We start from the raw sequence: 60948 nt of genomic DNA on the forward strand, positions 1-60948 counted from the left end.
AGAACATCTGTCAATCAGCAAAACTTTACTAGTTAAATGCAATAATCGAAGATCCTAAATAGCAACCCTTACAACAATCAGGATCTCAGATTCCCAATTAGGAGGTGCTCAAGAGACTTTTATAAACACTTGGAAATGCATGGCTGTATTTGGAACAACTGCCTCAAGAAATGAGTAACCATCTGCACAATTCTTTTCCATGTGTATTTTCAAATCAATACTAGCTTTAATTACTTTTAGTAATTAAAAACGAGAACCTATTATGAAAACTAACTTCTGATATCTTTATTATTTATTTATGCATTTGGGCTTCCAGGTTCATAATTTCCTTATGATTTTGGTTTTTAGTTTACTTTACATTAATGATGATGAAGATAATCTTTCAATAGTGTGAATTTTCTTAAAATCAGCTATAAAAAATTGAGGCATTCTAAAATATATTTCAAATTTTAAATTCTCAACATGATGCTGTACATTCATAGTCTCAATGTCCTGCTGAACTTATTCTATCTGCATTTTAGCTTGGGAAAATGTTTCCTGGCTTCAAAGTTAGAGAAGAAAGAAAACAGATTGTGTTAACAGACTGGATTTTCCATTTCCTAAAAATAGTCAGTAATGAAAATGAAGATAGGGAGCAGCTAGGTGGCAGCTAGGTGGCACAGTGGATAGAGCACCAGCCTTGAATTCAGGAGGTCCCGAGTTCAAATCTGGTCTCAGACACTTAATACTTCCGAGCTGTGTGACCCTGGGCAGTCACTTAACCCCAGCCTCAAAAAAAAAAAAAAAATGAAAATGAGGGTAGTAAGTTTGATAGAGAAATATGAAATCCTTAACCCTATCTAAACATGAATTACTCACATTAGTGCAACTAAAGAGTACCTTTCATATAAAAGAAAAAAACATAATTCAACTTTTTGTTTCCTTTTCCAGAAGATAACTATTCTTTCTTTTCCTCCCCTCTCCAATTTCACTACAACATAAACACTCTCTCTCTCTCTCTCTCTCTCTCTCTCTCTCTCTCTCTCTCTCTCTCTCTCTCTCTCTCTCTCTCTCTCTTTCTCTCTCTCTCTCCCTCTTTCTCTCTCTCTCTCTCTCTCTCTCTCTCTCTCTCTCTCTCTCTCTCTCTCTCTCTCTCTCTCTCTGTATATATATATATATATATATATATATATATGTTTTTTAAAAGTGACTTTTTATTTAAGCGTCTTTGAATAGAAAATAAAAGAGTTGGCCAAGGGTGAGAAAAATCTTTTCTGGTCTGGGGAGAAGTAGGGTAAAAATCTCAGGATCCTCATCATGAGGATTCCTTTAGATCTAAATAATTTTATAAATCTGCATGTCTATTGGCAAGAAGCTTAAAATGTTTTTACCAGAGGTATCTTGCTATTCCACAAAAAAAGGTCCAGAGCTCTAAGCTATTGACAAAGTGCTAAATAATTTGAATTAGTTTATAAACTCTTCTATCATTGAGTTTGTGTGACTTTTTAAAAATTTAGATATGTTAATTCACAAAGATACTTTTAAAAAAATAGTTACCGTAGAAATTGCTTTGGTGAGAACATTTCCCAAGACAATTATCAATGTGGCACCAGTTTTTAAAACTTGGAAGGTCATTTGAAAGTTTGTTCACTTTATTCTGAGCTAAATCAATTCACTTCTAATACTCTTGACATATTTGTCAGGCTCAGATTCTGTATAACTAAAATTGTAATTTTTATGTTTCACAAATCTATATTTAGCATCCCATCCTACACATGCAGTAGCAGATTGGATCCCCAGAGCACAGTTGGATATAGAGGCATTCAGGATTCTAGGGGGGGACATTAAGAAAGTATGGGCTTTTCTCTAATTCTATTTGCTCAAGTCCCCATTCTGGTTGTATTTGCATTGTTACCAATAACTATAATTAATATTTCCTCTAAGTCATTAGCTAATAAAATGATTAGTGCCCCACTACTAATTTCACCAATTAACATTAAATTAATTTTTACAAGATGATATTAAGTAGATATTGCAAAAATAAAAGTAACTATTCTTATAAAGTAAGGAATAAATAAGAATCCTAAACCTTCATAGTTGAAAGATACTCAGTGGAACAGCCTGTCTTAAAAAACATTCCCACTATAACATACCTGACAAATAGTTAATCAGTTTTTACTTGAAGATTTCTCACAAGAGGACACTTAAGACTTCTGAAGGCAGGATGTATTGGGTATTAAGGGAGGATTAGCACCTCTGGTGTGAGGGTTTGTCAAGTCCTTTTCAGGGTTGCTTATCTACCTTTGTGATCCACCTCCCAACTCTCACCTATGTTTCTAAAAACTTGTAGCCTGATCAGCAGCCATACTAGATGGAAAACCATCTAGACAGATGATTAAGCTAGGTTGAAGATAACCAACATATTTCAAATCCATCAGTGAGGTAGGAGATGTCCCCTTAAAGCATATGAAGATTTTTCTAGGTAGAGTGAGAATCAGAATTGTAATGAACTTTAGTGATCTAAACAAATAAGAAAACTGAGGCCCAGAGAAGGGAAGTGACTTATGTAGTTCTCACCATAAGTTACTTTCCCACCCCTTCCTTAAAATGCATTAGGATCACTTAGAGTATCTGGAGGCATAGTGAACCATCTAAAAGGATAACTATCAAAAAACAAGCTTCTTGTTCTCTAGGTCATTCAAAATGCAACCCATATTCTGATACCACCAACAGTACTACAGTAGTTAAATTCAAACAAGTAAATTCCAATTTATCCAAAGCATTGTCTCAGGCTTCAAGATTCCTATGAAAAAGGACATATTTTATAATGGCTAGGCATTATCAGAGAGTGGTCCTTTTGGAAAGATAATAGGGATCAAAGTAGGTAAAAGGATGTGGACTTTTAAAATATGAGCAAGGTAACTACGATTCAAGGAAGCAGGCAATATGTTTTGTGGTAGTAGGCAGTAAATGAATATAGTGGAAGTTTTAATTGAGTTTCTATGAAATTTATGAATTTTAACTTTTAGACAAAGTATCTATTTTTTCCACCCTCCCTCATTTTAGCTGTCATCTCTTTTTTCCTAAATGAACACAACTCTATGTACATTAATAATTTGTTACCTTCATAATTTTAGTTGTGACTAACCAGTTTTCTCTGTTGAAAGATGGTATCAAGGTCTTCTGTAATGTTGGTGTTAGAAAAAAGATGCTGATTGCTTTCTGATAGAATCCATAAATATACTTGGGAAAAAATGCACTATCACATCATGAACAGGAGTATATTTTGCTGAAGTAAGGAGATTTGGATTTTCCAAATTGGGAGGGGAGAGAGTGGATAGGTACAAATTCCCCAAAATCAGAAAAATAGATATCCAACTTCAAAAGTATCTATATTCAATTGCAGAAACGTGGAAATAATAAATAATAGACTAATATGGGGACAGTTTTCAGATAAGACATATGGGTCCTGAGATATATCACTGCAAGAAAATTCCTTGCATCAATCATTGGATCAGACTGAGTTTCTAAGATCAGCATAACATAAAGTCCTAAGTTAAGAATTTCTAAACTGCAGGTAGAAATGTTCCAGCTTCCCAGCCCTGCAGGGCTTGGCTCAAACAATATAATAAAAAATTCCCACAATTCCCATAATTGAATAACTTTTCTCCCAAGAAAGAAGACAGAACTAGATCCATAATTTAATAGAAAGGAAACTGAACTAGATTCAGAAGTGAATCACAAGATAGCGTCAGTATGGTTCACTCAATTCCCCTAATTCCCTTGTAGGTACCATTTTTAGGAAGTCATATCAAGTATGTATTAAGTACCTAGGAAAACATTTACAAGCTACTAACAACCTATAAGAGAGTAATAGGATAGTGGGGGAAATGGTAATGATGGGTATACAAAGATTATTTGAAGGAATTGAGAATGGTTGGCCTGGAAAAGAGAAGATTTAGGGGAGAGGTGTATTAGATCTGTGGAAGTGGCCCTCTCTCTGAAGCAATTGAGTAACACAGGAGATAGAGTGCTGGGCCAGAGTAAGGAAGTCCTTATTTCAAATCCCACCTCAAATTTTTAGTAGTTGTATGACTCTAGGCAAGTCAATTAAACTTCTACGCTTTCTCAACTGTAAAATTGGGACACTAATAGCACCTACTTCCCAGAGTTATTATGAGGGTCAAGTGAGATAATATTGTAAAACACTTAAGACAGTGCCAGTTATATAGTAGGAGTTTAATTATTTTCTTTCCTTCTGATGATAATGGATTTCCTATCATAAAGCTTTTCAAGGGGAAACTAAATGATCACTTGGCAAGGATATTGTAAAGGGTTTTCCTATTCTTTTATAGACTTGATTAAGTGAGCTCAGAGGTCTCATCCACTTCTCAAGAGTTTGTGAATTATTGATTCACAGCTAGGACCTCAATTCCTTTTCTTCATTCCTCTTCCCGTTCTCTAGAGGCTAGCAAAATGGATCAACAATGATGTTGTATCTTTGCACAGGCAGAAGTTAGATTAAACATTGTTATTGCTTTAAATAAAAATAATATACCCATTCCTGCACTCCTTCTTTTCCCTTTTGCTCCAGAAGCATCCAGGTGTAGTAATTACATGATGTCTTTTTCTTATGAATAGGATTACTAATTAGTAAACAAGTTAATGTAAAGTCCTAAGCATCTCTCTTTGCTATTTATTTTGTTTCAAAACAAAGATTCAAACTGGATAGAAAGATTAAATGGTCTGATCTCTCTGGGCTTAACTGAAAGTCAGTTCTTAAAACCCCAACTTTATGATAGAGGTTGATTATAAGATTATTCTTATTTCATTTTTTTAAAGTTTTATGATGATGATGTTTTAATGTTTTGTTTTATGTATTTCTAAATATCTTAAGGTTAAATAACAGAAAAACTTTCCTTGTTCTAAGGAAAAATAATTAAAAACCAAATTAGTCTGGGAATTAACATTTGGTTTCTGAAATCTCTCATCTCTCTACTGAGAGATAGGAAGTGTGTTTCACCGTAAGATATCTTGACTTCAGAGACCCAAGTTTTTCTGTTGCATCACACTGTCTGCAAATAACCTAAGATCACTTTCCCTTTTAGAGAGGTTGAAAGTGGGTGTGTTTTAAGAAAAAAATTGAGAACCTGAAAGTAGCAGACAGTAAGAAAAATATTCAGACAATTCCTGGTTTTGTCTTAAAATTGACTTCCTTTGATAGACTGTAAATGTTTGACACATTTACTCTGAAAACCAAGACAAGAGGTATGGTTTCATTTCCTAAGATTAATATCCATGGCAAATGATGGCATTGATATTCTATTATAATAACATCAATTTGCAGTATATCCAGGCTTATTTAAAATGAAAATCTAGCTTAATTAGGTTTGACTAAAAAAAAACATCTTTTTCCCAAATGGGAATGAAAATGAGTCGATGTATGAAATGAACCTTGAAATTAAACTTGGATTCACCCCTCTCCTACCCATTTTTTTTAACAATAATATTGGAAGTGAAAGGGACAACATTCCACATATTTAAGACCAATTTGAAAAAATCAGACATATCACTGGCAATACTGCATCTGTATTACCTAGATTAAACTGCTACCATTCTTTGAAATATAGCATAGTTAAAATAAACATCACTTTAAAGATAACTTTAAACTTTGATGTAGCATCACAAGCGTTTTGCAAACTGAGAAACCTTTCAAACCTTTACAAACAGAAAAAACTCAACTCATCTTTTTACCCCTTTTGCTTATCAATTATGAACTGCAAATCATTCCTACCATCTGATTGCTTGAGAATAAAAATCTCTTTGTTACTCCTTTTTTAGTAAATCAGGACCACACATCATGCATGGCCTTATAAACAGTTAGGAGATTAGTTGGAACTGATCAATGCATTCAGAATCCTTCATTTAGTGAATCAATAGACAGTAATGAACTCTGTGCTTCTGGGCTCCAATTACCTGCCAAGGATCATTGCAGGGAATGACAAGGTATCTTTTTCTGTTATGAAGCACAATAAAAATAAGTTTGATTTTTTAAAAAAAAGCATTTCATAGTACAAAATCACACTTTTCCCCCTTTAAACAAGGTCTAAAAAGTATATATGTTTGTATTTTTATTTCAGGCTTTCTGTGAAATTAATGTCAGTTTTTTACTTGCTTGATTTTATTTTTTGCCTGAATTGATTGGAAGAAGAGAGATCAAGGAGAAGGGTTCCACTTAACAATGTAAGATAATTACAGAATGGACTAGGATGATAGCATTGGAAATGGAAAGTAAAGGACAAAAGTTAGAGATTGTCCTAGCCCCATCCTCATTATCTCTTGCCTTTTATATTGGAAAAGATTAGTGACCTTCTTATCTCTATTCTTCCTTTCCCAAATTATCCTTAATGCTGTCTCTCAAATCATCTTAATACATATTTCAGTTCCTTTTGTATCATTCTACAAACATTGATTTCTATGGATTCTAGTACTGACAACATTCTGCTTGGATTCTGCTGAGATTTCTTGGATTAGGCCAACTTGTCCTCCTTCTTAACTGATAGGCCTCTGCTTTTTAAACTTTCTGACTCTGGCTGCTATTTTCTGGCATAATCCTTGTGGGCCAAAACATCCTTCTAAGAAATGAAATTTTGGGAATTTATTTTGATTGATATTCTTTGAATCTCCAGCATTATGAAAAATGCAGTTAAATTAGAATGAAGTTCATTCACTCAGACTTGCCCCTATACTAAGAAAATGATGAAGTATCTATCATTAATTTTGCAATTATGATTATTTTTCATTTTATAATTGAAAAAATAAAAATAAGTTGATTTGGGTGCTTTTCAAATCATAGAGCAAATTAGGAAGAATCAGACAGTTTTATTGTATCTATAAATTCCTCAAAAATAAAATAATTTGCAATATCCATTTCTTTTAGAAATTCATACTATATTTCATAAATGCATTTTATCATTTCATTTACTTGTATCAATCATCAGTTTTTGTAAGATTTGCCCTTCTGGTAAAACATTTTAATTTTAAATCAGTCATAATCTGAATATTTTCTTTTGTATGTGTTATTTTAATAGATGCCGTTGCAATGACATGGACTGATAGAGTAATTCCCTCCTACCAGTGGATCATTTCCATAGGTGTTTCTACCTCAATTCTTAGCAGCCTTTTATCTACTATATTTTTAGCATTAAGACTATGCTATCGTGCAAGCCAAGAAGGACAGATGCCTTTGTTATTTTCTATGCTTAACATGCATTCCAGTCCAGCTTTAGCTGTGATTCAAACAGTCATCTTTGTATACACCATTATAATTTTTCCCTCAGACTTAATCTGATTGATAAATCTTATAGGTTATACAGGATCAATTCAATTTGGGTTGACCATAATAGGTCTAATTAAGTTGAGATACCAGGAACCCAATTTACCTTGCCCTTTTAAGGTAAGGAAAGCAAAAAAAATTATGTTTTCTATTTCTTCCTTTTTCTATATGAAATTTTTCAGTGTGTTTAATATTTAGCAAAAGCTACATGACCTGGTAGAATCCTTCCAGACCAAAATGGGCTCATGTAATGACCATGTTGCCTGGATCCTCATCTTTTGCTTTATTGGTATGTTCATTGTATGAACATTGTATGAGTCATGTTTAACATGAAGGGCAGGGAACTTAGTAAAAATCCCAAATATGTGTTTAGCAGTAAAAATAAATAGATGATATATTGAATACTACTGGGGCAGGGACAAAGAGATAATGGTTATTGAAAAAGCAAGCAGACCTATTATTTATCTCTACTTCACATGCTTGTAGAAGCATCCTACTAATCATCAGGTTCTAAATTTCAAAGTCATCCTTAATGTTTCCTTCTTTCATGGCCTATATTCAATTACTTGGTAAATTCTATTAATTCTACCTACAAAGCATCTCTTAAATTCATCTCACTCTCTCCATGTACATACTGGCAACTCTAAGTCAAGCCCTTTTCCTCTCTCACTTACACTATTTAAATACTTTCCTAATGGGCTAGGTGATGCAGTGGATACAGTGCTAGCCCTATAGTCAAGGGGAACTGGCTCAAATCCAGTCTCAGACACTTGCTAGCTGTAGGCCTCCACCTATTAAAATCTTTACCTTCCTATAAAGTTTAGCTCAGATACTTCTTACTAAGTAAAGTTTTTTTTTTCTGATTTTCCCAACTGTTACTGTTTTCTATTTTCTCAGCTAATCTTGTTTTTAATAATGTATATTATTATATATGTTATCTCAAGTAGAATACAAGCCCTTTAGGGACTGTCTTTGTCTTTGTATTCAGTGCCTGTATGTGTGTGCATGTATATACACAAATGTACATACATATCTTAATACATGTCTTTATAAATGTAACAAATTAGGTATTAAATAAAATTTTGAGTTATAGAACTTAAAAAAAAACACGTCCATATACTAAGAAATAGCTTTTCACCTCATCTTTATCCATCTAGGAATGAATTAGGAATATTTTAGTTTTTCCCCAATTACATGTTAAAACAATTTTTCAAACTTTTTTTTTAAGTTTTAAGTTTCAAATTCTCTCTCCCTTCTCCACCTAAGATGATAAGCAATCAAAGGTTAAAAATGCGCAATCATGTACAATATTTACATATTAGTTATTTTGTACAAGAAGACTCAAATAAAAGAAAAAAAAAGAAAAAGAATGAAAGAGAAAAGGTAAAAAATAATCTGTATTCAAACAATATTAGTTCTTTCTCTGGAAGCATATGGTATCATCATTGGTCCCTTAGGAGTTTCTTGGATCACTGTTTTGCTAAGAATAATTGTCATCCACAATTCTTCATTGAACAATATTGTTGTAACTGTGTATAATATTTTCCTGGTTCTGTTCACTTCACTTTATATCATCAATTCATATAAGTTTTTTCAAGTTTTCTTTTCTAAAATCACCCTGCTTGTCATTTCTTCTAGCACAATAATATACCATTAAAATCATATACCATAACTTGTTCAGTCATTTCCTAATTGATGGGCATCCCTGCAATTTCAAATTCTTAGGCACTACAGAGTTACTATAAATATTTTGTACAAATAGATCCTTTTCTTTTTTATGTTTTTGGGATATAGAACTAGTATGATATTGCTAAATCAAAGGATATATACAGCTTTATAGCTCTTTAAGCATAGTTCCAAAATGTCAAAAGAAGAGTATTTTAAAAGTATTATACGGTAATTATGTAAGAAACTTAATAGAAATTAACTGTATTTAATTTCACCCCAAGTGTGATTCCTGTAGGTAAAGCTTCCATCCTTGTTTGCAATGGAACTTTAATTAAAGCAATATATCTTTACCTTTAGAAGTCATAATGTAGAAAGCTATTGGGAAAGTGCAGGAATGAGATGTGAGGTCAAATAGATTTTCTATACTTTCACTTTCTTCAACCATTCCCCCTCACACACATGCATGATTCTTTCTATCTCTAAAACCCTTTGTACTGAAAAAGAAGGGGGATGTGCTGGTCATTTTGCATATAAGTCATTGAGCAATATAGATGACAGATTTTCCTTATCTATCTGGGATGTTAATTCTTGCAAACAGAAATTTTTTTTTCTATTTTAATAAAGTAATTCAGAAATGATAAATGACTATTATTTTATGTAATGGCCAGAACTCTGTACTTGAAAGAAGGATTCTTACAAGATGTTAACTGTGGAATTGATAAGACAATGGTTATCTAGTTTAGCATTAATAATGATTAATAGTTCTCTAGTTCAGTATAATGGTTTCCTAATGAAATAATGATTGGTTTATACTCAGTATACTGCATATAAGCTGGGACAAACTCAGCCAGAGAGATTTATTTCATCTTCCACCTTTGTGATGACTGGAGGCTGGAGCATAAGCCCTGGGACTCAGACAGACTTCAAGACAGAGACCGTCTTGTAGGTCCTCCTGCCTCCCCCATAGAAACCAAGACACATTCCAGACGACCTCAAGAAAGGTAGCCCAGACCCCAGGCAAGGAAACTAGATCGTGAAGGAGATAATAACTTTAACACCTGGCTATTCTGGTAGTGATTAGTCTGCTGAAACAAAGGCTGCTCCAGAGACCTTCAGAAATCCAACCAGAACATTACAATTTTATATCAAAGCTATTGAAGAATAATCCTGATTATTTTGGGGATTGTGGATATAGTTTAGGTGAGCATGTGGTATGAACTGATAGAGAAAGATGGAAGTTGGAAATACCCTGTTCCTACTTTAATTTCTACTATTTTATGAGTATCTTAGTTTCCATTCATTTATTTCTTAAATGCAGAACTGAAAATGCCATTCATGTATTTTAAGTTATAGGATCATGGATTTAGAACTGAGAGGGACCTCAAAGATAATCTATCCCAATTCTTTTGTTTTAGAAATGAGGAAACTGAGAGCCAGACAGATGTAAAATTGCCCAAGATCACACAGGTGGTTTTAGAATCATTCCCTCTGACCTTAAGAAATGCTCAGGAAGAAAAAAAATGTTTTTAATTTCTTGTATCGGTTTCTAAATAAACAAAGTTTAGTTATATCTAAGCTGATTTTTCTTTTCTTTTTTTTCTTTTTTTTTTTTTTTTTATCCTCAGGTACATTTATCATTTGCATTCGGAACATTGATTATGTTTTGCTTCTTGGTTTTGATTCCAATTATTCAGTCTCCAAAAATGTACCATATTTATATGCTTTTCTTTATTTTAGCAGGCTTTTTGTTATATCTGGTTTTTGTATACTTCAAGTTTTGTTTTGGTTGGTTTAAAGAAGTCACTTGCTATTTGCAATTGCTATTGAATGTTTCACCCCCAGATGAACCCGAGGAATGTATATCAAAAGACAAAACTTTACCAAAATAAGAGTTCTGAAATTTCAACAAAAATATAGCAAAGATTAAACACTTGTAGAAAAATTATTTATTAAAGCACTTTTTTGAACTATGCACAGCTCTTTGTGTGTGTTGAACATTGCATGATCCATGAAAACCATGACAATCTATCTATTACTTATAATGGGAATCCACCAGACCTCTTCCTAAAAGAAAGTAAATAGTATCATGTATCATATTATTATATTATCTTCATACCTTCCCTACTTCAATCTACTCCTCTTCCAAATTTCCCTAATTTTTTTTTTTTATTGCCAGCATCATTATTCTTCAGGGCTATCACAATCACATCATCTCCAATTCTTCACTCTTCCTTATCCCATATCTTGTTGATTCTCTCTCTGCATTTCTGAAATCCCCTTTTCTTCACTCACAGGGTCAGCTCCGATCCTCAACACCAATCACCTTTAGTACTAAAATAGTACTTTTGTAGTCTCTCTTCCCTGTGTCTCTCTTCTCTCCTACCCATGTACCATAGAGTTGCCAAAGGGATTTTCCCAAAGCACAGGCCTGATTTTGTCATTCCTCTTCCTCTGAATACCTAGCATGGAGATGCACTCAAAATATGTACACTAATGGTTTTGTTGTTGTTTGTTATTCAGTTATGTCCAGCCCTTCTATCCTCCCCAGTTTCTCAGTTTGTCCAAGTTTATGTCCATTGTTTCAATGATACTATCGGTACATAAACACAGATATGTACATAGAGAGGTATAGATATCTATTTATGTGGCTTTATCTATCCACATGTATATGAATATATATATGTGTGTGGATGTATTGTGTGTGTGTGTGTATATATATATGTATATATATATATATATATATATATATATATGCACACTAATATTACAGATGGTAAATTTGATTATAAAGTAATGCAACAAAACAAATTCCCACTTGGCAGATGAAGTTTTTATAGAGTTTGAGGAAGGGGTGGCAAATTATGTATAACTTGTACTTATGTTTACAAGGGAAGGCTTTGTAGAAAAGTTAGCAGTTGATTCAACTGGATCTTGAAGTACTAATAAAATGTCAAGAGGAAGAGATAGAGATGGCCCATTCAGGCAGATCCAGATCGTTCGAAGGCAAGAGAATATCAGAACAAAGGCATAGAAGATAGAAAGAGAAATTTAAATAAGATGTTTCTCTGGAACAAAGCATTTGCATAAAAGAATACATAGAAATGAAAGTTGGAGCCAGACTAAGGGGAACCTTAGATATCAAGTTTAGAAATTTATGGACAGAGTGCTGGACTTGAAGCCAAGAAGATCAGAGTTCCAGTCCTTCCTCAGACTTTAGCAGCTGTGTGGTGCTCAGCTTGACCTCTCTGAAACTCAATTTCCTCATCTGTAAAAATGGGCACAATAATATTACCTACCTCATAAGGTTATTGTGAAAGTAAAGTTAAATTACATATGTGAAGCACTTTGCAAACTCTAAAGTGTTATAAATGCTATTATTTTTCCATAGGCAATGGGTACCTAATGAAGAATTTTGATTTAGATAGATCAAAGTGGTACTTTGAGAAGATCAGATGGCTGAATCGATTGCAGGAGTCAAAGAGAAGGATTCCACTTAGGAGGCTGTCGTAATAGTTTAGTTGTGGTATAATTAGAGATGGGCTAGGATAATGGTAGTAGAAATGGAAAGGCTGAAGGGACGCTTTAGTAGATACTGATTTTTTTTTTCCATACCATCTAATGATACACATTACAATCCATCTATGTAATGGTCACCTTTAAGCAATTATTAGAATTTGGAAGAAGACCTTTGTGGAGGGAATGTTTTCACTCATTTGAATTAAAATGGGGTTGGGTTTGATGAAGGTAAGCTCCTCCAGTGTAAACTTCATGGAGGGCAGGGACTCTCTGTTATTAAGTGTCTAGAACAGTACTCTGCACACATTAGGCCCTTACATGTTCACTGACTGAAGAATAACAAGATGAAAACTAACTCTCTCTCCTGAAGAATTAATCTCCCTCTCTAGTCCCATATGGCCCACTTTTAGGGGATGATTTTCCTAGTCAAACAGTTTCTGAGGCAAGATCTGAACTCAGCTCTCCCTCATGTCAAATACACTAGAAAATCCATTACCCCTTTTCTTTACCCTCCCTCCAAACTTCCTCAGTAGGAACTCCAAGCTAAATTATAAAACCTGTTGTGTGACACTTTAAAATCTTACAGCCAGGCCCTTTCCCCCATTTCCAGTCTTCTTACACTTTACTCTTTTCCATATATCCTTTTTTTCCCTCATTTTTTAAATTGTTCTTTTTTCTGGTTATGCATCAACATTAATTTTTAAATACACATTTCTTTATAAATCATGTTGGGAAAGAAAAATCAGAACAAAAGGAAGAAAAAAGGAAGAAAAAAAAGTGAACACAGCGTGTGTTGACTTACATTCAGTTCCATATACTCTTACTCTCACAACATTGCCCTCCTTGCTGTTCCACAAACAGGACACTTGAGTGTATCTTCAAATAAGGAATATCCGCGTTAAAAATCTTCTCCAGTCACTTAATCCGCCTGCCTCAGTTTCCCCATTACAAAATGTACTCAGCAGCAGCTACCTCACAGGATTGTTAGTCTGGAACACAGATATTTGTTAAAGCTTATCTAGCACACAGGCAGCAGCACTTACAGCCGTGTTCTCTCTCCTGCCAATAAAACTCCTCTTTTTTATAAGTAACAAACCCCCTTAATTTCACAATCGCCATTTCTCTTAATCCCTGCCCCGATTCCTGTTTTTTAAATTATTTTAACTTTTGTATAGAACCTTTATGTGAGGAATACAATATGTGATTCTTCCAAAACTTTGTAACTTCGAAATAAATATTTAATAGGCTTTTATTACTGTTTATATTGCATATACTTCATACTTCTATGCATAAGTATGTGAGTGTATGCACGTATGCAGGCATGCATACAAACACACTGGTCAGATTAAAAAAACAAACAAACAAACAAAAAAAAAAAAAAAACAGCTTTCTACAGAACGGGAAGAAGGGTTCCTCTTTCTCCGAGGGCACTGCACTGCAAACCCTAGACTTTGAGGGTCTTAGACCTTAGACCTGTTCCATCCGTCGCATTTTACGACGGACCCCAGAAGTCGCGTTTACCGGCATTGCCGTAAAGCAGACGGCGGCCGGGATTTCGTGACAGGTTTCCTAGCAACGGCTTAAACCCCAAACAGTCCTCTCTCGCCTCGGTGTGGCTCGGTGCGCGCTTCCGACCCAGTACCAGTTGACCCGGACGCCCATGGAAGAAGAGGAGGAGGATGGAGAGGCGGCGGCGAGAACCGGGGCAGCTGGAGGCGGCGGCGGCTACTCCGGGGAGCTCTGCCTCATGGACAAGGCCATCGGCAGGTAAGGGACGCTCCGACCGGGCCCCAAACCCAGGCCCTGTCTCTTGGTGCAACCTCAATACCCTTTCTCTCTCCAAATCGAGGAGGGGCCACGTCGGATTTCCGCACCAGTCTCTAAATGTCAGTCAAGAAGCAAGTATTAAACGCATACTGTGTCTGGCGCTGAGTAATGATAGCATTCGTAGAGCGCCAAAAGGGTAACATACACACATAAGATGTCAGCTTTATCTTTCAATGAAATGAATATCTTTTTGTCGTAGCGTACTTCTGGCTGCCAGACGGCCCTGGGAATAGAAACCCAGCCTTATAGTCCTTAGGTGCTAAGTATCCTGGGCAAGACCTTTAACCTCATTCTCAGTTTCCTCATCTGTAAAGTGGGGATCGTAATAGCTCGAATGAGACAATTTTACTGCCCTCTGCAAACTCTGCCGTGCTGTGTAAGTCTTCCGCCGTTGTTATCATCCTCACAGAGAACCCTTTCGAGATAGGGGCTATTGTGAGCCCCTGTTTTACAGGTGAGCAAAAAAGACTTGGATAGAAGAGACTGGCAAGGCTCCAAGCTCAGAACTGACTCTCAAGCCCCCTAACTGTAAATATTTCAGCTGTATGTGGTTCACTAGTCCAGTTCGTAGCTCAGTAAACCAAGATTCAACTTGGAGATCATGCAGATCTATTCCCTTTTTTTATAAAAGAGGGAAAGGAAATACAGTGACGTAAGTATTTTACTGTAGAGGACAGGTTGTTGGCCTTGGAATTTGGAACTCCTGGGTTTAAGTTCCCCCTTTTGATATTGACTAGCACTTAATTACTGCTGGAAATCACTTCTCTCTCCAAAGTTCATTTTCTTATGTGTAAAATGGAAATGATAATACTTTTTTAGTACCTAATTTTACAGCGTTAGTGATAATATATTTAAAGAGCTTTGCAGGCTTTAAATTGTAATGAAAATGGTTGGGGGGGGGGGTCCAGGTGTGATTTCATTGGTGGAGGGAATTCATCCTAGTGAAATTCACTTTACCAGGGCATGTTGACATCTTCTCTTCAACCAGAGGGAGTTCATTAGCGCAGTGGAGCCAGGAAGAGTTGCTTCCTCTTTTCTTCTCCAAAACTTATTCAGGACCAATTACTTAATTTCTATTTGCCTCAATTCCCTCAACTGTAAAATAGAGATGATAATAATAGCACCTGCTTTCCAGAGTTGTTTTTAAGGATGAAATAAGAACCTTAAACCTTAAACTTTAAAAAGCTATTTAAGCGTTAAGTGACTTAACCCAGGAACACACATTCAGTATGGATGGGAAGGGTGGATGAGGAGGAGAAGATTGAATCTTCCAGATTGTTATTACTGTGCAGATTTGCACGGATAGTGGCAGAGATGGCTGCTGAATCCATGTCTCCTTGATTTCTCATCTTTGTTTATTTTTTTTCACTGCTATGTATAGAGATAGCAACTGTTCTGTGATTTCATTAGTATAAGGATCTCCCAGATTAACAAGACTCCCTCCACCACTTCAGGCTGGCACCTTCACAATGTACAGCCATAGATAGCTGTCTCAATTCAAGCACTAATAGATTGTGGCTTGCCCAGGGTTACATAGCCAGTTTGTGTCAGAGGTGGGTTGAAGCCAATTCTCTTTACCCTAGCTTCTTATAACAGGTTCGCAATCCCATATGGGGTCTCATAACTGAATGTGGGGGTCACTCAATTGTGATTTATTATCACTAAATGTTTGATTTGTATACCTATTTTATATGCCTATATACCCAGGACATGTAAAAATTTCTCAGGTACAAAGTGGTCACAAATTTAAGAAGCCCTGCTCTATACCAGCTCAGGCTGACTCTCCAGGGGATTTGAAGACAAAATTTAAAATGCTTCTTGCCCTCAGAAAGTTTACAGATTAATGGGGAGATAAAGACATCCATATAGATAATGATAGTGTAGAAGTATATACAAAATGTTCTTTGGAGAAAGTTGAGAGATTCATGGAAGGAGGAGTTAATTCTGATTGAGATTCAAAAATGGTATGGAAAACTTCATGGAGAAAGTATTTCTTGAGGAGGACCTTGAAGCAATATAATTTATTTTATTTATTTATTTTTTTCCTGAGGCTGGGGTTAAGTGACTTGCCCAGGGTCACACAGAAGCAATATAATTTTAAACAGGTAAAAATGTGGAAAGAAGGAAGTGCCTTGAAACACTGTGAGAGTTAGAGACACAGGTAAAGTGGGGAGTGGGAGCTAGGATGGAAGGAGGAGAAGAGGGATGGCTTGCCTGGGATTAGCTAGTGGTCTAGTTTGAATGGAATAAAGTTGTTTTTTCCTTATATTCTTAGAACAAAAATAGAAATTTTACACAATAGGCTAATCTAGGAAGTCAGTATACAGTCAGCTTTTTCTGCTCCAGCCTTCCTTCTAGGGTACTTGAACATGTATATTGATATTCCCTCAAATCTCCTAACTTCATTAAGTTATTAAATTATTTATTTGCCATGACCTACCTACCTTGCTTATATTCAGAGATGTTCATGTCTTTGATCTTCCCAAAACTGCAGTTTTCTATCTTTATGTTCATGAACACTTGAATTCCTTTGATTATTATCTTTTATCATTCCATCTTTATCTTTGCCCCCAAACTTATAGCCCCATTCTTCAGTTTCAACTGACTTTTAATCTCTTCTATTCTTTAGTTTTTTTCCAGGCCATCAGGCCAGGCCACTATACTGACTGCCCTCTCTTCCCTTTCCCATATTAATCCTTTTACTTGACTCAACAGTAGTTCAGTCTTTTCTTTTAAATACTTGTCTGACTCTTTATGACCCCATTTGGGGTTTTCCTGGCAAAAATACTGGAGAGGTATACCATATCTTTCTCCTATTCATTTTGCAGGTGAGGAAATTGAGACAAAAAGTTAAGTAACTTGCCCAGAGTATCAAAGTTAGTGTCTTACTAGAGATGCTTAGGAGAGAGATGGAAGCTTGAAATCTAACCCTGTTAAGTCAGTGGCTTTGAGATGAATTTGTTACCTGCTGAGATCACTGAAAAAGTATATAGAGGAAAGAGGTAGAACAGGGTGCTGCAGTACAACTACCCATATTATCAGGATATGATGGATGGTCTGGAAATGGAGGATTGGTCAGATAGGAAATGGATTGTCACAGAGCAGAATAATGAAAAACCAGTGGGAAAGAATGCTTGGCAGGAGAGGCTAGTCAGCAATGTCAGACGCTGAAGAAAAATGAGAACTAAGAATAGGTTATTAGATTTTTAAAATCTTTTTTTAAAAAATAAGTCATTGGTGACCTCTGAGAGCAATTTCAGCCAAAGTGGTGAGGAAGGAAACCAAATTAGAAGAGGTTAAGAAGTGGTAAATGAGAAAGAAGAACAAGTGTATATAGGTGTTAAGTTTGAAAATTAAAGTAAATTGAGGCAATAAAGTTCAAGCCTATTCATTTTATTGGGGAGACGACAAGATGGGTTCTCCTTAGCCAAGACCACAACAATGAATTAGCCTTTATATTGTTTTGTGAAATACAAAAGAAGAGAAAATAGAGAAGAGAAAATGTGGAAAACAATATGATTGGTTACAAAGTTTGAAGTATCATAGATGGCAATAACAATATAATTGGTTAGTAACAACTTTCATCCTGCTTTCCAGAAATGTTTTTGGTAAGAGTCCTTAGTTGAACAGAAATAACCTTCTTGACTGCCACCTGCATCCATAAGGCTTGCAAGTAGGATAACAGACTTCCCTTAATTGTCTGTATGTTAGAAATATATAGAGATAACAGATTTCTTTCAATTAAAGTGTTTTGTTTTAGGAAACGGATTTCAAATTTAATTCATAGAGGAATACTGTATTTCTGAACTTAACACAGAGAATTTCTGAACTTAGAGAAAGAGAAACATGGTTCAGGCAGTTATAAAATAGAACTAATTACAGAATGGAATAAAAGAGAAAATCAAAAATTGATATTTTATTTTCTCACTTTTTTTTCTGTTATGTGTCCCTTTTTTTTTTGTATTCATATGACCACACCCTAGTCCAGGCCTTTATCCTCTCTTCTCATTCATTATCCAGCTTCTCTCTGATATACTTTGTCCTCTCTGCAGCTGTTAAATTGATATTACTAAAATATATGAAGTACTTTTTTAATGTAGCCATTAATAAAGAATAAAACTTCAAAAACAAAAAGAGTAAAACTTCCATATTATCCCTCCTACTGATATTTATGAGAGTTTATTTTGCATTTTGCCCTCTTATCAAAAACTAATGTTTTACTTCTCCGGTGCTAGAGAAAAATAATGAGGTCTGAGGTCTTGTCCAGCTTAAAAGTTTATGCTTCTTTCATTATCTAGACACATATTTACTTCAGGATGTCTATAACTTTAAAAGTTGTTGAACACCTCTAGAATATCTTTCTAGTAATGTAAATCTTTCAAAACAAAAGTGATTGTTTTGCTAGCAGAAATTATTATTATGTTGATACTAAAATCTTAAATAAAATATTAGCAAAAAGACTACAGAAAATCATCCCCAGGATAATACACTATGACCAAGTGGGATTTATACCAGGAATGCAGGGCTGGTTCAATATTAGGAAAACTATTAGCATAATCGACTATATCAATAACCAAATTAACAAAAACCATTTGATCATCTCAATACCGTGTTTCCCCGATAATAAGACACTGTCTTATTATTTTTTTGGGACTAAAAAACATCAGAGGGCTTATTTTCAGGGGAGGGCTTATTTTATCCTCCATCATGCCCCTTTTATCCTCCATCATGCCCATTTTAGCCTCCATCATGCCCCTTTTAGCCTCCATCATGCCCCCTGAGTGCTTATTTTATTCTCCATCGCTTACTGAACTTACCGAGTTTTTAGATGGTCCTGTCTCAGCTCTACTCCGCGGCGCTGCTCTCAGTAGCGCCAGCAAGCAAATCACCAGGGAAGAAGAGGATGACGCGCTCACTGCTGCAGCTCTGATTGGATGCAGCTCGGAGCGCGACGTGCGTTTCACCCGGGAGGGGAGGGCGGCGCTGCTTACTGAAGGTACCGCTACGCAGCATATAGCGCAGGGGATCACCATGATGACCGTTTTCATAGTAAGTTCGATAGGGCTTATTTTCGGGGGAGGGCTTATTTTAGCGGAATATTAAAGAGTATGTGGGTGTCTTATTTTCAGGATAGGTCTTATTATCGGGGAAACACGGTAGATGCAGAGAAAGCATTTGATAAAATTCAACATCCATTCCTACTAAAAACACTTGAGAGTATAGGAATAAATGGACTATTCCTTAAAATAATAAGGAGCATATATTTAAAACTGTCAGTAAACATCATATGTAATGGTGATAAACTGGAACCTTTCCCTGTAAGATCAGGAGTGAAACAAGATTGCCCACTATCACCATTACTACTCAACATTGTACTAGAAACGCTAGCCTCGGCAATAAGAGCTGACAAAGAGATTCAAGGAATTAGAGTAGGTAATGAGGAAATCATACTATCACTCTTTGCAGATGACATGATGGTATACTTAGAGAACCCCAAAGACTCTGCTAAAAAGCTATTAGAAATAATTCAGAACTTTAGCAAAGTTGCACGATACAAATAAATCCACATAAATCCTCAGCATTTTCATACATTACCAACACAATACAACAGCAAGAGATACAAAGAGAAATTCCATTCAAAATAACAGACGATAGTATAAAATATTTGGGAATATATCAACCAAAGGAAAGTCAGGAATTATATGAGCAAAATTACAAAACACTTGCCACAAAAATAAAGTCAGATTTAAATAATTGGAAAGACATTGAGTGCTCTTGGATAGGCCAAGCAAATATAATTAAGATGTCAATATTCCCTAAATTAATCTATTTATTTATTGCTATACCAATCAGACTCCCAAGAAACTATTTTAATGACCTAGAAAAAATAACAACAAAATTCATATGGAAGAACAAAAGGTCGAGAATTTCAAGAGAAGTAATGAAAAAAAAAAAATTTAAATGAAGGTGGTCTAGCTGTACCTGATCTAGAACTATATTATAAAGCAGCAGTCACCAAAACCATCTGGTATTGGCTAAGAAATAGATTAGTTGATCAGTGGAATAGGTTATGTTCACAGGGCAAGATAGTGAATAAAAATAGCAGTCTAGTGTTTGACAAACCCAGAGATCCCAACTTTTGGGATAAGAATTCATTATTTGACAAAAACTGCTGGGAAAACTGGAAATTAGTATGGCAGAAACTAGGCATGGACCCACATTTAACACCACATACTAAGATAAGATCAAAATGGGTCCAAGATTTAGGCATAAAGAATGAAATCATAAATAAATTGGAGGAACATGGGATGGTTTACCTCTCAGACTTGTGAAGAAGGAAGGAATTTGTGTCCAAAGGAGAACTAGAGATCATTATTGATCACAAAATAGAAAATTTTGATTACATCAAATTAAAAAGGTTTTACACAAACAAAACTAATGCAAACAAGATTAGAAGGGAAGTAACAAATTGGGAAAACATTTTTACAGTTAAAGGTTCTGATAAAGGCCTCATCTCCAAAATATACAGAGAATTGACTTTAATTTATAAGAAATCAAGCCATTCTCCAATTGATAAATGGTGAAAGGATATGAACAGACAATTTTCAGATGATGAAATTGAAACTATTTCCACTCATATGAAAGAGTATTCCAAATCACTATTGATCAGAGAAATGCAAATTAAGACAACTCTGAGATATCACTACACACCTGTCAGATTGGCTAAGATGACAGGAACAAATAATGATGAATGTTGGAGGGCATGTGGGAAAACTGGGACACTGATGCATTGTTGGTGGAGTTGTGAAAGAATCCAACCATTCTGGAGAGCAATTTGGAATTATGCCCAAAAATTTATCAAACTGTGCATACCCTTTGATCCAGCAGTGCTACTACTGGGCTTATATCCCAAGGAAATACTAAAGCAGGGAAAGGGACCCATATGTGCCAAAATGTTTGTGGCAGCCCTTTTTATAGTGGCTAGAAACTGGAAAATGAACGGATGCCCATCAATTGGAGAATGGTTGGATAAATTATGGTATATGAATGTTATGGAATATTATTGTTCTGTAAGAAATGACCAACAGGATGAATACAGAGAGGCTTCAACTGGAGTGAAACAAGCAGAACTAGGAGATCATTATACACTTCAACAATGATACTGTATGAGGATGTATTCTGAGTGGATATCTTCAACATAGAGAAGAGATAATCCAATTCCAATTGATCAGTGATGGACAGAATCAGCTATACCCAGAAAAGAAACACTGGGAAATGAGTGTAAACTGTTAGCATTTTTTTGTTTCTCTCCCCAGGTTATTTTTACCTTCCAAACCCAATTCTTCCTTTGCAACAACAACAACAACAAAATTTGGTTCTGCACATATATATTGTACCTAGGATATACTATAACATATTTAATATGTATGGGAATGCCTGACATCTAGGGGAGGGGGTGGAGGGAAGTAGGGAAAAATTTGGAACAGAAGGGAGTACAAGGGATAATGTTGTAAAAAATGTTATAATTATAAAATTAATAAAAAAATTTATTATGTGGTTCAACTTCAAGATAAAAGGATGAACTGAATGACTGTTCTTGTTTTATTTCTTCTATGTTATTCCATTTTAAATTGAAGGTTTTTGTTATATATTTGGTAATAATTCCATGGAAGTCCACCTTTATCTGTTTCCTGACTCACACTTGTGACAACTGCTGTTGCTTCTGTATTCTGGACACTGCTACGCATTCACCAAGAAATGCACCAACTCATCCCTTAACTCTAAACTCTTCTCAATGGTGTCCCTATTACCCATTGCTTATGATGGGCCAGAAGCTCTTGATAGCTAATTTGCTGAAAATGTTTTTTGAATTTCCTATTTTGAGTAATTCAGAAATTATCTCTCCATTGCAAGAAGTAGAGTCCATGAATACCAGAAGGCCTGTGGAAAGGTTGTTGATCCCCTTGGAATATATAAGTTCCAGTTGCCCAGGCAGAAAAGTGATCAGGAAAATAAAGGTTCTTTTTGAGTGATTATTAATATAATTGTTAAGTTTCCAAATTTACCCTTGTCAGAGCTAAGGAAAAGGTCAGCATGTTTAGAAAAAACAAAAACAAAGCATTAGAATGAGAATCAGGAGATCCAAGTTTTTGTCCTGGTACTACTACTGAGTAGTTATTGTTTAACCTCTCTGGGCTACAACTTTCTCAATTACAAAATCACAGATCATTGATTTGGAGCCAAAAGGTATCTTAAAGGTTTGTAGAATCATGGACTTACAGCCACATTAGTCATTGAGTACAGATGCTTCATTTTACAGATGAAGAAACTGAGGCTGAGAGATGTTCCATAACTACTAAATGTCTGAGTCAGGCCTTCATGACGCTTTAAGTCTAATGCTCCATCCATCATATAGTTACCATACTTCCTTTCAAACATTATCTTGGTTCCCAGCCAGATCTAGATTTCACTGATTTCATGAGTGATGCCAGTAATGAGAATTTACAAGACTTTTGTGTTACAGTGGGAGAGACACTTGTAAGAAAAATCTAGTTCTTGAGGTACTGTCTTTTTGATCTATTAAGATGGTTCATCATGATCTATTAAGGTGGTTCATCAACTTGCTATAAAATGATAGTAAGATTAAAAAATGTACGTATGTGACATGAGATACTAAGATAAAATAAAATGCATAATATACATATAATACAAATCATAAAGTACACTATAATTATCAATTTTTGTTATTGTGGTTTTGTTGCATCTTGAGGAAAATAAATGTCAAGAACACTTGCCCCTGCTGTTATATTTTCATTATTATGAAACACTGGTTTAATTTCTAAAATCCACTAAGTCATTTAGATAGTTAAGTAGGAGAGCTTACTTCTATTAAATAACATGATAAACATATTAAAATTTATTTTATCAAACCTATTTTTCATAGCCTGCTGGAACTATCTTTAAGTTCAAAACTTCATACCATCAACCTTCATTGCAATAATATCTCCAAGATTGAAGGCCTCTCTCATGTTTTAAATTTACGGCATTTAGATCTATCATCTAATCAAATAAGTCAAATTGAAGGACTCAACACACTGACAAATTTATGTACTTTAAACTTGGCCTGCAATTTCATCACAAAAGTGGAAGGTAAGTTATTGATACTACTTAATTTTGTGTATTACTTCAAATTAGTTTTGACTGCTTACAATGATTTGTGTGCATTTTATTATTATGATTCATTGAAAATTAAATATAGGGTTTCTTACTAGACAGAATGCTTTTGCAAGGAAAATATCAAGCAAGTTGTCACAATTTAAAATTTTAATTTATTAAATATTTTTAAAATTTTCTCAGCAATAATAGATTTTGGGTTTTTTCTAGCTTCATAAAGAATAATAACATTACTACAAAATACTTTTGTTTGTTTGTTGGATTACCATGAAAATATCTAGGTTTATAACAATTTGCTTTCTATTTTAATTTTTTTAGGACTTGAAAAGTTATTGAATCTAACTAGACTGAATTTATCTTATAATCATATACACGATCTTCAAGGTAAGTGGATCTGGAAATAAATGTGATCGTGCTAAAAAAAATTAACTTTGTATCATGAAGTATTTCAGCACAGAGTAAATTGATATTAATTTTTTAGTACAAATAAATTTTAACCAATGCTTCTAACAGAACATAATGCTTTGGTACCTCATGAACAAAGTTCATGTTCTTTCTTATTGCCACTAAAAAATAGGCAATCTAGAAGCCAGCAAGAACAAACAGACTACTGTATAGGTACAGTGAAAGGGGATAATTTCTATTATTTAACTTCAACTGTAAGGGATATCTTGGTGTAAATGGATCAATTCTAATATTAGGTATATAAATTAATTTCATTTTGAAATAAGATTTTTTAAAAAACTTTGAAAGGTCAAATCAGAGACCTTTTATATAATATATAATAGTTTGATACAGTACATATCAATTGAAGTTATTTTTTCTTATCATTTGACTTAATATTATGTATTAAAGAATTAAAGTGATAAATATAATTATAAATGGTAAGTGAACCTAACTCATTTCTCATAGGAACCTAATTAATCCTTTGCCCTTGCTATTTACTATTGCAGAGAGGTCTCTTGGAATCCCAAGGATATAAAACAATTATGCTATATTATTCTATTTTAGATTGATTGACATTCTTGCTTCCCTGAGAATGAAAATAAGTTCTTAAGTTTTTGGTTCCACTCTTAAATCCTCAAGCTATCAAAGATAATTATTTTGCTTTCGGTTATATGTAACACATAATACCTGCAGTCATATTTCACCTTCCACTTTTAGTTGAGTGAAATACATGTAGGATTGTGTATCCTTATCATAGATTATTTCCATTGAACATTTGTTTCTCAAATGTTTATTAAGCACTTAACTTTGTGTGAAACATCATGCTAAGTGCCACAGAAAATAAAAGGGAAGAATAAGACCTGATCCATGCTAACTATTTAGTTTTCCTTAGGGAGATAAAACATTCAAATAACTATGACCACCAAGTAGAATATGACAAGAAGAGTTAAAATAAAATTTCAGAGAATTGCAAAATCTGTAGATTGAAAGTCAGCAAAGGTATATTATAGAATAGATAACATATGAGCTGAATTTGTAGAATCATGGAAAATTATAGCTATTTCAACAAAATAGACTTTTTAATATACTTGTTTGTAATTAAAATGTAGTTATCTGTGGCTTTTTTGCAGACATATTTTCCTGAATGTGAATTATTCACTTTTAATGGTAGAAATAGCTTTTTTTTTTTTAGGTTTTCAGTTGGCAACCAGAGTTTGCATTCTTACTGGAAAATTACTATAAAGCAACTTAAATTTGCTCATCATCATAGTGAATTTTTAGTTCACTGATACTCCAAACAGAAAGAAAATTACAACTGCTTAAATCTTCTGAGTTAATAAAATATCACAGTGAAACTTTTAATGATACCTAATACCCCATTCTATAGTAAAAAAAAAATTCCCTAAAGGATACTAAACAAACACATTAATCAATATAAACATATTTAAGGAGGGTTATTATGTTAGCAATTAAGAATTATTTGTCAGGTTAAATACCTTTAGAAGAAAAAACTAAAAATTTTGGATATAAAGAAAATTATTTTGAAATAGTACAATCATCAAGCCTCTGTTAAGCTCCTACTATTTCCTATTATGCTATGTCCTGGGGATACTAAAGCAAAAAATTATGCAATTCTCTCACCATTAAGAAGCTTAGATTTTTTTTATAGAAATAATACACATGCACTTAGGTAGATACAAACTATACACAAAACATGTACAAAAAGTATATTCAGGGGGAGAGGATTGGCATAAGCAGTTAGGGACATCAAAAAAGTGCTGTGCTAGCTCTTAAATCCTCATGTAGGCTGGGATTCCACTTTTTAAAAAAAAATCTTTTTTAGAACTAAAAGGGCTCTCTCTATACATACTGTAGTGGTAAATAGTTTATAAATGAAAGAATGATACTTCTTACTGATGTTTAAATCTTGTGATTATAAACCATGTTTCTAAGACGACTATGAATTTTTCCCCAGGAATTTAGACTGAGAATGTGTTTTGTTTTTTTAATCTTCCATATGCTTACCAAATAAAGGTGACTAAAATATAGCCTCAGTGGATGTCTCTTAACTGATAAATAATATCTTTAGAGAACCAAACCAATTATGTTGAGACATAGAGCTGGCAGATTATATTGCAAATTAATTTATTGGAATAAGTTTAATAATTTTAGCTAATTGAAGGTACCAACTGACTAGTTGAGTACAGACAGGATATGTTTCCTACAACTGAATACCTCATAAGTTGATACTGAATTTGAACTCTTTGTCATCTTATTATTAGCAAACTATAAAAATAAAAACTTGATAGGACGGATGATCTCTTTATATAACAACAGTTAAGCTAACTCATAAGATAAATAAAACCCCTTTAATGCTTTTGTTGAATTACACATTACAAAAAATTCTGTGATAACTTGTTTATATATGTGTATTACAGGTTTTTTATATCTTCGTGGAACTAGGCATAAAATTAGTCACATTGACCTACATAGCAATTATATAAGTAGTATTCATCATCTACTCCAATGCATGGTAGGATTACATTTCTTGACTAATCTTACTTTGGAGAAAAATGGAAAAAATAATCCAATCTGTGACCAACCAGGTATGAGCAATTTATTTTTAGCACTATATTAATGACCTTTAGAGTTTGTTATTTATTGACTCAAATATGGGGATTTTTAGAGTAATTATTAGTTTTGTTTTTGAACCTACAATTCACACATCAATTTAATTATTTTACAAGTAAAACAAGTAACTTAAGTTACCTGAATAGTGGTATGTTGGGGCTAAAGGATTGCTAAATTTAAGTACTTAAACAGTTTTGCATCTGAAAATTAGAAACTTATTACTTAAACTTTTGATCTTATCAGTATGATATAGTAGAAAGAATACTGATCTTGGATTTAGAAGATTTGATTCAAAAACAGTTCTGACATTGTTTAGTTATCTGACTCTAGTTAAGACATTTAAATTATTGCTTAGTTTCCTCATCTGCAAAATGGAGATAAACAAATGCTACCTAAACATATAGTACCTATGACACAAGGTAGTTTTCAGAAGAGTCATCTGTAAACTGTTAAGTACTATATAAATATGAGTTATTATTATAATACCTTTTTTAATGATACAAATTTTGAGTCCTCTTTGTCTTGTCGTCCTATAAAATTGTTGACTGTGATTATAAATCTTCTAAAAAGCATCCAACCAAGGTACTGAAGACTTTCTTCTGGTCCTCTTGGTATCTCATTGGTACCGTGTAACACATTATTATGTCTCTTATCCTTTACTACACAGCACCTCCTTTTCTAGTCATAAATGTCGTTAGTGATCCCATTTACACCTAGAAAATAATTGTTTGTATTTCTTTTACCTCCAGGACATCATTGTTAATATACTGAAGCTTTTTTACAACTTGTATATTTTTCCGTTATCCTTTGAGTCATTTAAATTTTTTTAGATTGTGGTATTTTCTAATTTGTGTTCATATGACATCATAAAGAGTAAAAATAAATTATTATTAAATTTTTATAAAATGATTGCATTCAAAAGACAAACAGTATACTTAAAAAGTTGAAAAATAATTGAAAAACCTTTTTTTGTTTGGAGAAATAGCCACCACAGATCCTTTGAAATATTAAGATCCTAACATAAATCAGACATAAAATTAGCTATACTTACACAGTAATTTTATAAGTAGAATCCATTGTTTATTCCAATAATTATCATTCTAAATGTGTTTTTTTGTTGTTTGTTGGTTTGTTTTGCTAAGGCAGTTGGGGGGTTAAGTGACTTGCCCAGGATCACACAGCTAGAAAGTGTTAAGTGTCTGAGGCTGAATTTGAACTCAAGTACTCCTGACTTCAGGGCCAGTGCTCTATCCACTGGGTCACCTAGCTGCCCCCTATAGAGGAAATCTTAGTGGACTAGCTATAACTGATACCATACCAGATCATTTCTTGACTATAAAAATAAGCACCATTCTCTGACTGGCCACCCTAACAAAAAATAGCTCTCTGAGTACATATACATCCATAGCTTTATGAACACTTAAAGGCAAAGAGGTTTAACTACCATTCTTTAAACTTCTTTAGTGTCTAATATATAGTCTTTAATGAATACTTGGTGAATTAACTAAGATGTTTTAAGAAAAATTATTTGGTGTTAGAAAAAGCTTAAATGACTTTTTGTAGGAATATTTGTAATACTGAAAATTAGTTTTATCAATTGAAATATGCAATATGATATTTTTATATTATGTTAGAAATAAAAATATTTTAAATGCTAAATTTTAATATGAACTTTTTTTTAAATATTAGGCTACAGAGGGATCATTCTCCAGACCTTGCCCCAGCTAACAGTCCTAGATGGGATGAATATATTTGGTGAACCGGTATATATGGTAGAAGGAAATCCATCAGATCTACAATGTTTAGAAGATCTTTTGGATAATCTAGTTTATTCTGATTCACAGCTAGATAAAGAGGAGGTCTAATTTTTTTCTCTTTATAAAAAAGCTTTATAATTCCAACTTTTTTATTGCCAAAATTTTAAAAATTAACTTTTTTTTTTTTTTTTTTAGAACTCTGGTAACTTACCAGGAATCATACACTACATGAATCAGGAAATGCCCCAGGATCAAAAGCCTGCAAGTACGCCAACAAAAAATACATTCTGTCCTTCTGTAGAAGTTACTTCATCTGAGCCAGAAAGAAATAAGCTTGGTGAAAATAATTTGAACAGTGAGATGAGAATAAAAAAATTAGAAGATCAGATTTCACAGCTCCTCAATAATGTAATTCATTTCTGCTTCATATTTTTCCCCTTTGGGAAAAGGAATTTAGGGAGCTATAGAAACTGGGAATTATTTGAGAAATTCATCTGTTTAAATGATTTTTATCACTTTAACACATTAACATTTAATGAGGAAATAATAATTGGAGTGAAAATAATGCAATCCTATGTGATGACCATCCTTGGAGTCTTATCAAGGATCCCTTTGAGATCAGTCCTTCTTATCCCCTCCATTGTCATATATTGAAAATTAGATAAGAGGAATGACTTGTGCTAGATACCTGATGCAGGTAGTGAGCAGCAGGGGATTCCTTATTTCCTGTCTTTACTTAAGAGGCGTTCATGTCCCATCCTTGAGCTTTTAAACCTTAGGACTGCTTCAGAATCTTTATTCTTATTTCCTCATGGCTTGCTGAGTAACAATACTCCTTATTTTCTGTGAATTTACATGTGTATCTACAAATGCACATATATGTGAATATGTATGTTTGTATATGTATATACACATACACATATAGTTAAAATATTTGCTTTTAAAGTTATTTTTATGATGCTTTGGGGTTAAGTAACAAATTCATATTAGACTATGACATCTACATTTTCCTTAAGCAAGTAGAATTTATAAAACTTTTTACAATTGAACAATATAAATATACTGTCATATAATAAATGTACATCAAATTGTACTAAAGATTTTCTTTTTTTCTTTCTCAGGAATTCTTTTTTGGAATTTTAATCAAACATCTAGTTTAATCAATCTTTTATCACTGTACAAATGAAAATATGCTTACATTTGGTATTTTATTTTACAGATTTAAAAAAAAACATCATTTTTTTTGTTATAGGCATCTAATTCACCCCCAAATCATACTTCTTTGAAAGTAGTCCAACCAAAAAGAGAAACAATGATAACTTCTGAAAGTGATTATGAAAGCGGAAAAGAAAACCATAAGAAAATGCCTAGAAGAACAAAAATCCATTATTATAGCAAAGCTGTACAGACTTCTAAGCACCATAACAAAAGCAAACTTTCTGACAGGTATCTCTTATAACTTTTTCTTTCCAGTTCTTCAACATACAGCATATAATCCAGTACTAAAGTATTTACACAGTGTAGATTTTTTTCGGTGGATGATTCAAACCAAGAACCAAAAATTTTGCTTGAAAATGTTGAGAACTTAAAATGTTAAAATAGGAAAATTGTTATTCTTATTGCCAAAAAACTATTAATTAGAGTACAGTTAGACCCTAAAATAAATGTCTCATAATGAAAGTATTTGGATTTATTGTTCCAACCATGAATAATGGGGAGAAAATAGTGTAAACAGCATGTTAAATTATTTCTCAAATTTTCTTTCATTTTAGTGGCACAGAGCAGAGTTGCACTAAGAAATCAAAAAATCTCTCCACTAAGAATTTGTCTTTAAGAGCAACTTCAAGAAACTCAGATTTAAAGATGGAAAGATCAACAGGAAATCTAGTATCACAAAGTACTCAAACAAATAAAATAGAAAATAAAAGTTTAAGGTTCACAGAAGATTCTACATACAGGGTATGGTTGGTTTTAAATCTTAAACTGGGAAAGTATGGGATAGGGTAACTAAATGTAACTATTTTTTCTAGTTTTTTCTACTTTAAGCCAAAATATTACACATATTTCTTTAAGTAGAATAATTTTTATGCACCTAAATAAACTGAGGTTTTTTGAATTTTGAATAATGCATTAATTTTATTTTATGAATAGTCTTTTAAGAACTAAAATATAGCTAAAATTCAACAAAACCTAATTCAAACTTCACTCATTTGTTTTAATAATTGAAATACAGTATTCATGGCAGTTATGAAACAAAAGTGTTATGAAGCAAGGGTGAATAGGGTACACATAATACTAGCATGTGGATAAGGAGGCCTAGTTCTTAGTGTGGATTACTTCATGGCTTAACTTGGGCAAGCCACTTAAGTCTCTTTAGTCCAGATTTCTTCATCTATAAAATTAAGATGGGATGGAGTAAATTATGTCTTGGTTCCTTCTAACAATAAGATTGTTATCTCAATCTTGTCTTTTTAATGAACTTTTTCAAAGTAAGGTTTCTGGAAATTAAAGATTCTATATAATTGGACTACTTGCCTTCTAGGGAAGGGCATGGGGGGAAGAGGGGAATTGGAACACAGGGTTTTGCAAGGGCTAAGGTTGAAGAATTGTCCATGCATATGTTTTGAAAAATAAAAAGCGTTAATGAAAAAAAGTTTCTATATATACTTTTTAGTTTTGAGTCCAGCAATTTTTTAAAATATTTAAATGTAATATCCTTTCTGTCACTACATACCCAACTTCTCTTTATACTGGCAGACCACTAGAGAGTGGCTTATTAGTAGTTACTATCAGAGTTTAAGAGGTAATCCTTAAAGGCTGGATTCCTAGGACTGTCATTTATAAGCCCCTATTGATTTGTTTGCTACTGATGATCAAATTTAATTTACTATATTTACTACAGTGGTATAGTAAATAGTAATATAGACAGAAATAGACTCTTCCTTCTCCCCCCAAATTTTTCCCTCTCAGAAAATTGACTCTAACTCTCAAACTTGAATATTCCATATTAGTATTCCTCGATCACTAAAATGGGCTATTTTGAACTGGTCTGATGTTTTTATACATAGTCTAAAAGGTCTGCCTTAATCTTATCCAGCAGTCATAAGATATTTTTCTGTGACCAAAGTTCCCAACAGCATCTCAAATTAAGAACTTTCATTTGGGTTACATTTTTCATTGATCAATTCAACTGATGTACCTAAGCTTTCTCAATTTTGTCATTTGGAGATAGATATTTATACATATTAAGTATTCTTGTCTTACATGAACTTTGAAATGTACTTATAAAAAAGTTTTAATATTCTATAATTATGAAGAAAATATTCTGTAATTAACAGATTTCTCCCCTCAAAAATTCAGCACTGTTTAATGAATTTTTTAAAAGATTTATTATATAGAATTAACATCTTAATAGAATTTTCCTATATTATATAACTATTTCAGACACTTGTGCAGAAACTAGATGAAGAGAGGGAGAAGAGATGGAAAGCTGAACAAGCTGAGAAGAAACTTGCAGATCATATTAAAGAATTGCAGAAACAAGTGAAAGAAGAAAAGGATATTCATAGTATGGCCCTGTTTACCACAGACAGGTAAAGAGAATATCTTGGTGAAAGGAGGCTGCAGGAATGAATGAAAGAAACTTCCAGTTTGGGTACTAAGTAAAAGGTTTAGCTTGCCTTTCACTAGCATAACTTTGCACATAATCATATCTTACTGTTTATTAACTTAAAAAAAGTAAAGGGACAACCTCTCTGAATCTATTCCATCATCTGTAAAATAGTTACAAAAAAAAAAAAACCTTTTCCCCACAGGGTTGTTTCAAATTAAAATGAAATAATTTTATGAAAAAAGTACATTTAAAACAGTAAAATAATAAGCATTTTAGAAATATTTTATTTTTCCCCAATTGCATGTTAAAAGAAAAAATATATTTTTTAAAGTTCTGAGTTTCAAATTCTATCCCTACCTCCTCTCCCCTCCTTCTTGAGATGGTAAACAATCAGACATAGATACATGTGCAATCTGTAAAATATTTCCAAATCAGTCTGTAGTCAAACAATATCTAGTTTTGTTTTGTTTTTTTTTCCTGTAGGAGATAGTATGCTTCGTTAGACTTTTGGAATTGCTTAGAATAGCTAATTCATTCATAATTTTTCATTGTGCAGTATTGCTGTTATTGTATACAATGTTCTTTTTCATGTTTTTTTTTTTTGCTTCACTTTGCATAGTTTGCTGTAGGTTCTTCCATGTTTTTCTGAAATCATCTTTCAACAAGCATTTATTTAAGAAGTAAAATATGTATGTTAACTTATTAAGTAATAATAATTATTCATTAATTATTTCATTGAATTCAGCAAAAATTTATTAAGTGCCTAGATACCAAAATTTAAGCTGCTAACTATAAATTATAATTTATAGACAATGTTATCCCTGCTCTCAAGGAACTTAACATTCTCCTATGGAGAAACAACATGCACACAGATAGGTCAACACAATATAAAAGTGATTAATGAATATGGAAAGAAGAATAACAACTGAAGGGATCAGCAGTACATTTGCATGGGAGACAGACCTTGAGTTTAGTGAGTTTTTAAAGGGGAGCAAGGAATTCCAAGAGGTGTGGAAGAAGAGCATTCCAGACATGGAGGATAGTTGCTGCAAAGGTATGGAGACAGAAGCTGGACTGTCTAGTATATTTAGAGTCCTGTCTGGCTAGAACTGAGATAACATAGGAAAGAAACTATGAAATCTTTGGAAAAGAAGGCTGGAACTAGATTGTAAAGGAATCAAATGCCCCAAAAAGAAACTTGAAGATTATCTTAAGGGCAGTGGGAAGTCTGATACTTCCTGAGCCAATAGAGTAACAGGATCATTTCTGTGTTTTAGGGATATCAAGGTGAGTTTTTTTGATTTAGTTTTTAGGTATTTTGCTGAAATTTTTTATAGTTACATGTAACCTTGCCCAATGAGTAATCTCTTGTAAGAAAAAAATCTCATGCTGTGTAATCTAGTTTTTGCTTCTAAAACACTTTTATTGTAACAATTCCCTTAGAAGTCATTAAAAATATGCTGATACCCTTACTTCTTTGATCTTATTGAAGCTTTTGAAATTTTTGATTACCTCTGCCTTTCTTTCTCAAATTCTACTTTGTTGCCTGTATGCATTTTTCCAATTCTCTTGCCTTTCTCTCTTTGATAAACTTTTTCTCTTCTTGTCCTCAAAATCGGAGAGTTTTTAGGGCTCTTACCTTGGATTTTTAAAATCTGTTATAACTATGTGGCTTATATGTGGATTGTATCATTTCTCTAGTCCTTTGCTTTCTGATCAGTTAAGTAGATGCCCTCTATTGGTAGGTATCAGAGATGCCTTCAGAGTAGATACAAACTTATGAAACTGAGTTCAGATCTTCTAAAGATTGCTAGGACAACATTACTGTGTGATCCATTAATAACTAGCATAGTTTGTGGACTGTCTTAAGCTAAGTTATAATTTTTTTATATAGAGAAATTATATACAATAGTTTTTTTGTTGTTGTTTTGTTTCATTTTTTATTTTTGCTTTAGATTAAAGGAATTGATTTTGAAAGAAAGAAATGCTAAAGTAAAGCTCCAAAACATTGTCCATAAATTTAAGAGTGAAATTGAGAAACTCCATAATGAATTAAATCAATCAAAAAATAAAGAAGAGGAACAAAATAGAGTTCTGCGAACTTTGGAACAAACTTTGACAAAAATAGAGAAACAAAATTTTCAGCAGCAGGTTGCAGAGGTAGGTATTGGTTTATTTCAATACTGTTTTAAGTTACATGAAATAGTTTAAGTTCATAGGTCCAAATCCTAACATATTATTATTGTTCAAATGTTCAATTGTTATTAGCTCTTCATGACCCCTTTGACCCACAGTTTCCATGGATTCTCTTGGCGAACATACTAGAATAGTTTGCCATTTCCTTCCACAGTGTTTAAAGAAAAACAAAGTGGGGCAACTAGGTGATGCAAGGCACCAGCCTTGAATTCAGGAGGACCCGAGTTCAAATCTGGTCTCAGACACTTAACAATTCCTACTTGTGTGACCCTGGGCAAGTCACTTCACCCTAGCCTCAGGAAAAAAAAGAAAAACAAAGTTTAAGTGATTGACCAGGATCACACAGCTAGTATGAAGCAGCTGGATTTAAACTCAGGTCTTCCTAACTCCTGGCCCAGCACTTTATTCATCTAGCTATACCATAAAGTACATTATACTAAGCCTATAATATTATATCCACAAGAAAGAAGTTAAATATATCTTGAAAGTATGACCTACAAAGTTCATTCCATGTTAAGTCTATCTTTGCTTTCTGAAATCACAACATAATTGTGATACCACTACATGTTATGGGAATAACCAATAAAAGCTCAATAAAAATTCTGCAGATTGACCAAATTCAGGAACAGAGACAGTTCTTAAGAATCTCTGTAGGGGGAACAAAGTTCTCTCCATATTCCTTGCATGGAAATTATCATTACATGTGGATAAGTAGATACTACCAAAATTTCTATAAAGCATTTGGTAATATCATTACTTAATTTGATTAAGCTTGATGAAAACCATTAATACTAATCTATATTGTTCTTGATTCGGCTTCTCAGATTGAAGGAGAGCTTATTAACAAATTATCAAAATTATCTCCATCACTACTTTTCTCATATAGGTGAAGCGAGTTCAAGAGATAGAACTCAAAGCTTCAGCTGCTGAGAGAGAAATACAGCTGCTTAGAGCATCCCTTCATCAACAGAAAGAAAAGGTACAGCAACTTCATGAACTTCTGGCAATGAAAGAACAGGAACATAGGTAAGAAGTAACTAAATAGAAAAGATAAAAACTGTTTCAAGCCAGTAATAGTACTAGCAAGTATCCTAGTTTCTCCACACGCCTAAAATTGGTTTCTGAGTTGGCTGTGATAAAGTTCTAAAATACTCAGCATATTGAGTTAAATATTTTGTCTTTGAGCACACAGTACTAGTTGAAATGAATGTCTCATAGACATACCCTAGAATTTCTGTCCTCATGAAACTTTTGCCATTCTTTGAATACAACCAAAAATCAGGTGAGAGATATTCTCAGTACTTCAGAAACTGAGCCAAACATAGAGTTATAGTGGGCAAGACTTGAAAAAATAGATGAGAAATACTTACCAGTATTTTAAGTGCTATTAAAGAATGCTTTTTCTCAATAGTATTGGGTGTAGGTATCTTAGCCAACTTTTTCTTCAACTACATACTCAGGTACACCTTTTTCTTGTCTGCCTGATTTCTGTATTTTTTCGAAAAGAATAGGAACAGATCTTAAGTCTTCATTTTACTAAATTCCAACGAGATTCAATATTGCAAAAAATATTAAGGCTAATTTTTGGAATAATTTTTGAACCATTGAATTTTTATTAGATTTAGGCATAGACATATTTTTATTTCCAATTTTAAATTAAATAATGGTTAAAACACAATTCTTGGGGTTTTTTTAGTAGAATATTTAGTATTGTATTTCTTTTATTAACATTGTCTTCAGTTTCTCTTTCAAAAATTTTAAAATCAGAGATATTGCCCTCCAAATGACCTCTCAAAATACGATGATTAGCAAAAAAGGAAAGCAAAGCTGTTTGGGGGGGGGGGGAAGGCATGAGCAATGAAAACTAGACAAAATTAGAAGGGATTACAAAGAACTGGAAAAGCCTTTTTTAGTTTGTTTTTAAATAAAGACAGTAGGTATTTAAATTTGTTATTTATTTCAGGAAAGAACTTGAAACAAGAGTGACTTTGAATGGCTCTGATTTCCAGGAAGCTTTGGCAAAAGAAATAGGAAAAGAAGAAAAGAAGCATGAAGAACGAGTGAAAGAATTTCAGGAGAAAATTAATATATTAAACCAACAATATTTAGACCTTGAAGATGAATTCCGTATGGCCTTAACTATTGAAGCCAAAAGATTTAAAGAAGTAAGAATGGCATTGTCTCGGTGGTAATATTAACTTATTAGTACTTATACTTTACAAGGCACTTTCTTTACAACAATCCTTTGAAAATGACAATTCAACAATTATTCTCATTTTATAGATATGGTCTTTGAGGTTCACAGATTGATTGGCCTGTTCAAAGCACTTTTTTATTATAGTATCCTTAGCAATTTAATACTAATTTTTTTCTTTTGATTGCATTTTTATTTAAATTAGTCCAAATACTTATTTTTTCTTCCTTCTGTCTCCTCCCAAAGAAATATAAAAACCCTATAACAAATATGAATAATCATAAAAACAAATCCCCAAATTGACCATATCCAGAAATATATGTTCCTAGTATATTGAACATTACTTCTAAGGAAGTAGTCAGAATTCTTCCTTATGTTCTTCTGGCATCATAGTTGGTCATTGTATTGATCCGAAGTTAAATCTTTCAAAATTGTTGGTCATAAAACATTTATTAATCAGTTGTCATATGCCAGATACTATGTTGAGTGCGGGGGTTCTATGGAAAGATAAAAGATAGCTTTTGTTTTCAAAGAGCTTATAGTTTAATGGGAGAGACAACATTAAAACTGTTACTAGCAAAGTGAGTGATAAATTGGAGGTTACCAATAGGAAAAAAAGGCACTAAAATTTAAGAAGATTGTCAAAGTCTTCATGTAAAAGGGAAAATTACATCTGGAACTTGAAGGAAGGCAGGAGATGAAGATAAGGAGAAAGATTTCCAAGTATGAAAGACAGCCAGCACCTGCAATAGGAAGATAGAGTATCTTATGTAAGGAATAAAAAGGAAGGCATTGCTAGATTGGAACAGCACTGGGGAGGAGTACTAAATTATAAAAAGCTTTGAATGCCAAACATAATTTTATATTTGATTCTGGAGATGATGGAGAGGCACTGGAATTTATTGAAAGGAGGGAGAGGGGGTTTATGTTTTCAGATTTGAACTTTGGGAAGATCATGATAGCATTGATTAGAGGATAGATGGGAGTGAGAAGAGAGATGAGGCTGGCAGATTTAATTAGCAAGCTATTGCAGTAGTCATAAAACACCAAGAACTAGTAATAATGGGTGAACATTACCAAGAAGCAAAATTAGATTTGATGTGGAAAAACTTCCTAGCAATTACAACTAGGAAAAGTGGAATGTGTTGTTTGGGAGGAGATGGTCTATTCCTTAATAGGTTGTTTTTGGTCTAAGGCTGAATGAGCATTTGTTGAGTATGAGTAAAGGGAATTATTTTTGAAATACTGGTTTAAATAGATGTCTTCTTAGATCCATTCTCACTCCAAAATTCTGTGATTTGCTGAATTTATTAGAAGTGATTTTTGTGAATAATTTTCTGTAATAGGCATTATTTTTGCCACACAATTGACTGGAAGGTATAGAAGAAGATAAAGTTTCATTGTTTATTTTTTGATTTTTAAAAAAATGTAATTTAGTAAAGCAAAATGTTGGCTTAAGTATTATTTCCTCCAATATGGCTTCACATATGTATATATTAAAACCATTATGTTTTACATTACTTGACAGATATGACATAAATTTGTTCAAGAGACCCATGCTCACCAAAAGTATTTGCCACTGTCATAGAGTTCAAAAAGTAAAGGAATTTTCTATAGGTTAATATCTACCAAATATCCCTGCTTCCAGATGTCATTGTTCTGATTTCATAAAGCCTTGAAACATTACAAAGTCTCATAAATAATATCTCCTCACTGAAAAGAGTTCTTCATAACTGTTCATATGAGGAAAAGTCAACAAGATAAAGAATATAAATTGTACATACTGTGGCATGCAATTGAATGGACAACCTGCAATACTAGTCCATTGGTTATATATTTAAAAAAAACAAACATAACAGTAGGATAATGAATGGGCCCTAGAAATAAACAGGAGGAAAATATAGGACTAGGGATTACTTTTGAGAAATCATGCAGAATTAAAGAGCCATCTTTTTAATATCAATAGCCTTCTAGTGATGTGGTATGGCTATGAGTCATAGAAGTTTCAAACCACTCATAGCGCAATGGAGAAACATGAATAAATTCATGCACATTACCAATGAACTAAATTGCAATATCATAACATAAAGGAATGAGTGAGCAGGCATTTAAAATACCTACTATGGGCAACAATTTCACAAATATAAAGGGTAGTCCATGCCCTCAAGCCTTAAGCTAGACATAATGAGTTAGGGTACATTACTGGCTCACTCAGTCTGCGAATTGAATCAGGCCTTGAGTATTCAGTCCCAGATAGGGAGAAAAGGGTTTATTGGCAGGTCACAAGGCAGAGCGATGGACAATTTCTGATTTTCTGATGGATAGAATTTCATCAGAGAAATACAGGAAAAAGAAAACAGACTAGTTATATAAACAACGAGATAATTGATAGACAGTAATCATGCTTTTTCAGTATTCCCACAATGCCAACAAATATAATGGAAAAAGTCACCACTGACATACTGGGGAGACCCTGGAGGATTTGCTGGAGAGCATGGACAAAAGTAGGTTGTAATCTATATCATTAGAGGAAATAACCACATTGATGAGTTCAGGTATCAATTGAAGTGACAAAATATTAGGAAAAGTAATTTTAAACTTACTTTTATTGCACTTTTATGTGCACTTTGTATGCAAGAAAAGTATATAAACCCATACATAATACTTAAATTGGAGGAGATAGAAATTTTACTTACGTGTAAATTCTGACTCATATACTCAAATACAAATAAAATTTATTAAATCCTTAGCATAAAAATAATGCTCTTAGCACTTGTTGCATAACTGTTGAATTGTCTGTGTGTATGTGGCAGGATGAGAAGGTAAAATGCAGTGAAGAAACCAGCCTTTGTATTTTTTCAGTACCTGAAGCAAACTCTGCATTATATAAAATAAAAAGTTTCTTTTTGGCTAGAGCAGAATGTTTACAAAATGTAAATTTCCTGATTATTTGAAAATTATAATTCTTGTACTTGTACATAGTATTTATCAACTGTAATGCAAAGATACATTGCTTAGGAGAGAAAAATGATTCTGCTACCTATTGTGTAACCTTTCACAAGATGACTTAAATGTTTTTGATCCTTAATTTCTTCATTTATAGAATGAAAACAATAAACTTCATGCCTCAAAATGTTGGTGTGATGAAAGCACTTTGTAAACTATGAGACAAAATAAATATGAGCTGTTATGTAATCAAAATATGTGAAAAGAATATGAAAAAATTTACTGCTTTTATATAAATGCTATAAAAAATAAAACCAAGTATTGAATCAAGTTAAAGAAAAAATAGAAAACCAAAAAAATGAGAATTACTGATATGAATATAACTACTGCATTGTATTCAGTCCTGGATATGACAGTTTACATCTTTCCGATCTTTTCATGTGAGTTTACTCCATTCTGCCTCTCCCTTCCTTTTTCTCCCAGTGCAATCCTCTTTCTCACTGTTTTTTATATCATCCCATCAAAGTAAAAAAATCTAAACCCTCTACCTATATATATAATCCTTCTAAATCACCTCATAGATATATGATTTTTAGATGTCTCATTTTTTCCCTTAGGATATAAATAGTTGAATCTTATTAAATGACTTTTTTTTTCTCTCCCGCTTACTTTTTTGTGCTTCTTTTGAAGTTTGTATTTGGAAACTGAATTTTCTGTTCAGCTCTAGTCTTTTCCTCAGGAATTTTTGAAAGTTCCCTATTTCATTAAATATCCATTTTATCTCTTGAAAGATTATGCTTAATTTTGCTGGATAGTTAATTCTTGGCTTTAAATATTATGGACTCTTTTACATTCCAGAATGTCATATTCCATTCCTTTAATGTAGAAGAAGCTAAATCCCGTGTAATTCTGATTGTGTTCTCAATATTAGAATTGTTTCTTTTTGAAATCTTGCAGTATTTCCCCCTGTCTTCTGAAAGTTGACTATAATACTCTCCTGAGAGTTTTCATTTGGAGATTTCTTTAAGGCACTAGTTAGATTTTTTTCATTATTTTTTTATCCTCTGATTCTAGAATATCAGGGCAGGTTTCCTTGATAATTTCTTGAAAGATGCTCTCCAAGGCTTTTTTTTTTTTTTTAATCATGGCTTTCAGGTAATCCAATAATTCTTAAATTGTCTCTCTTTTATTTATTTTCTAAGTTAGTTGTTTTGCCAGTGAGATATTTCACATTTCTTCGGTTTTTTCATTCTTTTGATTTTATTTGATTTTTGGTGTCTCATGGAGTCATTTGCTTTTTAAAGGATAGTTTTCTTCGGTGGATTTTTGTAACTCTTTGGCCAATTTTTTTTTTTAAGAAGTCATTTTTTTTCCTAAAATGTTGAGCTGTTGACTTTTTTAAATGATTCTTTTCTATAACATTCATTTCTTTTCCTAATTTTTCTTTTATCTCTCAAAATTTTTAAATCCTTTTTGAGCTCTTCTATGAGGACTTTTTTGGCCTGAGACTATTTCTTCTTTCTCTTTGCAGCTTTACATGTAGGCATTTTGACATTGTTGTCCTCTTGTGAGTTTGTCTTGATCTTCTCTGTCACCATAATGATTTTCCATGGTTGGGGCTTTTGTTTAGCCTATTCTGTAACTTTTGAACTTGAGTATTATTTCTAGAATAAAGGGAGCACTGTTCAAGCTTCTTGTATCACACGCCAGGGAACTTGCTTGACCTAGTTTAGCCAGATGTTCCAGGTCCCTCAGGCCTGCCAAATCTGACCATTACTATGCCATGTTAGGGTAAAAGTCTCACAACTAGCCCACTGTGTGGCTGGTCTGTTGAGAATCTCTGTATGGACTAGGGGCCTCCTAACCAGCTTGCTGGATTCTGCCTGTGCTGAGCTTTGCTCCCCTTTTATTCAAGTGAGACAGACCTTTCCTAGTCCTAAGTTTTCTCAGGCTGGAAAAATTATTTCACCCTATCCTTTTGTGGATTTTGTTGCTTTAAAGTTTGTTTTGAGCATGATTTAAAGTTTTTTCAAGAGAAATCAGGGTGGGCTTAGGGCAATTTACTGCCTTTTCTCTACTGTCTTGGCTCCAACTCTTGGATATGACAATTTAAAAGGGATAAAATATACCAAAGTGTCTAGATGTAGATAGCCAATGTGGTTAAAGGCCTTGATTCCATGTCTTTTAATGACTATTTGAAGCAAATGGGGATACTTAGTCAAAATTTAGAAGCCAGGGAAGGAGTAAGAGCTGTCAGCAAAGATTTGAAATGCTCTTCTGTAGAAGAGGGATTAGATTTGTTGTATTTGCTCCTCAAATGACAAGCCCAGCAGCAGTGATGGAGACTTTAGAGTTACTTAATGTTAAGCAAGAAGCAACTGAATGTTTAGCAACTATTTACATATACATGATGAAATCCTTAAGGCAAGTTCTTCTTAGTATTCTAAAAAGTTCTAGTGTTAATTTTGATTACACTAAATTAAAAAGGTTTTTCACAGACAAAAATGATGCAGCCAAAATCAGAAGAGAAGCAGAAAGCTGATGGGAAAAACATTTTACAGCTAATGTTTCTGATAAAGGCCTCACTTCTAAAATATATAAAGAACTGACTCAAATTTATAAGATACAAGCCATTCCCCAGTTGATAAATGGTAAGAGAATATGAATGGGCAATTTTCAGGTGAAGAAATTAAAGTCATCTATTGTCATATAAAAAATGCTCTAGATCACTGTTGAGTAGAGAAATACAAATTAAGACAACTCTGAGGCACCACTTGAAATATCTCAGATTGGCTAAGATGACAGGAAGAGATAATGATAGGTTTTGGAGGGGATGTGGAAAAACTGGGACACTGATATATTGTTGGTGGAGTATGAACTGATCCAACCATTCTGGAGAATAATTTGGAACTATGCCCAAAGGGTTCTAAAAATGTGCATACCTATGGATCCAGCAAGTGTCTCTATTGGGCTTATATCCTAAAGAAATCTTAAAAGGAGAGAAAGGGACCACATGTACAAAAACGTTTGTAGCAGCCCTTTTTTTGTAGTGGCAACAAACTGGAAATGGCTTTAATAAGTTATGGTATATGAATGTAATATACTATTATTCAGAAAGGCTTGGAGAGACTTAGATGAACTGATGTTAAAGAAAGCAGAACCAAGAGAACTTTGTCCACAATAACATGATGATTATGTGATGATCAGCTATGGTGATTAAAGGAAATTCCATTAGATGTGGGATGGATAATGCCATGTCCATCCAATGAGAGAACTATGAAGATTGACTAGATTGAAGTACAGTATTTTCACCTTTTTTTTGTTCTTTTTTTGTATTTTTTCCCTTTTCATCTAAATTTTCTTATACAATATGATAAATATGGAAATATGTTTAAAAGAATTGCACACATTTACCCTATATCAGATTGCTTGTTATTTTGGGGAGGGGGTAGTTAAGGGATGGAGGGAGAAAAATTTGGAACACAAAATTTTACAGAAATGAATATTAAAAACTCTCTTTACATGTAATTTGAAAAATAAAATACTATTTTTAAAAAGTTCCAGTATTTTTCAAAAGATCCTTTATGTAATATTGACACCTTTTCCAGTTGTTTTCAGGACAAATATTTTGTCTTATGTAGCTGTCTTTATCACATCAGCCATCCAGATGAGAATTAAGACTATCAGTAATAGCATTTATTTCATTCTTGAGATTTATGAAACACTTTATACTTATATATGTATATATATATATACACACACATATATATAATTGATCTTATGAGCCACAGCTCTGAGATATATGATTATCCTGATAATTTCACAGATGAAAAAAAAAAAAACTAAGGCTCAGTGACTTGATTATGATTACTATTATTTAGATTTAAAATTTGGCTTGAACCCAAATCTTTACAAGTCCTATAGTATTTCTAGTAGCCACACTGCCTCTATAATCCTACCAACTTTGTTTTCACATATTTTTAAATGCTGTAGTGTTACTGTCTTTGTACCTTGCTTTATAGTCTCAGTAGTTCTCAGCTTCTTTGACTTGTCAGTTGTCTGACTGACATGGTCTGGATCGTCATTATGCCTTTTATAAAGATCACTTAATAACTAGTGCATTAACAACAAGAGCTTACCAATACAACAAATACCAGTTTATTATTTATATTAATATATTAATACTACTAAATAATCTTAAAATTATTTGCCAAATCCTTATTTGCATACATTTTGCTTTGATTATGAAATATAGGTTAAAGATGGCTTTGAAAATATTTCAGCTGAATTAGTAAAGAAAAATCATGCCTTGGCCAGAGCTCAGCAAAAAGAAAATGAATCATCTATTTTAATTCAAGATCTGACCTCATTGGTAAAAGAACAGAAAGCAAGAATTGCAGAAGTTTCCAAATCACAATTGGAAACAACAAATTTAAAGGTAAGTATGACATTTTCTTTCTTTTTTCATACAGGTGTGGGGAAACTTTTAGAAACAGCATCAAATTTAAAGGTAAGACTAAAATTTTCTTTCTGCTTTCATACAGGTTTGGGCAAACATTTTAAAAATTAGTTTTATATGAGCTTTTAAAAATTCTGATTTTTCTCTCCCTTCAACTTCATACTTCGCATTTAGAACTTTACTGTCTTTGCCTACATTTCAAAATAACATTTAGTTGAAGTTTGATGGTGGAGTTTTTTCCACCAAATGAAGTAAAAATTCACTCATATACCTGCTTGGTAAAATATTCGTTCCTGATTTTTATAGATGAATTATTGTAACTTTTAAAGACTACTTAATTTAAAAATTGAATTTTTTTTAAATTATGAGAGACTTTTTAGAATCTTTCCTTTGTATTGTTTTTCTTAATATTTTATGCACAAACAAGATCAGTGCAGCTAAGAGTAAAAAGGAAGTGGTTAAATTGAGGGAGAGGGAAATCATTCCAGCATTTTTTTCTGTTAAGTATCACATTTGATATATATGTAAGAAATTGATTAAAATTTATAGGAGTAAGAGCCATTTATCAGGTGATAAATGGTCAAAGAATGCACAGGGGCTTCTCAAGCAAAGAAATCCATACTATTAATGACCATATGAAAAATTGTTTCAAGTCACTAATTATAAATTTAAAGCAACTCAGAGGTTTCATCTTACATTCATGAGATTAGCAAAGTTGACAAAAAAAGAAAAATGATAAATACTGGAAGGGAAGTGGGAAAAAACAGGAATATTCATATGTTCTTGGCAAAGCTATGAACTGGTCTAACTATTTGGAAAACAGTTTGAAACTATGCCTTAAAAGTTACTACGTTGTGCATTCTGTATCTTTGACATCTCCAAAGAGATTAAAGAAAGTAGAAAATAATTCACATGTACAATATTTTTATATCTTTTTTGTGGCAAAGAACTAGAAACTAAGGGATAGCTATAATTTGGGGAATAACTAAACAGATGTTATCTGAATGTACTAGAATATTGTGTCATTAGAAATGCTGGTTTCAAGAGAAATCTGAGAAGACCTGTATTGGCTGATGCAGAATGAAGTAAGTATAACTAGGAAAACAGCATAAACAATTTTAACAAAACTGTAAAGATAAAATTATTTTGAAAAAGTTAAAAATCTCTAAGTAATGCAGTGAAAACCAAGACTGCAGAATACCAACAATGATTTTCTGAAAACAATGTCATGAGACCTACATTTTCGACATTATCAACGTGGAAGTTGATTTTTCTTGATTATAAATGTCTGTTATAAGGATTTTTGCTTTCCTTTCCTGGGTAGAAAGGAGAGAGATGGTGGGAAGGAGAAAATGTCTATTAATTGAAAAAAATAATTAAAATGTTTTTATGTATGCAGAATCGAATTCATACCCTTGAAACCATGATTGAAGAGGACAAGCAAAAGAGTGTTCAAATAGAACTTCTCAAGCAGGAAAAATCACAGCTTACTTCTCAACTAACAGCCCAGGAATCAATACTTGATGGTTTAAAAGCAGAAAGAAAACTATGGGGACAGGAGCTGGCACAGCAGGGTAAAAAATTCAATTTTTAAAAGGGAAAATAAAATAGCAAAATTATGTTTACTAATTCTAAGTCAAAGAAGAAAGGAAAAAATAAGAATAAAACTAGTCAGTGATATTCTTTAATATGCTCAAATTATTTATCATAATAATTGAATAATTAACTAAGAAAACTAGAATTCTTTGATTGGCATAAGTTATATATGTTACAAAATCTAATAAGTAGGAACCTTGATTGATTTATCAGAATTACAAAATTTCCCTCTCTGTTCATAATCTCCTATGCTTCCACCTTTTCCATTGTCTCAATCCTCCTAAATTTACATTGTTTTGTAGAATATTCTTTAACATATTTATAGATGTTAAACTATTCTAATTGCATGCTCTGTCTTTGACTTCTCCCTGTTCTCTCAGTTCATTCCTGTTATAGCTTCACTTCAGTCATTTAGTCAACAAACATTAAAACTTTTGTGCCAGGCACTGAATGAGGCACCAGGGGTACAAGAAATCGAAGTAAAACAGTTTTACCGAATTTAAGAACCTATTACATTCTACTTTGTAGTTTTGACCCTGTAATTAACTATTTCAACATATAATGTCTTTAAGGACAAAAAGTATATACTTTATTTTTCAGGCAATGCAATAAAATTAGAATTATGTATTTTATAAAATGAGAATAAGCCCTTGAAACTTTAGCTTTATAAAAAATTATGAAATTAAATTGAAACTGAAAAGTTAATTTATTAATTTATTAAAACTTAAAAAAAAGGAAATGAGAAAAAAACAGTAAAAACATAGATGACAACACTAGCATCATACATATCAAAATATGTAATATGTAGCTAAAGTAATTTTTAGAGATCAGTTTATCTCATGAGATGACTTTTTATAAATGAGAAAACAAGAAAATGAATAAATTCATTTTATGCCTAAAGAAATTAACAGGGGTGGGAGGAAAGAAGTAGTCTAGAGGAAAGTTTTTTCAAAGGTAGTATAGGATTAAGTAGAAATAGATGAAAACGAAATTTTTTTTTAATTGAACTGACAAATTCATAAACTTGTTCTTTGAAAAAGACAGCCACATCAGCAAACCCTTAGGAAAGTCACAAAAAGGGAAAGAAAAATATGAATTAGCAAAAATTACAAATAAAAAAGGAAAAACAACATAACAAATTTTGAATAGTGTTAGGAAATAGCATACCCAGTTATAATCATTATATTGTAAAGGACTTAAAAGAGGCTGATGTTTATCTTCAAAAATATAAATGATCAAAATCGAAAGAACAGGAAATAAATATTTTAAATAGGCCTATCTCAAAGAAAGAAACAAGACAGATCAACAAAGAATTACTATGCAAAAAAGCAAAATCAAAAATCTTGCTCAAATGGAGGCATGGGTAAATTATTTCAAACTTTCTAAAAACAAATAATCACTTATATTCTTAAACACAGGTGAAAAAGGAAATTCAGCAAACTATCTTTTACGAGGAAAATAATGGTTTTGATTTTAAAACTTGGCAAATACAACTAAAAAATTATTGCCTAATTTCCTTAATATAGATATAAAAATATTGTTAGTTGAGTCAACAGTCAATTATTAAGTGTTTCCTAGTCTATGGCAAGCATCTTGCTAAACTCTGAGAATACAATTTATGTAGACAGATCATGATCTGTCATCAAGGAATTTCCATTTTAAAAGAGGGGAAGATAACACAAAATAAATGAATGAATAACGAGCTAAATAGTGGGGGTTTCAAGGGAAGGGTATCCTTAAAGGGCCATAGTACAGCCCAGGATTAAGTGATTTTCTTAAAATTTAAGTTCATAGGAAGAATAAATTTCCAGGAAAAAAAGGTTGCTATATAATATGGTAGAAAAAATCTGGAGACTAAGGAGTAGAGCCTAGAGTGTCTAAGAGAATATAGTTATATTTTAACATGGATTATGACCAAACAAGTTTTATAGTAGGTATGGCATATTGGTTCAACATTTTAAAAACTATTCTTTCAATAACAAAAATTTCTATCAGTAGATGCAAAGAAAGGCCTTTAACAAAATCCAGCCTTCATTCATGATAAAAATATTACAGTAGCAAGGGCTGTCTGTAATCTTATCTCAAGGGAGGCTGAGAATGAGGCTCTAGTAGATGTTTAAATAGTTTAGGTGTATTTACAGAATATTGATAATGAATTATAATTTTTTTTGGCCTGGTGATATCATTTTATCTTCCCTCTACCAATGCTGACAGACAACTTTTAGTCTCAGAGCATTGCTTGAGGCACTGAGTTAAGTGACTAATTTGACCCAATTCTTCCTGACTACAAGTAGGCTATTTTTCTAACTATGATAATAAGAGCAGTATTATTACAATACTGTCAGGAAATACTATAGATACTTTATAAATCATATATTCAATGGAACCACTAGTTTTCTTCAAAGCTCAGCTCAATACCACTATTCGACCTATACTCTAAAATGATCAAAGAAAGAGAAAAAGAATCTCATATGTATAAAAATATTTCTGGCAACTCTTTATAGTGGAAATGAACTGGAAACTAAAGGAGTGCCAATTATTTGGGGAATATAAGAATAATTTTGTATATGATTGCAATAGTGTCTTTTTGTCAAAGAAATAATAAAAGTATCTTTTGAGAGAATTTAAAATGCAGAATAAATCATATATTTTTGGTAATTGTAATGGTAGGTAATTGTAGAAATTTATTTTGCTTAATTATGCAAACTTGAGGAGCTTATTTTTATTTTAATGATGGGGGGAAATAAATATCTATTCATTGGAAACTTACCATTTAAAGCCATTTTAAAAAATGAAGGAAAAAAATAAATTCTAATTCAAATGCCCTTTTCTATTTTAGGGCACTTCTCATTTCCTGCAATTGCTAGTATCCCTTTCTCAACATTATTCTTTTTTTGTATTTACTTATATTTTCACTCAATAAAATATAAGTTCCTTCCTTACTGCCTGACATTTGGTTAATGTTTAAGAAGTGTTTCTTGATTGATTAATACTTGAAAGTATAGTGCAATGCCATTCAATTGTCAATTGAATTTACTATGTAAATTTTTTAAAACTCATTTTGATTGTGCTGCATATTCCAGGACAGAAGTTATTAAATACCTGAAGTTTATAATACGATGTATTCAAATTTGGTGATTTTAAAAATACCATTGTAAGTATATAAAGGAACAACATTTTGAAATTTTTTCTACAATTAAATATGGTAATTTCCTTAATTCAGAACTATTTCATTTTTAAAAATAATTTCCTGTAATAAAAATGTTTTTGAAATATATGATGCATTCCATTTTAATAATGCTTACATTTTTTAAATTTAGGAGCATCGCTAGCCCAAAACTGTGGGAAACTGGAGGCAAAAATTGAAGTTTTAACTACAGAAAATGAATCTCTTCGGAAGCTAAGTGAATGTGACAGTGATTCTTTAAAAATTAAGGTCAAAATTATAGAAGACCAAACTGAAACCATTAGAAAATTGAAAGAAGTGAGTTAGACATCATCTTTGATATTAAATATTTTTTCTTTAGCGAGAAATAGAGATGGTAGATTGGCAAAATTTACAATAACTGCTGGAATTAGATACAGAATTGCAGCAGCTAAAAGTGATTTTAGAGTTTTTTCAGTGTCATATGTTTATGACAGGTTTCATGTCAACATCACAGTTTTTTCTTTGTTTAGCTACAATTATGTATTTTCTTGTTTTTATCTTTCTAAATGTAACTTTTTGTGGACTCACAGGAGAGGTAACTGGTTCTTTTTTCCTACTATTTTTGAAGCGGCCCTTTGTAAACAGTAAGCTCTCTTCCTTTTTAAAAATATATTTTTTAATATGGCTTTTTTTTATCTTTTTGTAATTCTGTGTTCCATTCCCACCCCTTGCTTTCAATTTTAAATATATTGAATTAATTCAAACCACGTGTTGAAATTTATTCAGGCAAACTTTTCCTTTAGAAACTATTAGATAGGGTATTTCAAGGCCCTAAGCATCAAGTATCCTCTTTCCTTCCATTTATAACCCTCCTACTCATGCAGTGTATTTCCATGCTTTTCCAAAGTAAAGAACAATTAGAATTTTTAAACCAACTTAATCATAAACTAGATGATGGGATAAATTCAAAATACATTATCTGCATTATATATCAATTCTTGCTCTCCTAATTATAGACTCTCACTCAGTGGAACTCCAGAGGCTTTGGAGTTAATTTAATCTTTTATAATATATTTTTATTTATTTCATTAAATATTTCCCAATTAATTGTAAAAAAAAATTTAACATTCATTTTTAAAATTTTTGAGTTTCAAATTCTCTCCCACTTGCCTCTCCAATACCCCTTGAGAAAGTAAGCAGTATGATATAAACTATATATATGAAGTTATACAAAACATTTTCATATTAGCTATTTTGCAAAACATACACACACACACACACACACACAAAATAAAGTAGAAAAAATTATTTCAATCCTCACTCAGGAGATATATAGCAATTTTTCTTAATTGATCCTTTGAAATCATCTTAGATTAATGTATTGTTTAGAGTAGCAAAATCTTTTACTTCACTTGATTGTCATAAAAATATTGCAGTTACTGTGTACAATGATGTACTCTGTATATAATGCTCACGTAACTTTGCATTAGATCATATAAATCTTCCCAAATTTTTCTGAAACCATCCTTCTCATCATTTCTTACAGCACAGAAATTTTACATCACAATCATATAGCATAGTTATTTTTCTACAAATATTGTAGTTCCTTTTGCTCTTTTCTTTGATCTCTCTGAACCTACTAGTGATATTTCTGGGTCAAATGGTATGCAGTTTTATAGTCTTCTGGGTATAGTTACAGATTGGCCTCATGAGTAGTGAACAAGTTCCCAATCCCATCAATGGTACATTAATATTCCAATTTTTCCATATCTTCACCCATTTGTTATTTTCCTTTTCTGTCATATTAGCCCCATTCTGTCATGTTAGGTATGAGGTGGTATTTTAATAGTTGTTTAAATTTGCATTTCTCTAATCACTAGTAATTTTGAGCACTTTTTTATGTGATTGTTGATAACTTTGCCACCTTCTAAAAACTTTTCATGTCTTTTGATTGTCAATTGGGGATGGTTTTTCTTTCCTCATAAATTTAGCATAGTTCTTTATATATTTGAAAATGAATCTTTTTTCAGAGGAAGTTGCAAATTTTTTCTTACTTTCCCATTTTCCTACTAATTTTGGCTGCATTACTTTTATTTACGCTAAACCTTTTTAATTTCATGTGATTAGAATTATACATTTTACTTTCCATGATCCTCTCATCTCTAGTTTGATCATAAACTCTTCCCTTATCCCTACTTACTCCCACCTCTGGTTTTGCATCTATGTAGTCTATGGGCCAGCCTCCATTCCTGTTACAGATCTCTTCTCCTATCAGTAAACGAAGTTAGGTGTACACAAGACACAATAGTCAATGACTATAAACCCACTTCCAGATTCTGGGATAATAATTCTATATTTGACAGAAATTGCAAGGAAAATTGGAAAATAGTATGGTAGAAATTAGACATTGACCAACATTTTACACACTATATCAGTACTAAGTTGAAATAGGTTTACAATTTAGACAAAGGTTGGTACTATAAGAAAATTAGTAGAGCGAAGGATAGTTTATCTATCAGATCTGTGGAGAAGAGAGAAATTTATAGCCAAAGAAAAACTACAGAACATTATGAAATACAAAATGGATAATTTTAATTACATTAAGTTAAAAATGTTTACACAAATAAATATAATGCATCCAAGATTAAAAGGGAAGACAGAAAAGTGGTTTAAAAAAAACTGTAGTCAGTATTTCTGATAAAAGCTTCATTTCTAAAATATATAGAGAAATGACTTGAATCCATAAGAATATGAGTCATTTCCCAATTGACAAATGGTCAAAGGATATGAACAGATAATTTTCAGATGAAGAATTTAAACCTTTTCAAGTAATATTTAAAAAGCTCTAAATCATTATTGACTAGAGAAATGCAAATTAAGACAATTCTGAGGTATCATTTCATACTTCTCAGATTCCCTAAGATGATAGGAAAAGATAATGATAAATGTTGCAAGGGATGTGGGAAAACTGGAACACTATATTGCTAGTGGAGTTGTGAATTGATCCAACCATTCCGGAGAGCAATTTAGAACAATGTTCAAAGGGCTATAAAACTGCATACCCTTTGTCCAACAGTGTCTTTACTAGGTCTGAATTGCATAGAAATCATAAAAAAGGGGAAAGGACCCACATGTACAAAAATATTTGTAGCAGAATATAATAGCATGTTATTGTTCTTTAAGATGAGCCGACTAATTTCACAAAAACCTGGAAAGACTGACATGAATTGATATTAGTGAAATGAGCAGAACCAGATCATTCATTGTATAAAGTAACAAGATTATGTAATTATCAACTGTGATGAACTTGGCTGATTAAATTTCCAGTAGATATGGAATGGAAAATATCGTCTGTATCCAGAAAGTAAACTATGAAGACTGAATGGATTGAAGCATAGAATTTTCATCTTTTTGTTTGTTTTATTCTTTCTTCCCTCCCTTTGATCTTATTTTTCCTGCACAACTAGAAATGTTTAAAAGAATTACATATTTTACCTATATCAGATTGCTTGCTGTCTTGGAAAGGTGGGAAATAAAGGAGAGAAGGAGAAAGAAAAAATTAGAACACAAAGTTTGACAAAAATGAATATTGAAAATTACCTATACATGTATTTGAAAAAATAAATACTATAGGAAGTTAAAAAATATCTCTCCTCCCAACCTCCTAAGTCATCTTGGGTTGTTAAAATGTCTCTCCCTGATCTTTTGTTGCTTTTGCTGCTTCAGAATTCTATTTGAGCTAATTATTTCAAAGTTGTTTTTTGGGGAATATTGGGAGAGCACAGCAGAGTACTTCCCCTACTCTGTCATCTTAACTCCACCCCTCACTTGATGTCCTTAATAGATTTAGAAAATAATTATACTATATTACAATGGGGCTCATGCCTCAGCAAAAGATTGCATACCTCTATGCTTTGTGAACATCAAAACTGCCGTTTTGATCATGCTTTTACTCATGTACTCATGGGGAGTTAAGAGGAAAGTTAGAAATTTAAAAGTACTAATAGGATTCTATTAATATTTGTAGTTATTATTTTCAACCGATCAGTCCTATTGTTAAATGAGAAAAAGGGTAGTAAGTAGGAGGATCAGGTGAAGTCCTTATCTGACCAAATGATGCACAAGAGGATGGTAGCAATATTTCCTATTTTTTCCTTTGAGGTAGAGACTTTAATTTTACCATATGTCTGTCAATTTGCCAGATTAACAAGTATCCAACATCTTAGACACTGAAGCCCCTTCCTCTTTTTCATAAAGCAACTGTAAATATCCCCCCCTGTTTTTTTTTAGCAGGTTGAAACATATGAATCTATTTTAAATCTTTTTTCACAGCTCACATCTATTCATAATCCTTTTTAGAATTAATCATATATTTTGTTTTAGTTTTTAACCTCTTCCACTTCCTAAAACTTCTGCATAATATATTTCTTAATTTTTACTTACTATGAATTAATTTTGCAAATCCTCCATATGTACAAGGGATTATTTTTATCATACTATACCATTAAAACTGAGGTTCTAATAGGATCCTGGAGTTTGTTTTAAAAAAACAAATGCATCTCATTCATAAATGATCACAATGAAATAAAAATATAAAGGATTAAAAATCCTTGATAATTCTTAATTCACATTTACTATAAACATGTATTAGTTATTTGCCCTTTTTATAAATTTCACAGTAAATAGTTCCTTAAATGCCTTTCACAGTAAACTTTCAAGTTATTTCTTAACTTTTAAGATATCTTTTTCTTACATTACCTTGTAAAGTAGCAAAACAGCATTTCAGGGATAGTAAAAAATAATATATTGATTTTTCTACAAAGAACTTACAGGAAAGAGATGACATTATTAGAAGGTTACGAGAAGAAATCATTGAAATACATAAAAATACTCAAGAACAGCTTGATGAAAAAGCTGCACAATTGGAAGAGCTAATGGAGAAACTGGAGCAGCAATGTGAGAGAAAAGAGGATCTAAAACAACAGTTGAAAGAAAAGGAAGCAGAACTTGGGGAAATTGAGAAAGCCTACAGGTATGTGACAGTATCATCCTCATCATCATAGTTAGCATTTTTTTAAGTACCTCTTATGTGCCAGGCATTGTACACTTAAAAAATTTTGGCTCATTTAATCTTCACAATATTTCTCAGAAGTAGGTTTATTGTTGTTGTTATTCTCATCGTACAGATGAAGAAAGTGGGACAAGCAGAGGCTAAATGACTGTGGCCTAAGATCATATAGCTGTTACATGTTACATATGGTGGCTGGATTTGAACTCAAGACTTTCCTGACTTCAGAACCAGCACTTTATCCTCTACACTACTTTCCTGCCTTCTAAATGAATGAAAAACTATTATAATACATTGAATTGACATAACAAATTTCTTTCTAAAGCCTTTTGCTTTCATTTCAGTGCAATTAATAAGAAGTGGCAAGATAAAGGAGACCTATTAAGTGGTCTTGAGGTACAAGTTAAACAAATGAAAGAGAAATTTGAAACCAAAGAAAAGAAACTCATTGAAGAAAGAGACAAAAGTCTTCAAAATCAAAAGTAAAATTTACTTTTAAATATCTCTTGGGATTTTTTGTGTTCAGAAGTAGAAATTTATGTTTTAGAAAAAAATATCTTTTTAGAAAATAAATAAAGCCACCACATAAAATGTCTTTGTATGTGCTTCCTACAGGGCTACAATGGAAAGGCTTCATTCTGTGGATGATAGTTTTAGAAAGCAACTTGAATCAATGGTTGCAGCCCATCAGGCAGAACTTCTCCAACTGGCAAATGAAAAACAAAAGCAAATTGATGCTGCAAATGAAAAGGTAATGTTGATAAAGATATCTTTTAACTTCCATATCCAGTGTAATATTTTATAGTTAAGTGAAGTGACTCATTCAATTGTGGTGGGGCAGATTTCAAGACTATATGAGTGTAAAGAATGATATCTAAAAGTAATTGGTTCCAAATCAAGATGTTGGTAACACTTGAGTCAGTGAGCAGTGCTAATTAGGAGACAGTTTTCTAAATTTTGATTTCAACATGGGACACAGCATATTGTGTTCTGCAACAGCGCATTGTATCCTTATCCACAGGCAGCTATTTCACAAAAAAAATTTTGGATAAATGTTAATGGATTAGCACAACTCATTCTGGCCCTTTGGGAAAAAACTGCTCAAAGAAAATGCTTTTCTGTAACAGGCATCTTTTTAATCTACTTAGTTACAGTGACAATTTGTGAAATAGGACGTTTAGGAGAGGTCAACAAATAAAGTCTGATTTTTCTTATTAATTTTGATATGATTCTGAGAAATTCAAGTATTTACATGAATATGACAGTTGGAGATTCAAAATTTTAAAATGGAAAGGTACAGAAATAGAAAGGCAAATCAATATCCAGAGTAAATGTGATACTTAAAGTTTAGTATCAATTTTATTAGACATAATTAAAGTGGAAATTTGTTTGGCTCAACTATACATAATTGCAATAGAGTTTGTTTGGGTTTTTTGTTTGTTTGTTTTGTTTTTTTACTTTCTCAGTGGATTGGGGAATAGGAAAATGAAATGAGAGCATTTGGAATTGAAAATAAAATTGATTTTTTTTTAAAGTTGCAGGTATGGAAGTAGAGATTAAGTGAACAAGAGAGCAGACGTGGCAGTCATGCCACATAGAACTAATTGTTTTAGCTATTAGAGTAGAGTAGCTTTTTGAGAAAAAGAAAGAGAAAAATAGCAGGAGTCTAGCTAGTTCAGAGAAATAACAATCAAGGAGCTGGGCAAGAAGATGTTACAGGAAAGACATTTATTGGGCTATGAAGTAGGAAGAAAATCAGATGTGTTTTCAAAGAAATTAAGAGATGAATTTCACAAGACGATAATTGTTAGATAAAAATACTACCAAACAATGAATATGGTGGAGAAAAACAAATATTTTCATTACAATGCCCAGATTGAAAACCATCTTTAGAGTATTTTTCTGTTTATAGAACACTCATCTTAATTTTTAAATAGATCCACTTTAGTAATTTAAACTTTCACTTTATTTTAGTAATAATAATTTTTAAATGTCACAGTGAAAAATTTCTAAGGGAACAGATTCCATGAACTAATTAGATTGACTTATACAATTTTTCCAATAGTTCTTTTGTAAATACAGTTTGATATTAGGAAAATTTAAAATGTTCTAAATCTTGGTTGTCAATTTAGGTTTCTCAGGTTGAAGATGAGATGCGTCAACTTCTGCATGAAACAGCACGAAATAAAAAGGCTATGGAGGAAAAAATAAAGCGACTTACTTTTGCTTTAAGTGATATTCAGCAAGAATTTTGATGGTCCTGAGATTTCATCAAGTTGAAAGGGTCTTGTAAATCTAATATAGATCATATTATCAGCAATCAAATATTCTACTGCTGTGCCTTTAAAATCTTTTTCTATATGTTCCAATATGAATATAATTTAAAGCTTTTTTTGATCAAATATTTACTAAATATATGTATAGTTTTGTTAAATTATTTGTACTTATATGTCAAAGAATGTATTGTCAATAAATTGAAGGCACTTTTGTCTTGTTTCTTGTAGTAGAAGTTGTTTCCAAATATATGTACTATTTTTAAAACAAGATTTTTTAGTTTTTTTATAAGAGAAGACATAAGTAAACCCAACAATATTTTTTAATCATGATAACCCTCATGATAACTGTTAAGACTATACTAATGGATTGGTAGATTGATGTTTTTAGCAAAACACATTAGCTGAAAAGCATTTTACTGACTAAGGTCAGTCAATCAGTACTGATTTTAGTTCTTGTACTATATACAGGCACAGTGTGAGGTGCTAGGACTATGAAAATAAACGTGAAACAATTTCCTTGAGAAGCTTACAATTTAGTGGAGGGTGTGGGAAAGCTAATAACATGTACCTAGGTCTCTGAATATATAGACAATAAATAAAAGGTAACTGGCATGAGGAAGGCACTAGCAATCGAGATTGGGACAGGTTTTGTATAGAGGGTGATAGTGAGTTGAGCCTTGAAGAACACTAGGCATTCTGCAAGACAAGGTGAGAAGTAAAGAGATTCTAGACACAGAGTAAAGTCACAGAAATTAGAGATGGGAATTTGCCTTCTAAAGAACAGTGAGGGGGGCAGCTAAGTGGCGGAGTGGATAGAGCACCAGCCTTGAATTCAGGAGGACCCGAGTTTGAATCTGGCCTCAGACACTTAACACTTCCTAGCTGTGTGACCCTGGGCAAGTCACTTAACCCCAGCCTAAAATTAAAAAAAAAAAAAAAAAAAAAAACGAACAGTGAGGAGGTCAATTTGTCTGAAATGTAGTCTTCCTGAATCTAAAATGAAAAGGTAAACCATGGTCAGGTAATTAAGGGATCTAAATGCTAACTAGAAGGTTCTAATCTTGACCTTAGAAGTAATAAGTGAGCCTCTGGGACCTTCTGATTGGGGCATGATGAGACCTGCACTTATCAGAACATCTCTGGCAGCTGTAGGAAGGTTGAATTGGAGTAGGGAAAATTTTAGGTAATGAAATCATTTAGAAGTCTTATTCCAATAATCTAGATGAGAGGTTGAGGGCCAGAGACAGGGTGGTAACCATGTGAGTAAAAAAAAAGATGATAGATACAAGAGATATTGTGGAAGTAATGATAGGATGTGTGTACGTATCTTCACAACATCAAAATCCCCATTTTACAGAAAAGGAAACTGAGGCAGGCAAGTACAGTGGCTTCCCCAAGGTCATAGCTAGTGTCTGAGGATGGATTTGAATAATAGGATTTTATCATTTCTGACAAACAACTGGATATGTTGGATGAATAAAGATGATCTATTAGAATTTTGGTACCTTCACAAAAGGAATAGGGGAGTTTCCAAGATTTGTGGGTTGGGACAAAAGATAAGGAATACTGTTATAGCCAATTTAAATGTGAGATATCATAATATCCTATTTGAAATGTCCAAGAATGGAGCTCAGGATAGAGATAATAAATCTGTGGGGGCTGATGTTACGAAGAGAGAGGGAAGAGCTTCGAACATAGAACTAGAGGGCAGGATGTAGAAGATGGATCATAAGTAAATGAAACAGGAGGAGCCCTCGGACCAGTAGGAGAACAAGGAAAGAGCAGTATTGCCAAAGTTAGTGGTGAGGGTGCAGAAGGCAATCAACAAGACCAAAAGACTTCCAAAGTCATTTGGCTGTACAACCTCGATTGCCTTCTTGAACTTTTGAGGGCTCTGTTTACTCATCTGTAAAATAAGGGAGTTCAATGAAAGTATTATGTGCCAATTGTGAGCAAAATATGTGCTTGGCATCATGTGAAATAAAGTTTAATTACTTCCTAGAACTTAGAGAATGAGGAAACTAGTTGATCTCTAAGATGTAGTATTAGAATAATAACTAAATAACTCTTAAGACCCTATTTTTTATCCTAGTAAGAGAGTATTGTAGAAGATATCTGAATATTTCTCCTCTTTCCGTTGACATTTTTATGAATATAGTAAAGCTAACTCTGTAACATCTATTATTTCCAAACCACCATGCACTTTCATTTATTTTAATATTTCACTGAAACTTCAGATTCAAGTTATCAAAAACTTCCTGTCTTTTACTTCTTATCTTCCTAGAAATGATATACTTTTCCTTTCCATTTTTTGCCTCATTAAAAATAACACCTTCCTCTTAAATTATGCCTTTTATCCTCAAACACTAAATGTTCCAGGTAACTTATCCATATATGTGCTTTGTACACAAGCTCACCATTTTATTGCCCCATCTCCCTACCTTTGTCCCCTATAGTGAAATTCTCTCCCTCTCTTCAATTTTCAGTTTAAGTAGGAGCACCTACCTAAAAATCTTTTTTGATTCTCTTGTTAGTGCCCCTTTTCAAAATCAGTTTATTTTACATATATACTAACTTGAAGCAGCTTAATAATGCAGGGGATAGAATGCCAAAAATCAAGAAGAATTTTCTTCAATTCAAATGTGTAATCTAACTTGCTGTATGATTCTGGGCAAGTCACTTAGCCCTGTGTGCCTCAGTTCCTTATCTATAAAATGAACTGGAGAAGGAAATGACAAACCAGTCCAGTATCTTTGTCAAGAAAACTCCAAATGGAGTCACAAAGAATCAGACACAACAGAAAAACTATTCTGTAAATATGTCTGTAGCCCCCTTTCCAATAGAATGTAAGCTTCTTGAGGCAAACTAATTTTTTTAACTTTGTATCTCCAGCAGAGTAGTCCTTTAATAATTACTCTGTTGATTACTAATTTTTTTTCCTTTTCTCCATTACCTGCAGTTGTATCCTCTGTTTTTATCTGACTTCTATTCTTTCATAAGTCATAGTTTGCCACCCATATGTGGTACACCCCCAGTTTTTTATTGATAGTTCCAGCTGAGCATTTTTATTTAGATATTCTGCCAACATTAGGCATTTTTATCCAAATTCATCTTCCACAATCCTTTGTAATCTGATTTGTGTTAAAAAATAAAATCCTTCAGAACCTAGCTCCCCCGTATGTATCTAGTATTTTTACACATACTATCCAACACACTCTTGTCCAGTGACAGTGAACACTTTCACCTCTTAATCTGTAAAGTATGGGCTATTGAGAGATGGAGGGCCTTAAAGTCAGTCAGAATCAGGACATTTAGCTAGCACCAATGGTGAGAAGAGCCATTATCCAAATATATGCTAATAAAGCCATTGTCTCACATCAAATAGGTAGCCTTAAGTACTCTCTTGTCTGATTCAGAGTTTCAACTCTCTATATAACTCCAGGTATTTTCTCTGGCAATTTATGCCTCCATGTTTGGGATGCACTCTCTCCTCATATTTACTTGACTTCCTTGGCTTCCTTTAAGTCTCAACTAAAATCCCTTCTTCTATAGGAAGCCTATCTCAAACCCTCTTGAACAACATATACCTTACGTGTGTGTGTTTATACACACACAGAGAGGCATATATACATATATGTATGTATGTGTATATATCTATATGCATATATATGTGTAAAACTTCATGGGTTATCTCCATAAAGGAATTTCTTGAAGGCAGTAATTGTCTTTTGCTTCTTCGTGTATCTCCAACATTTAGTAAAGTATCTGGTGCATAGAAGGAACTTAATATTTTACTGAGTTTTTCATCAGCTTTAATACTTCATTCATCCTCTAATCAGCATATATACCCCCCAAAAAAGTATTATATCAATCCTTACTAGACTTGTCCCTCTAGAACACCACACACACAGAAATCAAGAACAATATTTTTAAAATACTGTTTAGATTTGTTACTCCCCTTTTCATAGCACCTTAATTGCTTTTAGTTCTTTCTATGATAAAATCCTAATTATTGGTTTTAGGACTTAACCTTGTTCCTTTTTACCTTATTGCCACTATTTTTTTTGCTGGACTTGTGGTATTAACTCCAAGAAAGCAAATCTATTTACTCTCCAGATTTTAAACCACCTGTTTCTACCTGAAATTATATATTACAAATGCCATTTCCCATACATCCTCTTTCCTCTGCCAAATCACATTCCTTCCTTCAAGGTGCTATTGAAAAATTTCTTTGTCCATGAAGCCTTTTCATCATAATCCCACCTGATTCCCGTCACTCCAACATTCTTTTTAGTACTTTTGTACATCTCTCTACAGCTGATTTATACTTTTAAATTTGTTTTTTTTTCTATTGCCACTTTTGGAAGCAAAGCTTCTTGAAAAAAATCTTTGCAATTTGCCAAAGATTTTAGCAGACTGCAAACTCAATACAAGGCAAGTGTCACATGATTATCCAAAAAGATTTTTTAAAAAACCCTAAGGTGACCTTAGGCTGCATCAAGTGAAATGTTTTCTAATATAAAGGATATGATTCCATTGTATTTAGTTCATATTTGGAGTATTGTATTCTAAAACACCTGCTGAATCTGCAAAGGATTCTGGAGAGAATGGTTAAATGGTGAGGAGACTTTATTGCATGTCTTATCTGACCCTAACACACTGGAGATGTTTAGCCTGGAGAAGATAACATTTGTGAGGCAAAGAGAAGTTGTCTTAATTATTGAAGGATGGTCACATAGATAAATTCTCCTTGGCCCCAGAAGGTAGACTCAAAGCAATGAGGGGAAATTGCAAAAAGGCAACTTAAGCTTAATGAAAAAAGACAAATTTTCTTACAATTAACGGTCTCCAAAAATGGGAAAGATTGCCTAAGGATGTAGTAAACTCTCACTCAAAGAGGTCTTTACAACACTTAATGAATGAAATAGGTACACAACAATAATGATGGTTACATCAAAAGGGAAAAATTGTTACTGAGAAAGTGAACCAGAAAAAGGCTTCATTCGGGAGCAGTTTTGGAGTTTAAAGGATAAGTAGGAATTCAAAAGGGAAAGAGGCATCTGGAATACTGGAGTAACATTGGCTTCAGAAGCAAGAATATAGGGAAAGAGACTTAG

General features: G+C 32.8%; 1 protein-coding gene across 3 annotated transcripts; it reads left to right on the top strand.

Annotated features, from left to right (window-relative positions):
- Positions 1 to 14065: 14065 nt before the first annotated feature.
- LRRCC1 (leucine rich repeat and coiled-coil centrosomal protein 1) lies at positions 14066 to 56048 on the top strand. Of its 3 annotated transcripts, XM_074278974.1 has the most exons (19): positions 14066 to 14266; positions 23271 to 23476; positions 23819 to 23884; positions 26386 to 26553; positions 28268 to 28437; positions 28531 to 28743; positions 29588 to 29781; positions 30108 to 30294; positions 31780 to 31928; positions 33904 to 34108; positions 35031 to 35170; positions 36108 to 36309; positions 43540 to 43722; positions 45143 to 45317; positions 48660 to 48823; positions 53311 to 53519; positions 53900 to 54037; positions 54171 to 54306; positions 55688 to 56047. In XM_074278974.1, the coding sequence occupies exons 1-19, from the start codon at positions 14160 to 14162 to the stop codon at positions 55808 to 55810; spliced, it is 3135 nt and encodes a 1044-aa protein (XP_074135075.1). In that variant the 5' UTR covers positions 14066 to 14159; the 3' UTR covers positions 55811 to 56047. The 3 variants fall into 3 exon arrangements, with proteins under 3 accessions (XP_074135075.1, XP_074135076.1, XP_074135077.1); XM_074278975.1 differs by lacking the exons at positions 14066 to 14266; positions 23271 to 23476; positions 23819 to 23884; positions 28268 to 28437 and having other exon boundaries at positions 26390 to 26553; positions 55688 to 56048; XM_074278976.1 differs by lacking the exons at positions 14066 to 14266; positions 23271 to 23476; positions 23819 to 23884; positions 26386 to 26553; positions 28268 to 28437 and having other exon boundaries at positions 28529 to 28600; positions 55688 to 56048.
- The last annotated feature ends 4900 nt before the right edge of the window (positions 56049 to 60948 follow it).

The sequence above is a fragment of the Sminthopsis crassicaudata genome, chromosome 1 (genome assembly GCF_048593235.1).
Source record: "Sminthopsis crassicaudata isolate SCR6 chromosome 1, ASM4859323v1, whole genome shotgun sequence".
NCBI lineage: Eukaryota > Metazoa > Chordata > Mammalia > Dasyuromorphia > Dasyuridae > Sminthopsis > Sminthopsis crassicaudata.

What these genes read in the sequence shown, in the direction of transcription:
- LRRCC1 (XM_074278974.1), top strand. Translation starts at nt 14,160, where the DNA reads ATGGAAGAAGAGGAGGAGGATGGAGAGGCGGCGGCGAGAACCGGGGCA. An exon ending in CAGAAGATTCTACATACAGG is followed by an intron (nt 30,295 to 31,779) that starts GTATGGTTGGTT and finishes TAACTATTTCAG; the next exon opens with ACACTTGTGCAGAAACTAGA. An exon ending in GAAATTGAGAAAGCCTACAG is followed by an intron (nt 53,520 to 53,899) that starts GTATGTGACAGT and finishes CTTTCATTTCAG; the next exon opens with TGCAATTAATAAGAAGTGGC.